Below are 72,089 nucleotides of genomic sequence, written 5' to 3'. Positions count from 1 at the left end.
TCCCAATACTGGTATTGGTTCGTTTAGCCCCATAGACGACACTACTTGCTCTCCTGCCATTGCTTCATCCAAGTCTTGAATTAGATTCTTATCTTTTTGTTGGCCTTTGGTAAGCACTGCGTTCACCACCTCAATACGATGTACTAGTGAGTCTAGTTGAACAGGGCCTTTGTCCTCCGCCAGTTGGCTTGTTTGTGTTTGCTGGTCCCGGTTATTATAATTAAAGGGCACATTGCACTGCTGATAAGTGTGACCAGACCGCTTGTAATTTCTACATATTTGAGCATAGTCATCACTAGCCCTTGAATTAAGACATTCACTTGCATAATGTCTGATTTTTTTGCAACGATAGCAACAAAGTGGTCTCCTGCCAACTCCTTCAGGGATATTAGGTATCTCTATTGGTATATAACAACTAGGTCTATTCCATGTTGGATGTGTAAATGATCTTGATTGATCCATTGTTATTGTAGACTCTGGCATTGGCTTCGTCATGGGTAGATATTGATGGTATCCTGGTTGATTCATCGCCAATCCGTGAGTATTGGATACACCTTCTTGGTGAAATTCAAAGTTTAAGAAATTGAAATAGTTCCTATTTTGTTTATTCACTCGATTTCCATTCCAACCAAACCTATTATTTATTTGTACTTGATTGACATCCCACGAAGTTGGTTGAGTCATTATCTGGTTACTGAATTGTTGTTGCTTTCATAAATTCCAACAATTGGTGGTAATATGCTTGCCCCCGCAAAAAGTATATTGTACAGTCATTTGTGGAGGTGAAGGACATTCTATTACTAAATGACCTTGTCCCTTACAATTGCTGCACCAGACATTAGGACGCATATTAGTTGGTTTATGCCTTTTTTCTTTATCCTTGGCCACATTCACAACCAATTCATCCATTTTTTTCATCAATGTTAACAGCAATGATTCATTGAGATCCCTTGATACCAATGCATTTGGCAATTCTTTTATAGGTATTGATTTTTGATATGCGGAATAAGGCACATATGGATGTGATGATGATGGTGGTACAGCTTGCAATGGAACGGTATCCACTATTCCCTGTGGAATTGTACCATAATCATTCCTTTCCAAATAACTTTCCGATGCTTCATTCCAATTTGTCATTTGATAACCTCCTTGAGATGGAATCATCGTGGCTCCAACTGTTAAGTTCTGGTCATAGTGACATTCCTCCCATACTTTTGCTTACTCAAGAGATTATACAATGGTGGCTACTTGGACCTCCTTTACAAACATCTTCAATTCTGATGGGTGTAGTCCATTAACTAATATGGACAACACAAACGATTTCGACATTTTCGAATTATATCTGCTACACAACCATAATATGACTGTATCGCTTCCCCTGGTACCATTCTGCTGTTCATTAATTTTTCTCTAAGATGTTCTTCAAAACCAATTGGTCAAAAATGAGCTAAAAATGTATTTTTCTATGTCTTCCAATTGATAAATTGTCCCATAGGTTGGCAGTTATGTGACTCAAACGCTGTGTCTTTCAATGTCGCTGGCAGCTATCTCAGCCAAATGTCTTCTATTCTTCTATTATTGGCTATACACATCGTCAAGAATTGAGACAAATATTGATCTAGATCCATACCTGGCAAACCTTAAAAAGTAGGTAGTAGCACGATATTAATCGTACGATTGCCTACTGTATTCATTTGTACTGTAATTGGAATGGCTGATCCTCCTGACGCCATTGAATTTCTTGTTCCGTTAAACTCTATTTTAAAATAATCTCTACTTTTCCTTATTCTAATTTTCGAGCTCTCAATGCTCCTCAATTTACTGTTATTTTCCGCATATAGTTTTATTGGTTGAATTGTAAGTGAAAATATCGGATTTTGAAATACAATATAGTTATCTTTATTGGCGACCAATTTGTGCCAATCTAAAGAGCCACTATTGCTCATTTCAGTGGTACTTCATATTGAAAAAATATCCAATGGAGTACCAAATTCTTCTATGCCTCCTTCTCTTTCAATTAACGGCCTCAAGATTTCCATTGGAATGTTAACAAAATTTTCCGCGAGTGTTCTTGGCATTTTTTCTAATGATACATATGACTGCAAAATTAATAATTTTTCCAGTTCTTGATATGTTCGGATGTACCGACAAGCTTACAACCATGGTTTAATCCAATTTTGTCGATGCTTCCTTTTATGATTACGTTCTTGCTCCTCTCTAAGCAAGTTCCTTCTTTATGCTCTTCCCTATCTTTCTCTCAACTGATTTATTTTCCTCGATGCAATGCTCTCGTTCTTATTAACCATAATCTTACTTCAAACACTACTAAAATCATCTTCCATTGCCAATTTTCTCACACGTTTGGTAATTAATTCCTGACACTCAAAGCTATTATCACTCTCCGGTAGCGGCGCCAAAATGTGATTGCTCGTTTTACTTATTCCAAATTAATCTAATGGGAATAAACCCGTATAGGATGATTCGAATATGAGGAATGACTAATTGCTTAAGCATTCACGTTAGGGTCACACAATCAATTACCTCCTGAATGTATCGTCTCTATTTCCAATATCTGAATACACAAGGAAACTATAATCTCCTCCTTCACCTTATCGATCTCTTCCTTATAGCAATTCAGTCATACCAATAACTGCTATTTCCACCAATATATTCACCCTCATAATCTCCAACTATAATACTGCACCCTCACAACTTTCAGCACACAATTACCCTCATTCTAATTACTAAAATTCTTCACACAGAACTGCCATTCACATTACGGTGTTTCACACAAATACAGACTCATTCTCTCTGCTGAACTACAATCAAATTTCAACATTCAATCTTCTTTCTTCTCAAATAATACCAACTACATTTCCATTCTATAATTCACTTCACAATATTCAGAAACTCTCAATCCTCTTATTCAAAGAAAATAACAAACAAAAAAAAAGAGGTAGCACCAAGCTTACCCGGATTCATAACTATCACAGTGATGGCACCTTAATTAACTTCTACAACTCCTATATACTTTCCCTTGATTCTCTAGATTCTAATCATGATTCTATAATTAACCACATTTAATAATTAAATCACTCATCTGTCCTCCTAAATTTCCTATTATATAGACTATTAATATATTTTATCAATATCTTTCAAAAATAAATTAATATCTATTCTACAATGCTACATCTATTTTTGATGGTAAAAAGTTATTAAGTGGTATTTTTAGCCAATATCAAGATTTTTATGATATTTTTGAAAAAAAAAACATAAATATTCTTTTAAAATATTATCTTTGTGATTATTTCATTGATTTTTACAAAAGAGCTCAACTACCATTTAGACCAATCTATAGTATATACAAAATGAGTTGATTACATTCAAAGAGCATATTGATAAAAAATTAGAAAAAATATCATATATTATTTTAAATCTCTAGTTGGGGCTCCTATCTTATTTGTGAAGAAAAAAAATGAAACTATGCAAATGTGTGTAGACTATCAAGGACTCAAAAAAGTCACCATCAAAAATAAGTATCTTCTATTGTTGATTTCAAGATCCTTTGATAAATTCAATGAAACAAAGATCTATATGAAAATAGATCTACAATGAGCATATAATCTGGTATTCATTAAAAAAAAAAGATGAATAGAAAATTATGTTTTGAACTAGGTATGGATATTTTGAATATAATGTCATGCCTTTTGGATTCACGAATATACTAACTGTTTTCAACATCTAATGAATAATATCTTTTGTGAGTTTCTTGATGATTTTGTTGTCTATTATTTGGATGACTTCTTAATCTACTCTAAGAACATAGAAGAGTATAAAGTTCATGTCTGTTGTGTGCTACAAAAACTTAGACATGCAAGATTATATGCAAAGTTAGAAAAGTTATATTCTACATTACTCAAGTTGACTTCTTAGGATATATCATTTTCAATGAAGTGCTAATGATGGCTTCAAAGAAGGTTCAAACTATCATAGATTGGAAGATTCTAAGAATAATAAGAAATAAGTAATATTTTTTGGACTTGCCAATTATTATTGGATCTTTATTAAGAATTTTATTCAAGTTATAGCTCTATTTACATGTTTGACTTGTAAAGACAAACTTGAGTCGAGTAAAGAAGCTAAAGTATTGTTTGATGCTTTAAAAAAAGAATTTACTTTTGTACCAATTTTATATTGTTTTAACTTCTTCAAGGCATTTTTTATAGAAACAGATGCATTAGACTTTGCCTTGAATGCAATATCATCAAAAATGGCAATAGATGACAAACTCCATCTAGTAGCTTTTTATTCCAAAAAAATTTCAACAACCAAGATTAATTATGAGATCTATGACAAAGAGTTCCTTGTAATCATGGATTCATTTGAAGAATGGTGTTATTATTTAGAAGGTGCCTTAAATCTAATCATAGTCTATATAGATCACAAGAAACTTGAATATTTCATGTCAGCATGTATTTTAAATTGCCGCCAAGCTTGTTGGAGTATTTTCTTATCAAGATTTGATTTCAAGATCACTTATCGACCTAAAAAATAACAAGGTTTGTTAGACATCTTTTTTACATATTCTTATCTTGTACCAAAAGAAGGAGATGTATCTTTTGATTAACAAAGAATGATTCTCTTGAAGCTAGAATATTATCATCTTTGAGCAACAAAATCAATATTGATTGTTGATTTAATGTTTGCTAAGCAAATTCAATCAAGTATGTCTCATGATCCTCTTATCCATGATGTCAAGAATTATTCTTCTAAGTTTTATGATACTTCCAAGTTTAAGTTCAAAAAAAACCTACTCTACTTTGAGGAATAATTATACATTCTAAAAGGTGGAGTATGATTATTTGTTCTTTAAACTCATTATGACTTTCTAATAATCAAATATTTTGAATACAATAAGACTTTAGAGCTAATATTGAAAGATTTTTTGTGGCTTTAAATGTAAAAGGCAATCAAAGTTTTTTACAATCATGTGATATTTGTTCAAGATCCAAAACTCCTCACTATCGATCTTAAGGACCTCTTCAACCATTATTTATTCCAAAACAACTATGGTCTTTTGTTTCTATGGATTTTATCACAGATCTTTCAATTTTAGATTTGTATGATTTTATATTTATGGTAGTAGATTATTTTACCAAGATGGTACATTTTATATTATATACAAAATCTATAACAAGTAAAGAAATAGCTAAGTTTTTTTCTTGATAATATCTATTGCTATCACGGATTGCTTAAAGATATTATATAAGATAAGGAGACTCAATTTATATCAAGATTTTGGAAAACCCTCTTCAAGATATTAAAGGTGGATATAAATTTTTCTTTGACTTTTCATCTTCAAACTAATAGACAAATGGAATGTATAAATCAAGTTTTGGAATAGTATTTGAGGTATACCATCAACTATCATCAAGATGATTGGATAACTCTTTTATCATTAGTAGAGTTTATATATAATAATTCAATACATTCTTCCACTCAATAAACACCTTACTTTGCCAATTATGGTTATCATCCATAACTTGATACTTTTGACTTTTTAAAATTTGATAATCATGTGACGAAAGATTTGGCAAATCATTTGTCAGAGCTACATGTAACAATAAAGACACAATTAAAAGAAGCTCAAGAATGACAAAAGACCAATGTGGATGCCTATTACAAGTAACAACCATAATTCAACATAAGTGGGAAGATATAATTACTTTGTTGTAATATCAAGACTATTTGTCTTTATAATAAGTTGGACTATTGTAAGCTTGGATCTTTTCCTATTAGTAGACAAGTTAATCCTATTGCTTATTGATTATATCTACCGGAGTCTATGAAGATCCATCTCATATTTTACATGTCCTTTTTTAAGCTATATAAGATAGTGAATATCTAAGAAAGAGGATAAATGCCACTTCTTCCTATAGAAGTAGATAATAATCAAGAATTCAAAGTAGAAAAAGTCTTAGATTCAAGACGGCACCAAAATAGGTTAAAATATCTTATTCATTGGTGTGGATATGATATTAGTAAATGTATATGGGAGCCAACAAAGAATCTTACAAATGTAGCAAAGAGAGTTGAAGCTTTTTATTGAAGACATCCATCAAAACCAAGATGAAGAATAACAAATATTTTCTATAAAAGAAACAAGATCAAGAGAAGACAAAATTCTACCCTCTATCCTTCATTGTAGCTTCTATATATTTGTGATGCTATAAAAATGGAGAACCAAAAACCATAAGATTCAACTCCAGAGCTTTTATTTGCAGACTTATCAGACAAGACATTGCAATTGTCACAACCTTTAAGACAATAAAATTAAGATGAAGATCCTTAAGAATAACACATACTTCCTTAAATAGATAGAAAGATATAATGTATTTGGTATCATGATCTTAGAAGAGACTATTAATATTTGGTGATTTTATTAGATGTAGGAACAAATCCTAATGATGTTTCAAATATTTTATTTGAAAGAAGTCACGAAGGTCTCAACAATGATCAAATAATAGGATGGTCTTCTTATTCTGATATGGGATAGGATTAATGGCTAAGAGGACCTATCAATCATCTTCAAAGAGAATAAACAACAAAATATGTGACAAGTATAATTTGTCACATCTTAGATTTCTTCAACATATAAAGATCATTCTTCATAGAATTTGTCTCTTGAATGGGAGGTAATATCACGGATATATATATATATATATATATACTCTAATAAATATTTATATGATAAGATGAAAATAGATAAAAATAAATAAAAGTAGATTAATTTCATAATATCTTCTAAAAAAACTTCTTAAAAGCCTTATAGACATTACTTTGACTTTACATGTATTTATAGTTGATTGGTTGATTAGAAACTTGATCATCAAGTTAATCAAATATTAGTAACTTTTATAATAAGTTAATTATATGGCACTAATATAAAAAACTTATCTTGTAAGTTAAAATATGTATCTTGCAAAGTTAACATGTTTTGGAGGTCCTATAGAATATCGCCACATAGTTCTGAGTTAAGAGTATATATAAAAAGAAGAGTAAAGCCTTCTTTAATCTTATCAATCCCTTTCTAGTCCTTAGCCTTCTTTTAAGACTTTCTAGAGTTCTTGAAACAACACCAAATTCTCTCAAAAATCCAAAATCTTTCTAATCTATAACAATATAATGCTTTATCACAAAATAAGACAAAATAGACTAGAAAAAAATTCAATAGAATTAAACAAAATAGGATATGAAAGACAAAACTAAGAAAATAAAAATGGAATAGAATAGAACTGAACCGAAAGATATAAAATCAAATTTTATCAAGAGAGAGGATCTAAAGCTATATCTAATTAGATGTTCCAATAGGCCTTGGCTACTCTTATTTATACTTTATCATATCACCTTGAACTTATTAGAATGTCCCTAAGTAATAGGCCTTACCTAAATAATCACCTTAATTTTTTTTTAAAAGGTTCTATGGTAGGCTCTACCTAAATGATTGCTTTAATTCTTTCTAGAATGTTCCACAATAGATCCTACTTCATCTACTAATCTAATTCCAATTCTTGAAACTTCCATGGTTCTAATTATCTATATAATTATCTTATCTATATCCTATTACAAGTAATCTCCTTTCATTAATATGGAACGTCCTTGTTTTGCTCCCAATGACATCTCCGAATTATTTCTTGGCACTGGATGAGGTGTTGTGCAAGTTCCCACATTGCATCATAAATAGAATAACTTTTCCAAAGAACTTTGTATTGAAGTTGTAGATATCCAGTGCCACGATGAAGGTAGCGATGCTCCAAAATATTGTCCACTTTATAGTCTTATTGGTCATCAATTACAATTGGTGGTGGTGGTGGTAGTTGGTGTTGATCTGGAAAGTGATTTGGCTTGGTATAAAATTCCTTCAGTTGCAAAATATGGAAGATTAGATAGATTCAAATATGTGATAAAAGCTTGAGGTGGTATGTAACATTATAAATCACTGTAGAAATGTAAAAAAGTCCAAGCTACTAATGTGCTCATTTATGAATTTGAATTCATGTAGCAAGTGGTAAGTTGGAATTGAAGAGTAATACCTGATCAACTTCTTAGAAGATCTTGTGCAATCGATGGTTATCTGCATATTACTTTTGTCAATTTTATGTAGTACAGAGGTGGTGTTGTGCCTCTTATAAGGCCATTAAATGCCGTTGTATAAATTCCTCCATTATCAAGTTGTTAGTGTTAATAGAATAGTAGAAAGTTGTTGCTGTAATTGAATATTGACTAATATCAACGAAAAGTGGTGAATGACTAGTACTTACTTGAATACTATCATTATAAGTAAACTCCAAGGGCATCAAGTATTCATCTCAATCATTATGATGAACCACTACAAATGTCCGCAGCATATCTTCTAAGGTTTGATTTGCACACTTTGTTTGCCCATCTATTTGGAGATAGAAGGCTGTAGATATAACAAATCATGTGCCTAATAGCTTAAATAAGGCTTACCAAAAACTTTGTATAAAGTATGGATCTTGATTTAAAATGATGATATAAGATAATCCATGGTGACAAAAGACGGTATCAAAGAAGACTTGTGCAAATATTGAGGCATCAATATCTAAGTATATTGTGGCTAAGTGAAATTGTTTTGAGAGTCGATCTACAAAGATAGAAATTGTGGTATGATTATAAGGTGTCTATGATAAATACATAATAAGATCTATAGTCACTTACTCCCAACATGCTATAAGTAGTAGAATTAGTTGCAATAGTCCAAAAGATGCTACATTGAGTACTTTGTTATATTAACATGATTCGTAAGAGCATACAAAGGCTCAAACATCATGATCCAAATTTGTCCAAAATCATGTCCTTGAGATCTATTCTAAAGTCTTCTCTCATCCTAGATGTCTAGATATTAAGATATCATGTCCTTCTTGAAGTATGCGTGTTTAGAGTTTAGTATTTTTGGATACATAAATCTGCTTCTTGAAATAGAGCAAACCATTACTAAGAATGTAATCCTAATATTGTATGTTATCCACCTTTTTTCGATTGCTAACTATCTTAAAATTAGCATCTCAATGTATAGCTTTCTTTTATTCTACCTCTTTGATTAGATCTAAAATAATACTATTAATAGTAGCAACTTTTATCTTATCTTTTGATTCATCTTTCAAATCTTATCTCTGTAATAATTTATCTAGCAGAGTATGTTATCGCCATTATTTGTACTCAAGTTGGATATCAAAAAGATACAACTATCCTTTTCAACAATGATGCCTTAATTTCATATTTTTCAAATATAAATCATATAGCAAAGATTGATGGTTAGTCTGAACAACCATTGGCTTCTCTAATAGATAGTATTGCCACATCTTTGTGGCGTTGTCGTGTTGTGGTTCGGCTACTATATGAAAATAATGTAATTATGTACTTAATATATAATTTATTAAGTAACATGGTAAGAGCCATGTTAGTAGATTTTAGTTGGTTGTAGGATATAATTTGATTATTACTTTGAGAAGAGGTTGTTTAAAAAGGTTACTATAGAATTTTTATAACTTTGATTTCTTTTTCATAGTGGCTTTTAAGATTGGTTTAGTTCATAGTGACTTCTAAATAATTAGAATCACCTTTGTTAGACATTGGTGACCTTTGAAAACTTCTTTTGGATTTTTTATTTGGTGTCAAAAAGACTCATTGTAAAAATCTTATAAGAAAAGGGATGAAGAAGGGGGTTTTGGTAGCAAAAGGATTAATTAGGGCACCAATATGGATGAATGGAGATGAAAAATAAAAATCTCCATTCCTATTGGTCAAAAATCATGACCAATGGGCTTTGAGGAGGCTGCCCGAGGCCATATTAGGGATTAGGGTTAGTTTCTCGAGGCCATTCGAGTTTTTGAGGCTAGGGTCAGAAGGTTTAGGTTTTTGGATATGGTTTTGGTGCAAAATTTGTGTCATTTGGGGTTTATATGAAGAAGTTATAGGCGCTCAAAGTTAAGGTGTAAGTTTTCGACGTACTGTCACTCTTTTGAGCAAATCGCACGCGTACGGACAGCAAACGAGGATCGGCGACCGGATTTGAAGAGAGCACTTTTTCGGCTACAGTTTGTGCATACTGTTTATCGAATTCCAATCTTTTATCAAGGAGATATTGGCAGTTGAAGTCAGCGCTTGATATCTAAGGGTAGTAAGTAGCCCGAATTACTTGTGCTTGTGATTTGAGCTATATCTTAGACAATTTGATGAGGTTTTAGCTCAAAATTTTCAAGATTGAGTGTAATCTTGTTATAAAGCTTTCTATACAAGTTTTGTGTGATTTGGAGCTTGGGTTTAAGAGATATAAGGAAAATAGTTTTCAGGTGCTTGTACGTTAGGGTTTTGTGCACCTGCTAGGGTTTCTTAGATGCCGAACGATCGGTGATAGATGTACGGTTCAATTTTTTTGTGGTAATAGTTAAGTATAGCATCTAGCTTATGTAGAAATTTGAAACAAAGTGAACGGTTCGATTAGCTTTTATGAATTTTCAAAGTCTGATGTAAAAAGGTCCTTTTCGGGAAGAAATATATTTTGAAGAATTTTAAGATATTTTGAATTTTTATACAAAGAAAGGAGTTTGTTTTTGGGAGCTAAGGCATTATATAAAAAAGAAACCTAAACTCTCTACAGCTAGATACCCGGTGTATTCCTAGATAGAAAATCACGCCATACGACAGCGTGTACAATTGCTAATTGCTCTCGATTATGTATAGTATAATTATGCTCTATCCTTGTGAACTTATATGATTCATATGCCATAGGTTGAAGATTCCTACTAAAGTCTTATTGAAGGATTGCTCTAATAGCAAAGTTAGAAGTATTAATGTCAAGTATACAAAGAAGGTTAGGATCATACAATTACAATATTAGAAGACTAATGAGTGTCTCCTTCAACTTATCAAAGTCGTTTTCTTGCTCTAGTTTCTATTCAAATAGATTTGTCAATGAGGTAGCAATGTGAGCAAATCGACATATAAAATGGCAATAGTATCCAATAAGACCTAAAAACAAGCAAACTTCAAAAGCATCTTTGGAGGTTGGCCAATCCTCTACTGCTTTCACCTTACTCCATACATTCATCTTCAAAGGATACTACATGCTCCAAAAAAGTAACTTTTGATTCAAAAGTTTATATTTTGATTATTTGCAATAGAAGCTACTATCTAACAATCAATGTACAACTTCTTGTAGGTACTACTCATGTTTTCAGGGATTTTATTATATATAAAGATATCATCAATAAAGATGATTATATACTTGTTTAAAAGGTCTTGAAACAATCTATATATCTGATCTATAAAAGAGGCTAGAACATTAATGGGATCAAAGGATAAAACCAACTATTCAAAATATCCATAGTGCATACAAAATGCCATCTTTTCTACATCTTCTTTTGTAATATATGTTTGCCAATAGCCGTTCCAAAGATCCTATGTACTAAAGATGGTTATATCTCAAAGTTGAAAATGCTCCGGGCATCTGGCTGTGGAAGGTAGAATGGAAATTACAACAAAAAAATCCTAACTCTAATAGAATATTAACTAAACTCTAATTAGACCATAACAATACTAAGCAAGCTTTAATCAAATTTAAAGAAACCTCAAAAGAATTACAAAGAAACAATAAGAAATCTTAAAGAAATATTAAAATGATCACAAATATATTTCAAATACATTTCAATTCAATCTTAATTTAATCTCAATTAAAATCCTATTGGACTTCATTCAAACTTTAGGCCAAAAACTAACTAAATCTTAAATCCTAAACAAACTCAAATAAAACCCTAAATCCTAAATCAAATCCTAACCAAATCCTAAATCCTAAATCAAATCGTAACCAATCTTAAACTAAATCCTAAATCTTAAACCAAATCCTAACCAAATTCTAACCCTAAATCAAATCCTAACTAAATCTTAAATCCTAAATCAAATCTTAATCCTAAATCAAATCTTAACCAATCCTAAACCAACTCTTAAATTCTAAATCAAATTCTAAACCTAAATCAAATCCTAATAAAATCCTAAACCCTAAATTAAACCTTAATCCTAAATCAAATCCTAACCAAATCCTAAATCAAATCCTAACCATATCCTAATCCTAAATCAAATCTTAATCAAATCCTAGTAATTTCTATAATAGATTTAAATCTCAATAACTAATGAATGAACCATTGATCTTAACTCAAATTTTGTACACTTCTTAAAAACTAAGTTGAAAACAAGCACAGAAAATTTGAAAAGGATTTGAATTATCAAATAGACGATAACTTCAAAAACGTGCTTGGATATTGGTTGGCCTCCTTCTCCAACCTTATTGTCATTCTCCCAGGTCCAATATCTCTCTTTTTTACCATTTGATTGATTTCAAACTTTTTATATATATAGAAAAATAAGTCTACTATCTTCATCTATAAATTTAACTCTAATTCAACTAGTAGATTGTAAGAAATCTTAAAAATCCTCACTAGACCTAAAATTCTACTTTTTGAGACCTTGACCCACTTAAACCTGAATAACCTTCAATTCAACTATTAGATTGAGCTAAGATTCACAATACATATTAAGCACAACTATGACCATTAATGCAAAAAATTTCACCCATAGATTTATTAAAAAATTCTTGAAATCACTAGAAATATCAACCCTGTTTTATTTTACAAAATCTAAGTCATCTGAAAACAATCTTGACTTTATAAAGCTCTTACAAAGTCATAAAAACTTCAAATTTCTCAAAACCAATGCTCATAGAAATCTTATCTAGTTTGCTATCAAATCCCACTCTTTGACTTGTAAAAGAACCCCCAAGTTGCCATAGGTGCTTGATTTTGTGCCTTAGGGTCTGATTTCGACCTAGGTTGTAGCCGGCCCTCCTCGAGTATCAATATCTAGTTTTTATAGGTAATTTTGGCTAGAATTTACTTTTAACTTCTTTTTAAAGATATTTATATCATTTATTTTTCCAATCTATATTATTATATATTATTTATGGCCCTATAAAGTAAATAAAAGTCACTTTTGTAAAAAGGCAGTACTACTATGAAAAGTTTTATTACCTTTCTATCTTTTATCTATATTTTTTTACTTTACCTTTTAACTTGGCTCTTCTATAATAAGATCCATATTATCATCTTTCAATAAAATAAAAATATAATCTTTTTTACACCAATATTTGTCATCTTTGTGGTATCAATGATCCTTATAAGGTATCAATCTCTATTGACGTTGGTTATTGTACTGTAATATTAGATAGTGGCTTAGTACTTTGTACTATAGGTCATGTTTTCAAGGACAAGAACTCGATGAAAAAGCAATTCAGACAAGTGAGCCTTCACTCAAAGAAAGGTAACAAAATATAAATAAATAAGTATGTATATTGAAAGAGAAACTGGAATGGCTATTGAAAAAAACTAGAGATCCTTGAAACTAGATGGAAGCAAGAAAGAAGTTGACAAGAATGAAGAGGGCTTCACTCTTGTCTCTATATATACTATCTAACTAGGGGCTATCTGGCGACATTCTATAAGACCTCTAATATGTGTTGACTTTGTAGGACACATGCCTTGACTTACAAGGCAAGTTTTTCTGCGTGTGGGCCACATAATTAGCTTGATCTTCAAGCTAATAACATGTGTGGCACATGGCCAACTTGTTGACCATGTTTCTAATTCAAAAAGTCAATTAAAGACACCTATGAAGTCAAAGCAGTGTCTATGAAGCTTCTAAGAAGCTTCCATATTAAATACTATAGAATTAACTTACTTTTACCTACTTTTACTTACTTCCACCTATTTGTATATGTAATTACTAGCTTACATGAGTATGTCCATGACATTACCCTCCCTTCTAGGGACAAGTTCCATGAGGAGTGGTCATCATATGTTGAGAAAATCTATGATGCGATGAATTGTATTTACTACATACTCTGATCTTGAATCTCTTCGAAGATGATTGATAGGGCCTCTCAACAATCGGTAGTGTCCCATATCAAGGCGGGAAGACCACCCAGTTATTTGATCATTGTTGAGGCCTTAAAAACTTCCTTTGAATAGAACATTTGAAACACCATCAGGAGTTGTTCCTACCTCTAGTAAAATCACCAAACATCAGGAGTCCCTTCTCAAATCGTGATACCAAACGCATTGTATCTCGCCATCTATTCGAAGAAGAACATGTCATTCTTGAAGATCTTCATCTCAATTGCATTGTCTTGAAGGTTGTGACAATCGTAATGTCTCATCTGACAGGTCAACAAATGAAGGCTCTTGAGTCGAATTCCCTAGTTGTTGGTTCTCCATCTCCTGAGCATCACAACTACAAAGAAGCTACAAACAATGATTGAAAGTAGAATGTTATCTTGCCTAGATGTTGTTTCTTTTATAAAGAAGATTTTCATCTTGATTTTGATGGATGTCATCGATGAAAAGCCTCCACCGCCTTTGCTGTATTTGTAAGATTCTTTATTGGCTTCCATATGCATTCGCTAATATCATATTCGTGCCAATAGACAAGATATTCCAATTTATTTCAGCGTCGCCTTGAATCTAAGACTTCTTCTACTTCAAACTCTTCATTATTGTCCACTTCTATAGGAGGAGGTGGAGCTTGTCATCTTCTTGGTATGTCTACTGTCTTGTATGGTTCAAGAAAAGACACGTGGAATACTGGATGGATTTTTATTGACTCCGGTAGATGTAAACGATATGCAACTGGATTGATTTGTATAGAAATAAAAAATGGTCCTAGCCTTCGATAGTCCAACTTGTCACAAGGACGAGTGGTCTTGATATTGCGAAAAAGTAGCCATACCTTATCACCCAAGAAGAATGGTCGTTGTTCCTTTCGATAGACATCCGCATTGATCTTTTGTTATTCTTGAGCCTCTTTTAACTATGCCTTCATCGTTGCATGTAGCTCTGATAAATGAATCACTAAATCTTTTAGAGCAGGATTATCAACTTTTAAAAAATCAAAAGTATCAAGTGATGGATGATAACCATAATTAGCAAAGAAAGGTGTTTGTTTTATAGAAGAATGTACCATGTTATTATAAGCAAACTCTGCCAATGGCAAAAGAGTTGTCCAATCATCTTGTTGGTAGTTAATGGTACATCTTAAATATTGCTCCAAAACTTGATTAACATCCTCTGTTTGTCCATCAGTTTGAGGATGGAATGTTGAAGATAGTTTTTTATCCACTTTTAGAATCTTGAAAAGAGTCCGCCAAAATCTTGATATAAATTGAATTTTCCTATCTAATATAATATCCTTGAATATTCCATGATAGCGATAGATATTGTCAAGAAAGAGCTTAGTTGTTTCTTCACCTGTGATAGATTTTGTACATGGTAAAAAATGTGCCATCTTAGTAAAATGATCTACTATCACAAATATAGAGTCATAAGAACCTGAGATTGGAAGATCCGTGATGAAGTCCATAGAAACAAAAGACCATGGTTGTTCTAAAATGGATAAGGGTGAAGAAGTCCAAAAGGTCGATGACGAGGAGTTTTTGATCTTGAGCAAACATCACATGATTGTACAAAATCTTTGACTGCCTTCCACATTTGAGGCCACTAAAAATCCCTAGATATCAGCTCCAAAGTCTTATTATATCCAAAATATCCTGCTATTGGGAAGTCGTGACGAGCTTGAAGAATACGTAAACGTACTTCTCCTTCTAGAACATATAAGCGTTCTTTGAAATAGAATAGGTTATTTTTGAATTCAAATTTAGAGGGATCATGAAATTTAAAAGAATTAAACTTGGTATCATGAACAAGAAGATCTGAAGACATACTTAATTGAACTTGCTTGAGAAAAGTCAAATCAACAGTCAATATTGATTTTATTGCTCGAAGATGAAATTGCTCTGGCTTCAAGAGAACCGTTCTTTGTTGTTCAAAAGTTGCATTTCCTTAATTTGGTGTAAGATAAGAATATTTAGACAAGACATCGGACAAACCTTATTGTTTTCCTGGCCGATAAGTGATGATGAACTCAAATCTTGATAAAGACATGCTCCAACGAGCTTGATGACAATTTAATATACGTGCTGACATAAAATACTCGAGGTTCTTGTGATCAGTATATAAGATGACTGGACTGGAAGCGCCTTCTAGATAATGATGCCATTCTTAAAAAGAATCTATGATTGCAAGAAGTTCTTTATTGTAGATCTCATAATTGATTTTTGCTGTTGAGAATTTTCTTGAATGAAAGGCTACTGGATGAAGTTTCTCATCTGTTCTCATTTCTGATAAAACGGCACCCAGAGCAAAGTCTGATGCATCTATTTCCATAAAGAATGCTTTGAAAAAATCAACACGATACAAGATTGGTGCAGAAACAAACGCTGTCTTCAAAGATTCAAAAGCAACTTTCGCTTCTTGATTCCATTGGAGTTTGTCTTTACAAGTCAAAAGTGTAAGTGGAACTGCAACTCGAGAGAAGTCCTTGATGAAGATTCGATAGTAGTTGGCAAATCCCAAAAAACATTGGACATCTCTTACCGTTTTTGAGATCTTTCAATCTATAATAGTTTGAACTTTCTTAGGGTCCATCATAAGTCCATCATTTGAAATGATATAACCTAAGAAATCAACTTGAGTAGTGTGGAATACACACTTTTCTATCTTGGTATAAAGTCCTGCATCTCTTAATTTTTGTAACACACGACGAACATGAAGTTCATGTTCTCTGGATTCTTAGAATAGATCAAGATGTCGTCTAAATAGCAGACCACAAAATCGTCCAAAAACTCTTGAAAAACATCATTCATTAGATGTTGAAAAGCTGTTGGTGCATTTGTAAGTCCAAAAGGCATGACGTTGTATTCAAAATATCCATACTTGGTTTGAAACGTAGTCTTCCATTCATATCCTTCTTTGATGCGTACTAGATAGTATGATCCCCAGAGATCTATTTTTGTATAGATCTTAGCTTAATTCAGCTGATCAAGAAGTCCAGATATTAAAGGTAGTGGATACCTGTTCTTGATGGTAATCTTGTTAAGTCCTCGATAATCAATACACATCCGCAATGATCCATTCTTTTTCTTCATAAATAGAATTGGAGCTCCTACTGAAGATTTGGAATGGCGTATGAAATTCTTGGCTAGATTTTCTTCAATGTACTCCTTGAGTTCAGTCAACTCATTTTGTGATAAATTATAGATTGGTCTGAATGGTAGTTGAACTCCTTCTTGATGGTTAATTGAGCAATCATATGGACGATGTTCCGAGAGTGTATCTGCATTTTTTTTTTTGAATACATCTTGAAATTCTTGATATTGTCTTGGAATGCTACTTGAAGTCTTTTCACCAGTAGAAACAGGTGTGGCATAAATAATACATGGTGATTCTTTCATAGCAGCATACAAGAAAGCTTTTGCACCTATAAATACAGGTTTAATTGAACTAGACTTATGACTCTCTACTTGATTAACTACACTGTTAGTTATACTTTTAGAGAAAGTAAGAGTTCAAGAAATTCAATTTATTTGAGGGTTGTATTTTTTTAATCACGATAAACCTAAAATGACTGGATTAGAGGGAGATCTAATAATATTAAATACTACAAAGCTATTATGACTATTGATTATTACTTCTATAGGAAGGATTTTGTAAATAATATCTCCAGAAGACAATGGACGACCATCTATGACTTCTACATGAACATGTTTAGTTTTCTTTAATAAAGATATGCTATGTCTTTTAGTAAATTCTTCATCTAAGAAACATGCTGAGGCTCCTGAATCTAACAAGGCAGAGGCTTTGTAATATTTAGGTCCTAAAATAATATTTAATATTAAATAAAGAGAGGGCTTTGAAGAGAGAATATGACCTTTACTAGATGTTATGGAAGGTTCTAACCGCACGGTCCCTATTGTAGCTGGACAAACTCGTTTTCTCACATATTGTCATCTTTCATAGCCATACTCCTCATTTTGTGATTGCGTCATTTTTTTGAACAATGTTGAGCAGTGTGCTTTGGTTCTCTACAATATAAACATAATCCTTCTTAACGACGACGAGTCTTTTTTTGCTCAATAAGAGGTTTGAAACGTACTACATCAATTTGCATATCCTCTACTTCCGAATGTATGTGTTGAAGAGGTGTTGGTGTTGCCATTTAATTATAGTAATGTTGAGGTCCACTTATACGATTCTCAGATCAAAATTCAAAAAGGCGATTGTCACACTTCATAGCAAAGTCAATTGCTTGACTCAATGTTTGAGGATCAGGTAAGTTGAGCATTAATTTTTTTACCTCATATTGTAATCCATAGAAAAATTGGCTAATAAGTGTAGCATCATCCCACTTGATATCAGTTGCAAGTTGTCAAAATTGTGAAGCATACAACGTTACTAATCGATTGCCTTGTCTTAAAATATGGATCTTATTAGTTGCAACACGAATTACATCATGTTCTCCATACATGGATCAAAATTCTACCAAAAAAGCCTCTAGATTATCCAATATTGGATCTCGTCATTCAAGAAAAGATGAAAACCACGATAGTGCTGAACCTGAAATAAACGTACCAATGAATCTAATTTGCGATCCTAGAGTTGGATAGCTTTGGGATTGAAGTTCAATCACAAGTTACACTTGATTGATAAATCCTCGAAACTTAAATCTGGTGCCATCAAACTTCTCAGGTAGAGTAATTCTTGGTTCTCTAACACTAGAAGGGCGTTCCATCATAAGAAAAAAGACATGGTTTGGTACAGATGTTGAAGTAGCTCCAACAATTTTTATATCTTTACTTCTTGCCAATCTTGTTGTTTCTTGTGGTGGTAAATTGAGTTGATGCATCGCAAGTATTAACTCCCTCAATTGCGCTTGCATCTGTGCCATTGTATTCTTCATTTCAATAAGTTCTACCATGATAACACTTAAAAAAGAGAAGATGTCTAATATCACTCAAGACAAATAGAAGAGAGGACTTCAGAACAAAGAAAATACTAAAGACAATATCAGTTTAGAAGAGGGTAATCCGTAACTTCTAATATGCTTATATCTTATCAAGAAAAAGGGATAATCCATTCTTAATCAAGATTAGATAAAACTTTGATATTATAGGTGTACTCTTGTCAATCTGTCAAGGACAAGAACTCGATGAAAAAGCAATTCAGACAAGTGAGCCTTCACTCAAAGAAAGGTAAAAAAATATAAATAAACAAGTATATATATTGAAAGAGAAACTGGAATGGCTATTGAAAAAAACCGGAGATCCTTGAAACTAGACTGGAAGCAAGAAAGAAGTTAACAAGAGTGAAGAAGGCTTCACTCTTGTCTCTATATATACTATCTAACTAGGGGCTATGTGGCGACGTTCTATAGGACCTCTAATATGTGTTGACTTTGTAGGATACATGCTTTGACTTACAAGGCAAGTTTTTCTACATGTGGGCCATATAGTTAGCTTGATCTTCAAGCTAATAACATGTGTGGCACATGGCCAACTTGTTGACCATGTTTCTAATTCAAAAAGTCAATTAAAGACACCTATGAAGTCAAAGCAGCATCTATGAAGCTTCTAAGAAGCTTCCATATTAAATACTATAGAATTAACTTATTTTTACATACTTTTACTTACTTCCACCTATTTGTATATGTAATTACTAGCTTACATGAGTATGTCCGTGACACATGTTCTACGATATCTGAAATCTATAGCATCAACCTTTTCTGCAATCCAAATTACCTTTTTAAATGTTTGTGGATTCCTTAGCTCTATCTCTTATTGGACTCTAGGTTTCAAACCTTGTAGGAATCGATCCATCATCTCTACCTCTAAAATATTGCTAATTTGGAGATATAGGGAATTAAATTGGAAAACATAAACTTGCACTGACCTAGCTTGTATAAGATTTTTTAACTGATTGCGTGCTATCTTCTCTATATTGATGGATCAAAATTGATTCTTAAAAACAGTCTCAAACTCCTCCAATCACAAAATCTACCTTGAGCTTCATAACTTTGAACTCGATGTTGCCACCAAATGGCTATTGCATTTTTTAAATAGTTAGCTGCATATAAAAGTCTTTTAGTTCCTAATAGTTGAATGTATTGTTACATGTTGAAGAGCCATTGACATATATCTTCTTATCTTGAGATTTCATAATATGTACTAGGCTTACTCAATTTCAATCTAGTAGATGTTTACTCTCTTATCCTTGAGGCTTCTATTTGTCCTTGCAAAGTAGCTATGTAGCTTAAGAGGTATTGTATTTGAGCCTCCATCTCGAATTGCTCTATCATATCTCTCATATTGTAATTTTTCCATTGGACTCCACTATCATAATGTTTTTTCACTTCTCGATTGACTTTTTAAGAATAGCTCATGGTAGCCTCAACACAGTACCTAATGTAACTACAATAATTGACCTTGGACTAAATGATGACTATTAACATGCTATCAAAAGTATATAGTATAATACTTGCTCTCATACTAATGAAACAGAACTAGACTATTTCAAAAATCCAAGATCCTTCTAATCTACAATAATATAAAGCTTCATTATAAAATAGGATAAAATAGACTAGTATAAAAGTGAATTGAATTAAATAGAATAGAATATAAAAGAAAAAATTGAGCAAATAGAAATAGATTAGAATGGAACTAAATCGAAAGATGTAAAATCAAATTTTACTAAGAGAAAGCATCTGAAGCCATACCTAATCAAATGTCCTAAAAGGCCTTGATCAATCCTATTTATACCTTATCCTATCACCCTCGACTTTCTAGAATATTCCTAAGTGATAGATCTTACTTAAATAATCACCTCAACTTCTTGTTTTAGAAGGTTTTATAGTAGATCATATTTAAATAACCATCTTAAGCCTTTTCTAAAATGTTCTATAGTAGGTCCCATCTAAATAATTGGCCTAACTCTTTTTAGAATGCTCTATAATAGATCCTACCTGATCCACAAACCTAACTCCAATTCTAAAAACTTCTATAGTTTTAATTATCTATATAATTATCTTATCTATATCTTATTACAATTCTTGTTTTTGGCAATAGCTACTCTAGTTCAATATTGTATCATCTTTAAGTGACTTTGTAGTTCTTTTTAGTGATACAAGAGTGTATTGAGGATTTTCTTTATTTAAGATTTATTTCCTTGACATATTATAAATTATCATTAAGTTAAATAAACATCTCTTTTGTAATTAGTAAAGTTTCTATAAAATAATTTATTATATTCTTTTACTCAATAATCACCTTTTTTTCATTTATGGTTATTATCTAAGATTTTATATTTTTGACTTTTCAAAAATTGATAATCTTGTGGCAAAAGATTTGAAATTTTTTTTGTTAGAACTACATGCAATAATGATGGCATAGTTAAAAAAAAACTTAAGAATGACAAAAAAATCAATGCAAATGCCTATTACAAAGAATAATCACAATTCAATGTAGAAAACAACATATAATTACTTCATTCTAATATTAAGACTACTTGACCTTGTGACAAATTGAACTATTGTAGGCTTGGATCTTTTCCTATTTGTAAAGAAGTCAATCTTGTTGCTTATCAATTATACTTTCCAAAGTCTATGAAGATCCATCCTATATTCCATGTATTTCTTTTTGAACCATATAAGACAGTGAATATCTCGAGAAAAAGACAAATGCCACATCCTCTAATAAAAGTAGATAATAATCAAGAGTTTGAGGTAGAAAAAGTCTTAGATTCAAGGTAGTATTGTATTATGTGTCTTCTTGTTTGAAAATACACCAAACACCTAGTTGTAGAAGGTGAAGTCATATGTTACAACTATCTAAGAAATCTTAATAGATTTCAACCATTAAGGAAGAAGTAATTTGAATTTCAATGCAAAAGAATTTAAAGCCAATGCAAAGTGCTCAAAAATACTCTTTTTAATTACCTCAAGTGAATATAAATCCTAATTGTCTTGTTATTTGCTATTTTTTGTAACTTACAATTTTCTCTTCAAATCCTAATTCTACTCAATAAGCTTCAACCAATTATAATTCCTGATCTAACTATCTAATTGGTACAAATTTTTACATACTAGTAAAAAAATATATCTTTTATATGCTTAAAAAATTTCAATCTAATTCAACTCACAAATTATGAAAAAAAATACAAAAGAATTGTATTGATATCCCTCAACCACCAACTTGAAGGTTAAAAATGAAGTTTGAGCAATAATTTCTTTGTCTCCAATTATTAACTTGAGTTCCAAATTGGTATATAGCTTGATATATTAGTCTAATAAAACCATGCCAAATTTTTCTTTGTTCCAATAAGTAGATCTTCAAATATTGCAAAAACCCTATCTAACCTTAAACTACCAATTTTTGGTACCTTCTTGCACTTATAGCTCAATATCTTTCATTTGCATTGTTAGAATAATACAAAAGTTGACACACAATTAGCACATATATTTAACTATGCATTGAAAAATATTTAATTATAGATGTTTTACTCAACTCACAAACCAATTGATAGTACTAGCGTCAATTTTATTGCATAAATTCAAAGTTACTAATATGAACTCTAATTTTATATAATAATTATAAATTCATTTTAAAACCTATGAAAATAAGCTTTATCACTTCAAAAAAAAAGTTTGAAGCTAACTCTTTGGTTCAACATTCTAATTTCCAAAATTTCCTCTCTTTTGATGTAAGTAGCCATTTTAGAGGCTAGACATCTGATTTCAACTCCAACCCACAAACAATTATCTCCTTAGTATCAATCTAATTTTTTTTAGGATTTTTTTAGTAAAATCCTATTCTTAACTTCATCTTAGAAATGACTATAAAAATTACTTATCTAATCTACTTCATTTTTATTAATTTAGAGCCTTTCTAAAGTACTAAAAGAATGTTTTATAACTTAGAAGTTAAATTTTTTAATCATCCTTTAATCTACTAGCTATTAAAACAAGAAAATAAACTAAGAGGCTTTCATAAAAGCATTGTTTAAATTTCTAGAATTATTATTGAACCAAGATAATAGAGTACAAATCATAATATCATTTTTATTCATATTTTTACCATATAGTTGTATTACAATATGACATCAGTGCTAAAATAGATTTCAATGTCTTATTCATTGGTGCAAATATGATATTAGTGAACTCTTATAGAAGCTAATAAAGAATCTTTAAAAAAAATAAAAATAAAATAAAATAAAAAATTGTTGATGCTTTTTCATTGACAACATCTATCAAAACTAAGATGAAGAATAGCAAGATCCATAAAAGATAATGACCACTCTTTGTGGAACTTGTCTCTAGAAGAAGGAGTAATGTTACGGATATATGTATTTATTTCAATAATTACTTATATGATTAAGTAGAAGTAAGTAAATATAGATTAATTTTATATTATCTTCTAAAGAAGCTTCCTAAAAGCTTAATAGACATAATTTTGACTTTATACATATTTATAGTTGATTAATAGATTGGAAACTCGGTTAACAAGTTAACCATGTACCACTTATGTTAGTAGCTTGTAGAATAAGCTAATTATGTGGCACACATATAGAAAACTTGCCTTGCAAGTTAAAACATATGTTTAACAAAGTCAACATGTATTATAGGTCCTATAGAACATTGTTATGTAGCTCTTAATTAGATAGTATATATAGAGGCAAGAATAAAGCCTTTTTCACTCTTATTAATATTTTTTTAGTCCTTGGTCTTATTTCAAGACTTTCTAATCTTATTGTCTTTAGCAATAGCCATTCTAGTTCAATATATTACTATCTTTGAGTGATTTTTTAATCTTTTTGAGTGACATAAGAGTGTATTGAGGATTTTTTTCTTCGAGATTCATGTCCTTGATAGTTGCACAAACACAACTGCATTGATAATGCGCCAAAGATTAATTTTTTATTTTATTTTAAATCCTAGCATATAAGCTTTAATGGCTAAGACTTTGGCTATGCATATAATCATCAAATTTTGAGAGATTAAATGACATATTGTGAAGTATGAATTATGAATAAATTTTTTATATTTTTACATAATTATTTCTAAATTTAAACTTATAAATAAATATTATTTAATAATTTATCATTTATATGAATTAAATTTGAATAAAAGATTTCACATGTTTTTATATAGGTAAAAGAAAAAAATTATATAAAAATATAATTATACTTAAATTAATAAACATTTGCATAAGAAATTCTTTAGTAAGCCAATGATGGTTTATTAAACTTCTAAAACCTTAGATATAGATTTATACAATGATGCCAACTTTGATTTTATTTTTGTGTTGATTTGTCTACCTACATTTTATAGTTATTAAATATTAAACCTTCCCTTAGATTATTTTAGACTTTTTGGACTTTTTTAAACCCTTTGTATAGATGCACATCTAAAAGAGATATTTATCCTCCTCCATATCTAACCTAGGAATTTATTCTCAATTTCTAATATCATAAGTTCATGTTCTAAGCTGACCAGACTTCCATCTGATCTGACATATTATCCATCAGTTTCAAGTGCAGATATTTCTGAATTAACTTTTACAAAAACTACCTTCGTGTGATCAGTCCGTGTTGTTGCATGCTCTCAGTAAATTGTATCGATCAGATATGGAGTTAGGAATCGCAACAAGTACTTCTCGTGACGAGAGACCCTCAAGTTTGATCTTTGCAGTAAGACGCTGGTTCCAAGATGTTACACAATTCTCAGGTTGGGATTTACCATGTAAACATCTACTAAATTATTTGAAAACAATGTAACCCATCCTTCATACAAGTGTAGAACCATTGAACATGAAAAATGAATGTCTTTCTTCAAAATGGAGGTCTCAGCTAAATTGGGTGCTAGACAAACAGCGATAAAATTACAGATCTGGAGATACCCAGCACCACTGTAAATTCATGCCAGGTATGCTCCTACAGTGTCACTATTGTTGTGATATACAAATTTTCGGTAAACTACAACTGTTCATGTGCACTAATGTACCACACTAGACAAGTACAACGATATTTACTACAATTTGTGATAAGCTCAGTGTCAAATTCTTCTGTAAGGTAATCTAACGTGGTTGAAATCGGCGAGATAAATCAATAGTTCCATCTAATCTAAAGGAAGATCTCACGAAGGGTGCGGGCAGCGAACCGACATGTGAGTCGGTTCATGAGGTCAGGTAGAATATTTCTTGCAACATCTGGAAGTACTGGCGCCAAATCGCTCAGCATTTGTTGAAGGTTCACATTTCCCTGTGTTGCCACATCGCGCAAGAAACAAAAATTAATAAGGCTAACACACATCATCTACAAGAAAAACAAGATGTTCACTGTGAATTGGATCCGTTGGAGTGAAACATGAGTTGACCCGACGCATATTTATCATTGGAGATAGGACGACAAAACAAATTTTCTCCCATGGATCGACAAAAGAAGGAAGAAATGGGGGCTAAACTATCAGATGTTTACGAGATGTGAGTTTAAAATACCATTAAAGCAATAGCTGCTTTCAGCGCTGTTATTAAGAGACACAGTTTTCAGCTAAAAGTTCCTTGATGTATGTTGATATGTTACTGTCTAGTTAAGCAAGGACTGAATCACATACCTGCGCTGAAACAGACCGAGACGCTGGAGAGCCAGATGAAAGGAATGCAACAACCCGCCGCATGTTGTTGAGTAGTATCTCGTCTTCCTTCGTCACAGTGGGCACAATTGAAATTGCTCTTGTAAATCCAGGTAGAGGAAAAGCATTTAACATCGGGTCGAATCTCTGAAGACCTAAAGTCGTTACCACTCTGGCTAGCTCCTCTCGTGTCACTGCATCAATCCCCTTCACAACCTGCAAACACATAAGACACCTCCCAAGTCACGACTACTGACTCACGTGGTAACACAGTCCATCACCAGATTTGTTTCACCTAGTTTATGTAACAACTCTAAAAGGGAAGTTATATCGTAGATCAAAAAACTAATCAACAGAGTGTCGGAATCTAGAAATTTGTTCATGAAGAGTCAAATGGCTCTTGTGCACTAAAAAGAAATTTCTTAAGAAAGATTCAATACCATGGTGACAGAGTTATGCATAAATTTCATTCTGCAGAAAATGTGCTAGAATATGGTGAATACCTCGTCTAATATGAATTCTCGGAAAAATTCACCCTGCTCTGAAATCAAAAAGCTCAAGGCAGCTCTGGTCTCCACACCTCCTCGCTGGTCTACCACAGGGAATGAGCCACTTGCTGCAGGGGATTTTCCGGCAACTGCACCTGAGAAGGCACGACTCCCTTGCAATTCCTCCCCTCCACCACTCTTAGCTGCGACTGTGAACGTTTCAAATGCTTCCATCACATCAATGAACCTTTCTGCATCGAAATTTGAAGTTCTTCCATAGATGGTGTAACGTAGCGCCTCCCTTAGCCTAGGGGAAGGGTCTGTCAATAACCTCTGCGCACAAAGCCTGACAATCAGTACCCTACTAAATACCTTCAAATGATAGACCAAAAGAGCGTTGTCTCCTCCAAAAGAGCGTTGTCTTCTCCAAAAGAGTTGGTAACTTTCTCGGAGTTAACGCCCAAGTAATTTTACATACTGTGCTGATGCACTGCACTTACGGTGATGAACGCATAAAAGAGACTACTGAACAGCGCACGCACACAGATTATATCTCATCAGGTCGCCCCGATGATTAAAAAAACTACCTAGACATGGTGAGAATTTACTTACTTGAGCAATGTATGGATAAGCCTCATCGACAATAGCAAAATCTGGATTGCCGACTAAAGCGATACCTTCAAGTACACCGATTGCACGGATAATAAGAGCGAAGTAGGGTGGGATTCGGAAAGGATAATCGAAAGTGATCTGAGCCAAGTCTGCGGCAAGCTCTTGGAAATTAATATTTTTCGCACCACCACCTTCGAGGGCTTGATCGAACACTTTCGCAAGAACTGGCATAATTGGCGCTAAATTCACACCTTCGGGGATAAAATCTAGAAGTACAAAATCTTCAACGATAGCCTCGTAATCTCGGTGAATCAAGTGGGATATAGCTTCAATCATTCCATACTTCTGGTTGTCAGTGATCTGCGTCATAAGACCTGTGAGGCAGAGAACGGGCAAAAGACAGGTGAGGTCAATCAATTCAGGCTTCTTGAAAGGGGCAATATCACTGGACATCCCGGTAAAAACTTCCAGCAGATTGAAGAAGATAAACTTACCAAAATCAAGTATGGCCAATTTTCCCTCGGGAGTGCGGATAAGGTTGCCAGGATGTGGGTCTGCGTGAAATAGTCCAGTATCCAAAAGCTTCAACCACAATTACGACAGAGTCAAAACAAGGTTTTATTAATATGTGGTTAGTTCTAAGCATCACAACTCATACAAGTAAAAGTTCGCTTGATTTGAAGTATCGTATATTGTTTCCCTTAAAAAAAATAAGTCATGCAACTTCTCGAGTGCAACAGAAAAAATGGCAGCATTGCCTTCATGATCTTAGATACAGCCCAAGGAAATGGATATATCCACACCTGTTTCAGATAGCAGATAACTCCAATGTTTACTAGGTCGCCTACATCGTCTGCCGTACTTTGTGAGAGCTTCTCTCCTTCTATCCAACTGGTTGTCATGACACGCCGTGAAGTAAACTTTGTGAATGTCTTCGGCACAACCACCTGGCAAAAAACAGCAATACGGCAGCGAATACGTAAGTGATTTTGGGCAATCAAACAAGCATGTTGTCAATCTCGAGAACAAATAAAGAAGTTAAATCAATCTCTAACCTGAGGAAGGTCAACTCGCATTTGCTCGGCAAACCTTGTAGCGTTTTCGCCTTCGTTAATATAATCAAGCTCCTCGAAAAAACGAGCTGCCCACTCGTCAACAAGCCCTACAACATCTGTAGCTATCTGCATTCTTCTGGCAGAGAAATTACCTTAGACAGTTAGCATCATGACAAAAAGCTTATAGAAACTGGAGTACACTTTCGCCTCACTCAAGCTTTGTTGTTTCTCACGGACCAATAAACTTCAGAAACTTGAGAAACTGGAACACAAACTTTGCAGCATGCTGATGAGTATGATTGAATTGAATCACATGCCTGAGGAAATCTGCGAAGAGAAACACCCAGACGACGAATGATGAAGAGATCAATTGTAACAGTCTCTAGTACGTAGGGTCTTTGAACTTTCACAGCCACAGTTTCACCTGTCTCTATCAGTTTCCCCTTGTACACTTGACCCAATGAAGCTGGCCAGCATCATAACAACATTCACTCAGTTAAATACTTTTCCTGAAGGTAGAATTTAAATCTTTTTAGGCAGAAGCACTCAAAGAAACTAGGATCACACCCATGTGGCAAAGGAATCGTCAGACGTTGTACAATACCTGCCGCAATCGGGGATTCAGTGAGTTCGGAATAAATTTCTTGCCAAGGGTTTCCCAACTCAGATTCAATGAGGGCCATGGCTATGTCGTTCGGAAATGAAGGAACCTGTCAAGTGACATTTCCAGTGTCAAGTGAAAATCAAGCAAGAATCCAGACCACAAATCCAGTTATTTAGCTGCGAATCAGACTACTGGTAGTACAATTTACCTTGTCGCAGAGCTTTTGAAGTTCAGTCATTGCAGCAGGTGAGAGGATGTCAGGTCGAATACTAAGCGCTTGTCCTAGCTTAATGTACGCTGGGCCAAGTGACGTTACGATCTCGCGAAGCTCAATAGCTCGCTTTACTTCATTCTGTTAAAAGAAAGAGGGACGTCAATCAACATCTGAGACGTTCAAGTACATGGAGGCATCTTGAGGGATAGCTCGTTTTTCCTGAAAAATCCTGTCTGAGTAAAATACGCATGGTCACAAACCCTTGATGCCATCTACAATAATATAAAATCCAAAGAACGAATCTGCTTACTTCCTTCACTTTCTTCGTTACAATGTCCATCGCAATACGCGACAGAAATCCGCCTGCAACTCCCAGTAGTTGAGCGATACGAGTCGCAACAGATCCAGGGCGTTTCCCCCAGTACGCAGCTATAGTTTCAGGATCATAAACAAGTGGCAGGCTTTCCTCGCCCTCCACATCATCCACCTACACAGAACATAGCGGTGGTTGAAAAACCTGTTCGAGTTTCCTAACTCGTTCGATAATTTCATAACCTACTCATTTTCGCAAAATGTTACTAAAAATCGTCAGACAACATGGAAATTGATGATCCGAATGCACCGCACAGCAAAGTAACTCAGCGGATATGACAAAGTGGCATACCAATATGATCTGACACATATGACGACAATGAATCGACACAGAGAAGGCATAGTCTTGAGCATATAATTTGAAGGGATGAAGCCAACCTAAACTAGCCGCATCACAACGTCATCAGCTGCAAATTGCGAATCAGAAAGATTCTGACCACGAAGCCCACGCATGAGGGATGCAACTTGCTCGTCTTCCTCCATGTGAGCTCGCATCCTCTTCATTTCTTCTGCCATTTCTCCCACTCTCTGTCATCCAGACCCACGATAACAACCACTTTCAAATTTGGTTCAATACACTCAACTAGAGTGGTAGTGTCAACAACTGGTTCATCGCACTCAATCGACTCTAATCGATTTTGGTAGAGAAACCGTATTCTCGCCGAAGAGATTATCTGTTACTTGTAACTTAACCAGGAAACATAAAAAGTCATGTACGCTGAACGAAATCGAACATCCTCCTAGTGCGGCAAACCCGGTAGAGGAGGTAAATTCATCATCACGTGGTTGCCACGTTTGTAGTGACAATCACGTTCGAGAAGCAACAGTCACAACATTCCTGACATTTCAGCTGATTCAACAGCTCATAAGCTGAACATAATCTTTGCGACTTATACTTCCCAACATGTGCAGCTCCCCTGCCAAGTCTGCTGAAATGACCTCAATTCCAAAGCAAACTTGTCATATCCCCTGTAAATTTATCTACAAGACCTCAAAAATCCATGAAATCATCACATAGAAGCGTCCCGTCTAAATCCAATTGGGTGATTCACTTTCCAAAATTCGCATAAATTCAAAACATATCTTCCCACATCACCAGACGACTTACCATCGAGCGCCCTTTGGAAACAGAGCCGTTGACTCCACCATACACGGCACCATTCGCAGCACCATTGGAGCTACCGCTTCCTCCACTCACCGCACCAGTGCGAACCGGATCACGCGTCGCTACGGCTCGCGCCTGTCCCGCGACATGCGCGCTCAAGCCCGACTTCCCCTTAAAAGGCCTAACAAAGCAGCTCGGCGACGGATCCAGGAAAGGAGAATGCAAAGATCCAACCAACTCCGGAATTGCATTCGCCAAACCCGCCTTCCCACAAACCTCCATCGCCGCTGCCATATTTGCACCAATGCCGCACACAGAGCGCGGCGAACAGTCTCCGTCCACACAAACCCACCTCAAAACCTCCTTCAACAACTCCCAATTGCTCTCTAATCTCAACTTTCACACGTCGATTGCGAGCTGAATTGTGCCATTCTTCACACGCACCTCTTACAATACCCAAGCCCACATCCTCTACTGCAGTTTTCAGCTCCTGAGACTTGGTGACGAATTGAAGCGAATTTCCTGGGACCCAATTCCCAGAGCAACGCGTCGAATCTGCAGGCTCCATGACGACGAAGAGTAGCACGGATTGAAGGCAGCCCACGTCTGGGATGGAGGGCCTTTGGATGCTGGTCGGAAGGAATCGGGGTCGTCGAGAGGCGGCGCTGCTGAGGGCCCTGGGGTTCAAGGAGAGGCCTCAATCGAGCCACAGCCCGGGATTCCACGTGGATGTACTCATCGGCTGCAGAGTGCTGACATGGACAACGGAGCGTATCCACTCGCTGCGGTTGTCAGCCAGACAATATATAAGAAAATACTTTATAAAAAATTTTAAAAAAATCAAATAAAAATTTTATTTAAAAAATTATATATCATATAGCATAAATTTTAATTATTTGAATATTAAATTATTTATTTAAAATAAATATAATATTTAAAACATATAAATATAATATTCATTTATATTTATATTTTCTTTTTCTTTTTTCTTTTCTATGTCTACAAGCATATATCCAAAAAGACAATACATTTATTCAGGCATCAATGTACTTACCTTTATAGTAAGCCTATAAGAAATAATAAATATTTTTAAAAAATTATCAACTTCATTTTCTATCCTTCTCTCTTTTATTATCCTTATCCTTAGAAATCTTTAATTTAAAACTTCTTCTTTGTAAAAAAACTCACAATTGCAAAAAAAAACAATTTTTACTTCAAAAGTTAGTATTATATTATATATCATTGTTATAGATATAACGAACACTAATAATTACTTAGATAAGAATAGTTAGGTAGAAGTTATTAAATGTGAATAAATTTGATAATAATTTGTGGAAAATTTTCTTAGAAGTTTTATAGAAGCAGATTTGATTTTTTTACTTGTTTACAAGTGATTGATAGGTTAAAAACTTAGCCAACAATTTGGTCACATATTGGACATGTTAGCAACTTATGGTATAAGTTGACTATGTGGCATACATATAGAAAACTTGCCTTACAAGTTAGACATGTATTTTACAAGTTGAACATGTGTTGGACGTCCTATCAAATATTGACACATAGCTCATAGTTAAATTATATATATATATATATATATATATATATATATTTTAAATACATAGCTCATAGTTAAATTATATATATATATATATATATATATATTTATAGAAATAAGAGTGAAGAAGACAACTTTTGAAACAAGACTAAGAACAAAAGTCTCTAGTTTTTGAATCTTTGGCAATAGCTATTCTAGTTTAAATAATATACTATTTTTAAATGAATATCTACTTTCTTCAAATGATACAAGAGTGTATTGATATGTTGATTTTTTATAATTCATGTTGTTAATAATTATTGAATAATTACTATATTTAAAAAAATAACTTACATTTCAAAATTTTAATAAGCTAATAGATATACATTCTAATAAATATTCATAATCATTAATTTATTTACTTAGATAAGTAGAATTAAGTAGAAGTAGGTTAAATTCTTAATATCTTATTAGTAAGCTTCATAGAAGAATATCTTATACTATTATATGCAAATTTTGCTAAGAGCAAAGATTTATCTAATCATCTTAATGATAATAGATTGTGCATTTTAAATACTATTCTAATACTTGATTTATCTATTTTGTTTGTCCATCAGTTTGAAGATGAAAAGCCAAAGATAATCTTATATCTACCTTCAATATCTTGAAAAATGTTAGTCAAAACTTAAATACAAATTAAATCCATCTATCATTTATAATATCCCTTAGCAATCCATGGTAGCAATAAATATTATTAAAAAAAGTCTTATTATTCTTTTACATGATATAAAATATACTACATTGGTAAAAAAATCTACTACCATAAATATAGAATCATAAGAACTTGAAATTGAATAATTTGTGATAAAATCTATAGAAATAAAAGACCATAGTTATTTTGGTATAAAGCAATGGTTGAAAAAGTCTATAAGGTTGATGATAAGGAGTTTTTAAACTTGAATAAATATTATATGATTGTGCAATATTTTTAATTGCATTCTACATTTGATACCACCAATAATCTCTTGAGATTAATTCCAATATCTTATTATATCTAAAATATCTTATAGTTGGAAAGTTATGGCAAGCTTAAAGAGTTCGTAATCATACTCCACCTTTTAGAATATATAAGCATCTCTCAAAATAGAGTAGATTGTTCTTGAATTCAAACTTGGAAGTATCATGAATTTTAGAAGAATTATTCTTAATATCATGTACAAGAGAATTTGAAGGCATATTTGATTGGACTTGGTCAAGAAAGATTGTTTCAATAGCCAATGTTGATTTAATTGCTCAAAGATGAAATTGCTCTAGTTTTAATATATATATATATATATATATATATATATATATTATTGATCAAAAGTTGCATCTTATTCTTTTGGTACAAGATAAAAATATCTCAAAAGGACATCTAACAAATTTTGTTATTTTTTTGGTTGATAAGTGATATTGAATACAAATCTTAACAAAAATATGCTCTAATAGGCTTATTGACAATTCAAATCACATATTGTCATGAAATATTTGAGGATCTTAGATTTTATGAACTTATGAAGCAATAATAATATCCATTTTAGAATTTATTGCTTAAAAAGGGAGATAATAAAATAGATAGCTAAATTTATTAATATATTTACTTAAATAAATAAAACTATGTAGAAGTAAGTAGAAATAGATAAAATTCTTGATATCTTATTAAAAAGCTTCATAGCAGCTTCATAGAATTTACATGTGCTTATAAATTATTGATAGATTGACAACTTGGCTAATAAATTGGCCACATGTCATACATTTGGCTACTTTTATTATAAGTTGGCTATGTGGCATATATGTTAGAAACTTGCCTTATAAACTAGATACATGTTGCACAAGTTGGGCATGTGTTATATGGCCTATAAAATATCACTACATAATTCTTTAGTAGATGGTATATGTAGAAGCAAGAGTAAGACCTTCATCACTCTTATCAATATTTTTCTTGTATTCTATCTTAGTTTAAGACATCAAAGTCTTATTGTATTTGGCAATGGTCATTCTAACTTTAATTTTATATCTATATTTCAGTTGTATAATTTCTCTCTATTAGTAATATAAAAGTATATTGTCATTTTCAGAATAATATTTTGATTTAAGTCCTTAATATGCAGGATTTTTACTATATAAATTCTTATAGAAATAAAACCCTTAACTTCTTAAGTATGATAAAGATTCATCACCATTGTGCTAGAGAAAATATAATATTGTTTATTCTAGTACCAAATTTTTATCTTTCTAGACTTACATTTGTATATTAACTTTTGCAAACATGTTTTCATTGTATGTCTTATAATAATTTCATAAATTCTACAATTTTTTGGCATTTCTTCTTTAAATAAATTTTCTAAGAATTGTCAAAATAGTATGTGCATATCTTTAAGTAATTTATTAAAAAAAAAAAAATCTAAACAAAAACAAACAATATATAAGCTATCCTTAATACTCTTATATATTATAAATTTTTAATATGAGAACCTATTTTTTCTTTTATTTGAATATATGAAAAAAATCAAATATTTTATAGGTACATATATTACCACTTTAATCATTCTACCAAACAATAATTATCAATAGAAATTCAAGGTTATTAAATATTTGATTTTTTGATTTTTTTAGTTTGTTGTCAAAGTTTGACATTATAAAAGAATAAAAGAGTAAATTCTAATTATGATTAAAATTGGTAGTAAATTTTTAAATACCAAGTTTATTGCCCTTTTTAGGATAAATTATAAGCAACTTAAACAATAAAAGACAAGTTGGATTTGACATATTTAGATATTATTTGAGATTGATTTAAATTAAAATTCTATATAATAGTACAAACAACTTGATTTAGTTTTTGTTATTATCTTTACACCTTGCAGTTTTTTAAAAAAAATTATGAAATTTCTAATATATGATTTAAGTTCATAAAACATTTCTAATTCTTTCATCATCACTTATATGTATAACTCAATACAAATACTAATTCAATCAACAACTAATTATCCAAAATCTTTACAGAGGTTTAATATTGAGCAAAAGATAATATTACACACAACTTGTAGTACAAGTAATAAGTGGAACATAGATATATACTAATATATGAACATGTGATAGTATGTAAAGATTTTTTTTAAAATAAATTTTCATCTAGATATATACTAATATATGAACATGTGATAGTATGTAAAGATTTTTTTTAAAATAAATTTTCATCTAGATATAGAAGTATTTCTTCATTATTCAAAATTATTTTATAATTAAAAAATAGATATGCTTAAATAGACACTTCTTAATAACCTTAATCCTTCTGTAAACCTTTAATCTAAACAATCACATATTCCATATCTTACACCCTATAAATACTAAAACCCACACCTTGACAACCCTAAAATTCATATGATTCAGAATCAAAATTCTAAACCTTATCAAACCCAAAATTTTGTTTGTAAAGAAACAACAAGTACCTTTTGTACAACTCACCCATCTTATTGATCCCCATCCAACATATGCAAAGGGTAAGAAGTTTGAATCCTAGCTACAATATCATAACCCTGCCCAGTGGAATCTACCACAAGAAAAAGGATGTTACCTCACATTGCCACAAAAACAGAGAAACAAAAACTAAACAAAGAGGAGAAGGAGGAGGAGGAGACCAAAGTGGGGATAAGGGGGATGATGCAAAGGTGACACCACCCGTGTGTGTGAAGAAGGGGGCTGTAGTTTGGCGCATTGAAAATGGTGACCTCCAAGCGGCAGTGGAATGGACAAAACCAGGTCTACAATGCAAAGCAGAGCAAACCAAACCAAAGCCATGAGCAGAAGAAGACGAAAAAGAGCAGCAGTTGGAGTTGGAGTAGGCCAGATCGATGCTCCTCCTCCTCCCATGATGATAGATGACGAAGATTATGCTGTTGTTGTCGATGTTGTTGCTCGCTGATCATCAACACGAAGTTGCCGTTGCAGCTGCTCTTGCTCTTCACCGTCGACTCGGCAGAGGGGCACAGCTCAGCTGGTAATTTATTATTAGTGCCCATGGGTGGGATGGATGTGAGTGACATCGGCGCTTCTACCGACAGTGTGAAACCCCAGCGAGGCTGTGCCTTGCCTTGCCTTGGCTTGTGTGCATTGCCTCTCCCCTCCAGTGTGAGTAGATCTGCCGCTGTTCATATCCCTTTCTCGGAGAGAGCTCTTCCGTGTTGGTGGGTGCTGTGGTGGTCGTTCCCCTTGCGGCGTGGGGCAGATTTTCCTTTTATAGTTGTCGCGTGATCGCGCTTTACTGAATTTGTTCAGCTACGTTGTCTGTTTGTGTCATCGTAGCCGGGGGATGAGAGTAGAGGCCATTTTGGATTTTGCTCTCGAGGTTGCGTTTGGAGGTTTCGCAGGGTTTTTTTTTTTTTTTTTTTTTTTTTTTTGTTTTTTCCCATCTGCGTTTGACGTGTGGTGGTAGTTTTGCAGCGTAATTGAGACGTACTATTAAACACGTAGGCGGTAGTTTTTGGTGGGTTGGTGTTTGTGTGAGGGGGGAACAGAGGAGAGGGCGGGGGCAAGGGCTGTGGCAGCTATGGCGAGGTTGAGTAGGGGGCAAAGGACTGGAGTTGGCACGATGGCATTGCTGGTGTTCGCGTTTTTGTCTTTGATAGTCATGGTCATGTTGCTTCTGGACGTGGTAGCAATGCCATCGGGACGTCGAGGCTCGATTGACGAGGGAGCCGAAGTGGAATTGAAGCTGCCTACCCACAGGTGGGTAAAGTTCATCTTAAAAAATTAACGAGGACCCGAAGTCAATTCCGGTTGCAGATTCTATGGTTGTGGGTATTCACACTTGGAGAAGTTTTGGAGAATTTCGTCGCCAATGCGATGGTTTGTGGTCACCGTAAATTTGAAGTGTGGTTAATTCTGGAGTTCGATTAGGAGAGAGTTGAGGGAGAGAGTTGAGTACATTCTGAATCAGATGCAGCATTAGCTGTAGAGTTGAGGATATCATTTAAAGTTGAGAGGTGCTCGCCTGCGTTGGCAAATCTTTGTAGTATTCTTTGTCCCCTTCACTCGACCCCTCACGTAGTTGGAGACTTACCTGGTTTTTCGCAATGTCGGTGGTACCGTAACACGATCTGAAGCTTCCAAGTGTCTTGAATGAATAGTGACCTGAACGTAAATTGCTGCTATCCCCTCCCCCCCAAAAGAAAAAAACAAAAACAAACAACCAAACACCTTAATCGTGCTAATCCCAAACTGTGTCCTGGTCCATTGTAAGGTTTCACTCTTCGGTGCTTTGATCGGAGCTTGTTGCAACCTCTCTATTTCGAAATCCCAATAGAGCCATTGTGTTCTGGCGCGCAAGAGCTTTGATGCAAATCTCGCTTACAGTTGCATACGAGGACATATGGAATCACTTGGAATTTAGAATCTGATTTTGCCACGAATTTTCACAAATTGAAGTTTTTACAACTTTTACAAAAATTGTAGTTTCTAGGCTTTTGGGACATGGGTGCTTGAGTGTTTTGTGAATTTTTTATCTGACTTTGATAGGTGTCGCTACAGCAATCGAAATGGTTATCCCTGCCAAGTGCAATGGATCTGATAAATATTACACCATCTCTGCAGTAGATGGCCAATCATGTACAAAACGAACTTTCAATTGTAATTTCAGTTAGCACACATACTATGGTCACCTTCATTAAATTGATTTACACCCATTATCGTGTTTTTAACAAAGGTTTTAATTCAGAAAGTACATTTCAAATTCCATGTGCTGGGTTCTTACATTTGAATGATAATATTTTTTCTGATCGCAGGCATGTGGATGAAAATCCACTGGCACCTTGGGTTGAGGTCCTTTCCTGGGAGCCCAGAGCTTTTCTGTATCACCACTTTCTGGTAAGACATTTTACATATTAGTGTTTGCGTCGCTGCAGCGGTGTTGGGTTGTTATTGAGGATGAATACTGGTGGTGGCAATCATGTTCTGTTTTGTTTGTATTATGGTTTTAACCCTTTCTTGCGGGATAAACATTATTTTGTTACGTACATAGTGCACCAAGATTGATAAATATTTGCAGATTTAAGTCTGCAAATATTCGGTATTTTTTATATGCGTGCAATCATGCTTTTTGGTGATTGTATACGGTTTCCTACAAGCGGAGCTCCGAAAACACAATATGATAGACTTGGTCACTAGTGTCGGCTACCTGTACATAGGCATGAGTACCACTTAAAGAGATATACAAAATGTGTGGAAAAGTATCTATGTTGAGATCGTTTGCATTGGGAACAGACACAAGTGGAATGCAACCATCTTATTGAGGTGGCCAAGCCTAGCCTGGTGAAGTCAACAGTTATAGATAGTGCTACGGGAAAAAGCAAAGACAGCAGGTGCGTGCCGATTTAGCTCTTCTTTCCTCATCACCTAGTTTACCGAAGGTTGATATATTCAATTTGCTGGTGTGGTATTATTCCAAGTTTGGGCCTTGGGGTTTGTGTTTTTATTTTCTGCATTTGACGAGAGTATCTATCATCTGGATTTTCGTAGCCGTTGATGACAAGTGTGTGTATCACAGGGTTCGCACAAGTTCAGGGACATTTTTGGTGCGGGGCCAAGATCACATCATTAAGAGGATTGAGAAACGTATCGCTGACTTCACATTCATACCTGTTGGTATGTGATACATCCTTGGTTATGTTCCTTGTTTCATATAAATGATATTCTTGCCAGTATACTTTGGTTCTTTGTCCAGTCATTAGGATTCACGACTATTATTTATGTTCCTGTATCTCTTGCATGACTAATTGGTTTCGGCAGTTCACCATGCTGACAGTTGGGAAGCATTGAACACCAATGGCATGTCATTTGCACTTGACATGGGTTGATTGAGCTTAGTATCTGTTCAAAAGGGTGGTACTTCGATGTCATCTTTTTCATTATTATGCTTAAGGCATGATGGTTCGTGCGTGTAGAACAAGGTGAAGGCTTGCAAGTTTTGCAGTATAGAGAGAGTGAGAAATACGAGCCTCATTATGACTACTTTCACGATGCTTTCAATACTAAAAATGGTGGTCAGCGGATTGCTACCGTACTGATGTATCTGTAAGTATCCCCCTTCTGCCTCCGTACTCGGCCTGTTAATCCACTACGTGCACTATTTCGTTCTCCAGAATCCACATTAAAGAAAATGTAATGACTAGCTTTTTGCTAGCCATAATGTTAGTTTAGACCTGGTTCAAGTCCAGGTACGGATACAGCTCAAAAAGTCTGTGTCTGCAACCATACTGCTTAGGTTGGTGATTGGCATTTTTACGGTGAGGAACAGGTCAGACGTTGAGAAAGGGGGAGAAACAGTTTTCCCGGCTTCTAAAGTGAACGCTAGTGAGGTTCCTGATTGGGATCAGCGATCCGAATGCGCTAAACGGGGCCTTTCTGTACGACCACGTATGGGAGATGCCTTACTTTTTTGGAGCATGAAACCAGATGCGAAGCTTGACCCTACCAGTTTGCATGGTATGATTTTGGTAACAGATTTAGTTGTCGTAAAACCAGTCTACATTATGTACTCTTCCACCAGATTATCGGATACCACTGATGACGTACCATGTTTTTATCTTTCATGTATCCTGTTACACGATATTCCACAATCTTCATTGCAAATTTCTTCAAGAGAATTACGTCATTACATGGAATTTTGAGTCTTGTTTTGCAAGAATCTGCTTCGTATGTGACAATCGAACTTTTTTGGGGGTGTTTCTTAAATTCGTGGGATGGGCTTTTGTTCGACAGGCGCTTGCCCTGTGATTCAAGGTACGAAATGGTCTGCTACAAAGTGGTTACATGTTGAAAAATACGCAGCACGGTAAACATCCTTCTAGAAGTCTTCAACAGGTATTCCCCCGCATCATTTATCAATCATGGTTTTCTTCAGCGTGGACTTCTCTTACTGAATCCGGCTGCTTTGATTTCTTACTGAATCAGGCTGCTTTGAATTCTTGTTGCAGGATTACATGAATTATGCGAGCAGTCTTCTGGCATGAGCAGAGGTGAACTTGCCCAAACTTGCTCATGGAACAACAGAATCAGCTTGCGAGTTATTTACAAGGAGCGAGTGTCCATGCCTGAATGCTGGAACACCAGCGTGATGAGAACGCTTAGGAATACCAATTCTTCACTGATTTTACAAACCACACTAGCTACTACACATGACAAATTTCATGCTTTGACTTGGTTGATCTGCTTTTGTGTGAGGATCAGTATTTTATAAATAGGGGATGGAGCTCTTCAGCTCCTAATGTGCGATTTCGATTTGTCGTCTTCTATTCGAATCTTGCTGTTGCAATTGAGGCTTTGGTAGTGTTGAGAGGTCCCCTTTCCATTGAGCTTGAAAATGAAGTCTCCATGGCATCCATGTTTGTGGGAAACAAAGAAAGAAATGCTAACTTGTTTGCAGCCAGATTTATGGAAGCTATTTGTTTGTTGAAGCTATTTCTACCTATTAAGCCATACTTATTGAAGTTATTAATTTGTATAAGATATTTTATCTAATGATTTAATGTGACTAGATATATTAATAGGAAGTTTTACTTTTTCTTAAAAGAAGTGGATTTTTCTTGCATCTTGAATGATGTTATTGCATCTTAAAGTGTTACTAGTATCTTAAAATTTGCTAAAGAAATTTAGAAAATAAACTTCTTTAAATTTTTTTAATCAAGAGATACTCATAATCTTCCTGGTATTAAAGGATATTACTACAAACGTATAAATTGTGCAAGATATGGATACTTTGGATGTAATACTATGTTTTATTAACTTGAAAATAGACTTTCATTCTTTAAATGTATAACAATATTTTTTTTAAATGCTTAAAATAATATTTTCTATTCTATTTGGATGATGTCTTAATTTATTCCACAAAAGTAGATTACAATTGTTAAATATGTTTAGTATTAGAAGAACAACAAAAATAAGGATTTTTTTAAATTAATATTAATACCAATTCTATATTTAAAATATAAATTATAATGAATCAAGCTACATAATAATTATTTGTATAAATAATATTTTATTAATTAGAAGTAAAATAAATTTTAATCAATTAAGTACATACCATGTTTTTAAAATTTTAAAACATTTTATAAGGTTTTTTTTTCAAAGATTAAATAAAATTACAAACTAATTAATAATTCTGGAAAGACAGTAAATAATTAAATTGATTTCAATAAAGAATAGAGGGCTTTAATTTAGGACTTTAAAGAATTATTGTTTGTATCTTTTAAAAAAATTGCACCTTTTTAATATTCAAATTATATTACATTATTTTTATTAAGTTACAACTTGGTTTTAATTTAACTATAATATTGACATCCAAAACATATTAATGTCTAAAAATTAAGAGGTTTGTAAAGAAATTATGCAATCTTATAATACACTAAAAACTAAAGTTTTAAGACATCAACAACATAGTTTCTTTAAACTCCTATTTATTTTTAAAATTCCAAAAGTTTTTTTATAAATAAATTTTATCATAGATTTTATATTATTCAGAAAAAAAAATCAATTTTGGTAATTTTAGATTATTTCATCTAATAGATTGTTTTATACAAAATAACACTTCCTTTTAATAAAAAAATATTTAAAAATTAGAAGAAAAAAATTCTATTACAGTTTATAAATATCATATGAAATTTTAAATTGGATTAGTGATTGAAATTTGCGTCTAAATTTTGTAGAAAATTATATTAGATCTTCAACATCAAGATCAACTTTTTATAAAGTATTATTTATAAATTAATAGTCAAACCAAAAATGTCAACCTAATCTTGGAACAAAATATATAAAATTATAGTAGCAACTATTAATAAGGTCATTTGATGAATTTCTTGTCATTGATAGAGTTTGATTACAATATTTCATTTATTTATTTACATAATGTGTGTCTAGCAAAAATACATTGCTCCATTGACATATTTTACAAATTAGCCAAGTTATTTGGTTTTTTTTTTTTTAAATAATAAAAACTAATAATGATTTTAGATTTCAAAGACAAAAAGTGTACCAAAGGAGTTGTTAGCTATAGAATAGCTTTAACATCTTATATAAATGTAATTGGATGATACATTCCATAATAACATAAACCTAGATTTGGATAATTAAAATATATCCAAACAACTCAAATTTATAATTTATTTTTTCTTAGCCACTTAAAATAGCTAATATTTATTGTTTTATTATTATTTAGCTATCACACTAGAAATTGATAGGAATAAAAAAATCAAAACATACTAAGTTAGTTCTAAGTGATTGTCATCAAATATAGTATAATTTTTGAAATGATACAAATACAAATTTATTTATCTCCTTTTTAAGTATTGTTAAAAGAAAAATATCCAGCATAATTTTTTTAATTTAGTTCAATAATTATTTAAAGAAAAAAAATCAAGTATCAAATGCTTGTTAGATCTTACAGTGACCAAGAATGCATGTTTGTATATATATACATACATACATATATACATACATATGAAAACTTTGAATGTTTTACTCATAGCACAACATGGTCAACTCTAGTTATTTTGAAGAAAAATAAATAAATAAATAAATAAGCAAACTCCTAAACAATATAGAATGTAAAGTTGCAAATCTTTCTAGATGCTTTTGGCTAGCCTACATTGGAGGTAGAAAAGTAAGGCTACAAAAAATCAGGAAAAAAATCTGACTAGTTTGAAAGGAAGAAAATAAAATAAAACAAATAAAAGTATAGTTTAAATAATTAAAATTAAAAAATAAATCAAAAAATAAATAAAAGTAAAATATTTAAAACAGTTTTTCAAACAAGAGAGAGAGTGGCATTTGAACTAGAACAAGTCTTATTCTTCAACCCCCTTAAAAGACCACATGGGCTGCTGACACATCAGCATGTGTATGCTGCCACGTCATCTTGTATCAAATGAATACGTCAGCATGCCAACTCAGCACCTGAACATGGCCAAGATATCATGCTACTCCACATATGGTAAGTAGCGCTGGAAACCCTACAACGATATTATTGTTTGGCATTTTGCATTTAAAACTCTTGTTAACTGCACCCAAAAAAACACTTCTACAAGGATCCCATTCCATGCATTTCTCTCTCTCTCTCTCTCTCTATATATATATATATATATATGTTTATTATTTATTTATTTATTTTGTGATTACTTTGTTGAGTTTGTATACCAACTCAATATTTTGTTTTAATCATTTGACAAATATTAAAGAATTTTATTCAGAGGGTTTGAAATTTTAATCCAAGAATTATCGTTAGTGTTGTTTATTGATGTTTTCTGTATTCTACCATAAGTTTCCTAATACTGAGAGTCAACAGTAATGTCAATGACACATTTTCAACATTGAAATTGAGTTTGGTGGAAAACATTCCCAATTGAGGAATTGTGTATGAACATCACATCAAAAACCACTCTTTATGGGTACTACATATGTGTAAAAATGTATATTTAAACTGTTAACAATACTTTTGATATCAACCAACAAATTTGTTCCTAATGTATTTTTTTGAAATTATGTGTAAAGACGGAATAAATTAAAAAATACAATCAAACAAATGTGGAGTATCAAGTGGATAGTTGGAAACATGTACCCCATAAAAATTCTTAGCACACTTCAATTGAACAAATACACACGATGTATCCAAAATGCAAAAATAATTTTAAAAAATAAAAAAATAAACCAAGTGACAAACAAAGATATGCTCCATCAAGTCAAACAGTGCTTTCACACCATTTTAAAAAACATTTTTTTTTCTTCCTACAACTTTTTTGTGTTAATACCCAATTTCCAACCTCACGTGCAAACACAGCAGTAAAAGTATCTTTTCCTTACTTTCCCAAAAAGTAAACAATAAATACGTATAGAGCATTGCAGAAGCACTTTAAAGAAAAATCACCAAAAGTTACTTTATTTCCAGAAAAGGAGTCACCAAACAATGCCATGCACAACCCGACCAGCCCTGTACCCAAATCTACTCCAATAGTTTATCCCCCAGTCCATATTTACTGGGATGAAAATAAAGGTAAATCCGAGCCCAGTCCCGGACCAAGAACCAAACCCAGATCGGAAAATAACCCATGAGCCCGACTCGGGAGCGGAATGACTGCCGCGTAACAGGGCTGACAGGTAAGGGAATCGCGGGAGAAGGGGCCGGGGGAGGGGGGGTGGGACCCGGGGAGGAAGGATTTACCAATCGTGAGTAATGGCGGTTTATTAGAGAACGAAGTTGCTGTTCTGGAGACTCACTCTCCCCCACGGCCCCCGGCCCCGCTCCACACGCCGGGCCCCGCTTCACACGGCTTCCCCTCTTTCTTCGTTCGTGGCGCACCCCCCTAAAAGGCTCCCCCGACCCCGCGCTCTTTGGTTCACCCGGCTCCCTTTATAGTCCCCTGGCCCAACCTTCCGGTTATCATTTCTTCGTCTTCGGCTCCTTCTGCTTCTTCGCCTGTTTGTCCGCCTGCCTCTTGCCCTCCCTCTCGCCTCGCATTGCTTCTAAACGCGTTCATTTTTGTCGGAGATTACGGTGTGAGCAGTGGCAGCAGCATTCTACGTATCGTTTCCTTTTTGTTTGTGCTCGACCGTTTTTGGAACTAGCAGTAATGGCCTCTGTGATGAGATCAGTGAAGAACTTCGCCCTTGTGGCTGTCATCGTCGGCTGCTCTGCTGCCGTGAGTGTGAATGCTCAAGCCGCGGCCCCTGCGCCTCCTCCCTCAAATGACGTCGCGGCCATGGTGCCTGCCGTTGTAGCTCCCGTCGCCGCTGGTCTCTTGGCGTTCCTTGCTGCGCACATTTTTTGAAGAGAGTTTGGGTGCAGGACGTGCCTAGCATGTGGGTTTTGGGAGGATGGGATGTTGGACTGTATTGGAGGACAACTGGCTAAGCTTGTGGAATGCGCCGTGGGACGCGATCGGGCCCTTCGTGCGATGTAGTTGAGCTTTCCATTACGGGACGGTGTGGAGCGTCTTGGCGGAGTTTTTCAAGATGTCCTATTAGTGGCAGGATTTTTGGGCTTGTTGTTAATGGAGCGGTGTAGCTGCAGTACGTTTGAAGGTCGCCGTTGCACAGGAAGCATTTTTCTCGTAACATTCAAGCCAATGTGTAAAATTTGTGATAAAACGTAGGGTAGCATTTGAACAAGAGGTGTGTCTTCACGGCCATTGAATTCCTGTGGCTTTGTTCCTGTGAAGGATGACCATTGATAGAGAAGATTTCATTTATATTACGTGACAAACATGTCCATGGGTACTCTCTGGTCGCTGTTTGTGGGCTTGCCGAATAAAACGATGAGATTTCATCTTTAAATACATTAGCCTCAGCCCTCTCGGCACTCTCCTTAACCTTGCATGATGTGAAGTGTTCATTAGCTGTGCACGAAAACCGATCGGGAATGTGATTGCCCCAGACATTTCTTAATGTCACATGAATCAGTTTCGACTGCTGGCAGTCCATGACATGTACATTTTGAAAAATCTACTACATCGTTAGTGCAACATATGACCGTTGCGTCTGTGTCTAGCTACCTGTAAACGTCTGTCTGGTAACAGCATGCTGGAACTGTGAAACCAGTAGTCATGCATGCCTGTAACGCTTTCTTGGCAGAGATGAACACCTTGAAAACGACGCCCAGTAAAAGTATGTAGCAAGAGAGTTATCTTCACTATCAAAATCTTACTGTCCTATGTGGGCATATTTTCTTAGCTCGTGAGCCGCTTTACAACAACCACATCTCTACCCGCCTCACGACCCGCAAATCCAAGCGCAGTCAATGTGGAGAGAGAGAGAGAGGGAGCAGTGCTGTTCCGATCCCTGAGGCGTGCACCACCACCACCTCCGCCCCCGCGGCCACGTCTGACACCCCGCACCCTTACACATGTCTGACACCATCATATGTGATTGTTGCCGTTAGCGTGCCAGTCTGCGGAAAAGCACCAAGCCTAGCTGTGTCCGCGTCCCAGTCACATGCCACAGCTCACCGTCCCAGGTGCATCCCTCTCTGCAACAATGATCCCCTTGTTTTCCTAGCTGGCATTTCTGTCACGACCAGCTCGCATTCGCTGGTGGGTTCTGAGTGCCCCCCCTCCCTCTCCCCCCATCCAGCGGACAGAACACCATTTGTCCTCTCTCGCTCGCTCGCTCGCATTACAACCAAGCTCTGTCGCCGTCTGTCCTCCCCGTTCGAGCTGGAGCTTCTGCTGCGCTCGTACGCATCCTCATGCTTTTACTCTGCGATGGGTCTGACACTCAGTCGATCCGTCAATGTAGACAAGACGGATCGTAACTGGCTCTGCGAGTCCTGCTGCTGCTGCACCCTCTCTTTCTCTACACACAGCTTGTGTTTAAAGTTTCCTCTCTCCTTTCCTTTGCCTCGTTGTATTCTTTTATTCTTGGCTTTTCCCTCTTATCTATCTGTCTGTCTGTCTGCGCCTCTGTCTGCCTTGTATGGAAATGTCCTCACTCGGTGTAGATTCCGGACGTTGATTTCGAACCATGAAAGAAAGAAAGCTTGGCCCAGCTTTCATGTTATGAGGGTCATCGATCGTTGTTTATTCACCCACTCATCACCGCATTCAAATAAAATAAACACCCACACACACACACACAAAGAGACTCGCCGGAGTAGTTCCAATGCCCTCGGCGTAGTAGTAGTAGCTTCATAGCTGTCTTTTGCAATCCATGGAATGCGGCGTGGTTTCCAAGGACAATGCCGCCTTATGCGCGAATTCAAATTTTCAACTCTCTCTCTCTCTCAAAGAGGAGGGATTTGTGTTGTTGTTATTGTTGTTGTTGTAGCCTCGTGTGTTGAGTTGAGCAGCATCCTATTTGTTGTTATTGGGATCATCATCTAATCCTCTCTCTATGAGCTTGATTAACTCACCATGTTAGTATATAATACAACAAAAAAGGGGGTAACTGTTGCTATACACGCTTGTATAGTGATTTCAAAATCAATCATGCTTTATCATGAGACAACTATTTATGTTTATATTTTTTTGTCACATGTCTCAATTCAAACACAATTGTAATTGGAGTCTTTCAAAGTTGTCATGAATTATTGGCTTGTCATTGGTGAAATGGAAATTGCATGTGGAGGAGAATTATTAAGTTTATTTATTTTTTTATGTATTTATTTAGTATAGACACTTTGTTCCACATAGAGTTGTTTATTTATTTTTGAGGACCATACATATTAAAATGTCAAAAGCAAAACATGATTGTATTTTATTTAGTGCATTTTAAAAATGTGATTTGGCTTTTTCTTTCTTTCTTTCTCTTTTTCATTTATTTTATTTATTTTATTTGCATTATTTAACTAAGAAATATGTATTGTGAATCATTAAAATTTGAATTGTAAAAAAATTATATTTAGTCCATTAATTTTATTTTAAAACATACATTTGTAATTTTTTAAAAACATATATTTATTATACTTACAAAAAAATAAAAAAAACACAATGCAAGACATAAAAGAAATTAAATATTAAAATTTAAAATGGATATTTTTAGTATACTTGAGCCTAATTCTTAATGTATTTACAATAACGTACACTTATATTGCCAAATTCATATTGATATAAGTTCAACAAAAGGCTACTGCAATTAATATGTTAATGTGCATTTCATTATTTAGTTATTATATAATAAATAGTATTATAGAAGTAAAATTTAGAAGCCATTAGAAAGATAATAAGATGAAATTTAATTATATATAATCTATTGTGCATATAGCTTTTGGGCACAAATGACATTGTGTTGTCCAAAACTGGTCCGCAAAGCATTAAGTGTGCCATTTTATAATGATTAAGTTATTCTGAAATATTACAATGTACATGGTCAAAAATAGATTTGTATTTTTTATCTTATGTATAGATGTAGCTGTATTAACACTGATGTGACTATTGAAAAAAAAAAAAAAATCATATATAATAACTGTAATTTAATTTCTTTTTATTGAATTAAGTTGATAAAAGTGAATTTAAATTAAAATAAATTAAAACGTAATTATTTTACAGTTAATTCTCTGCCCCCATCCCCTAATCCCTGTTTCTTGTCCCTGTTCGTGAGTCAGGCACATACAATTATTTGAATAAAATAATTTAACATTTAATTATACCACAACCAATTTCTTATAAGTTTGAATTTAAATATAAAATTTGGAATGTACAAAAGTTAATAAATTTTATTTTTTATTTTAAAGATATTCTTGTGAAATGTTTGGTATGAGAAGAAGAAATTTACAAATATTTAATTTTGAACCCTTTTATAATTTTACGTATTATTTTGAAAGTCGTGTTTATTCAATTTTATTCAAAATTTAAATAATATCATAATCTGAAAAGCATTATTTACAAGTCTCACAAAACCACTTAACATATTTTTTAAATTTCCAATCAGAAATGTTGACAAGCCAAAATTATAATGAGTATTACATTGAATTTTTGGATACTTATATATTTTAATTATGGCTAAAATATTTTAATAATTTTTAAATCATTTATAATTATAGGTTTGTGATTTTTAATTTAAAAAATATATATTTAAGAAAAGAACATTTTAATCATTTAAACAATGTCAAAAGTTTTAAATGTATGTATGTATATATATATATATATATATATATAAGTAAATTTTTAGTGTTAAAAAATCTATGTACAACTTTGAATATCATGTATATGTGTAATATTTTTATAAAATTATTTGTATCAATTATAACATCAATTAATATATATTTTTTTATAATAAAATGTATGACATATCTAACATTTAGAAACAAATTATTGTTAGTCTTTTAAAATTATATTAACAAAAAAATACATGTCTTTAAAAATGTGCTACCAATCTTCAATAAACCATTTTAGAAGTTTTATATTTACATAATAGTAGTGTTAGAGTTGGAAATGGGGATTAGGAAATAGGAGACTATGAAAACAAGGCAGGGGTTTAGAGAACAAAAGACTAAAGAATGGAGGACTTGGAAATGGGGGAGACAAATAGGAGATTGGAAAATAGAGGATTGAGGAACGGAAATGGGAACAAAGGATTGGAAAGAAAGAATAGAGATGGGAGATGGACGGAATTAATGATGAGACAACAAGGGAGGGTATGGCTTTAACAATATTGGGATGTGGCTTTATTTACTCCCTATCTATATATATATATATATATATACACATATACATCTTTACTTAAGAAAATTCTAATAAAATTTGGGGTATATATATGTATTAAATCCTATTATGAATATTTGATTTTGTAACTAATTTATTATTTTGTAATCTATAATATAAGTAATAATAATAATAATAATATTATTATTATTATTATTATAAATCTTGCTACCAAATTAGAATTAGGTTATAATTTATGAATCAATATTTTTTTAAAAATCAACATGGTTTCTAAAATAGATATTTATTATTTTATTTTATTTTATCATAAATTGATTTTTGACATCTCTCTCTATTTTTTTCATAATATAATCTATAAAAAGTATTTAATGTTAGTATCAGAAAAGATATCATAATATATTTAAAAATTAAAATTAAAAATCAAAAAATATAGTGCCACTATAAAATTTCATACAGACCTAAAGATTTGTCCTTAGTCTTGAATCAAGTGGATTTTGATTAAATATTAAATTTCATATGTAAAGCTAAAAATAAATCTATAAAACATAAAATTGGATTTCATCTCAAAAAATATATTTAAAACTTAAAAAATAGTTTAATATTATTTAAAATATTTTAGAAAATACTAAATAATATATTAGGAAATATAATTATAAGATGTTATTTCTTAAGTTTTAAAACTAAAGATTTTTTGAACTAAAAAATTTATTCTATTCACCAAAAAAGAAAAATATATTGGATTATTTGCTTATAATAAAGTTACAATTATTTATTTTTAAAATATTTATAAATTATATATATATATATATATATATATATATTTATTATTTTATCACTTTTAAATTTTATACATGTATAAAATATATTGGTTTATGTCTTTGTATTTTTAACAAGTATTTTGATTATTTTGATTATATTTATTAATCCTTTTTTTATTATATTTTTTATTTAATGAAATATTGAGTTTAAACATTAATATTGGTATATTCTATAAGCCTCTTAATTTTTTATTTTTTATTTTTTATTTTTTTATGGATTTTAAATATATAGTTCTATCATAAATAAACTTATTTAGTCTTATATTATCTATTTGAGTTCTTTTAACTAGTCCATCTTTAAGTAACAATTTGACTTGATTTGATTTGATTTTTTTTAGTTTATAATGTAATTATGATTTATTATAATTTTAGTTTTAATCATCTTTCTAAAATATTACAAATAAAAAATTTCTTTATTTTAATTAAAAAATATCATATACTTGTTAATTATAGTTTTTTTTCAATTTATTTAATTTATTATTTTTCTTCAGTATTCTTGAAATCTGAGTAGTTTTTAAAAAGCTATTATAGTTGTAATTATGTCTATCATTACAAAATAATATATTACGTTGCAATCTATTTGTTCTGAGAATCTTTTTTTATTCTAAAGAAGATTAGTGTACATAATCACAGTTGATTATCTTCTTAATGTATATTTTAATCTAATTACAAACCTGTAAAACTTAAATCATCAACCTGTGAATATGTATAATAAAGCTCCAAATAGATTTTAAAAGTGATCCAAAAAATGTTCTAACAATGCTTGAAAACTCCATATCAGTTTAAGAATTTTAAAATACCAGAAATTTACTAAATCTCAAAAATTATCTTCATAAGATTATCTAAGTTGATTTGGATTATTTTTTAGTTACAATCAAACTACATTTTATTTATTGCATCTTTGATTTTAATAGACATTATTATTTTTGATTATATTATCATATTTAAATGCCAATATGATTTTATTTAGAGTGATTAATAATAGACTAAAATAAAAATAATATGAAACAACTTTTATAAGTTTAAAATAAGGACACTTTATAAAAATAAAAAATTTACTAATATATAATCTAATTATAAATAATATTCTAAACTCAAATATATATATAATCACATAAGAATGTATACATACATTTATAGGTAAATCATTTTTTAATTTTATTTATTTTTTAATTATATATGAAACTCTAGAAAAACTCTTAAAATTATTTGGAGTAATATGTTGGAAATATCTTTTTTTATTTTGTATATATAAGTAAATAGAAGCAAGTAAAAATATGTTATTATATATTTTCTTTTGTAAGAAATTTATTTTCTTTTTTAAGATCAAGAAAGCTTTCTATAAAATAAGAAGTTAGATTTTAGGTATTAGTAGATGTGCCATGTAGCTATAGGCACTTCTTTTGAAATGTTTTAAACATATTATTAGATAAAAATTAGAAAGATTATAAAAAATAATGTTCATATTATATTTAATAATTATTTTACATACTAAAATATATTTTTTGATTTTTAAAGAATCATTAATTTTATTTACTTCTTTAAGTCACGTTTAGGTATTTGGTTTTAGAGGTTCTATATAAATTTTTATTAATAAAAATTATTTTGTATACTAAAATAAATAAAATCAACTATTATATATATATATATATATATATATATATATATAAACAACATTATCTAATTAAATCAATTTTCAATCATATAAAGCTTTTAGCATATTAAAAGGTTTAACATCTTAAAACATAAAGACAAATATTGATTATAAAAAATTTCAAATTCAAAACTTAAAATTTTAGATTCTAAATAAATATCACGTGTAAAGATTAAATAGCATTAAAATTTGGAGTGTTTTTATAAATATAAGTTTTTTTTAATTAAGCCACATGCTAACCTGATTAGTAAGGCAAATATTACAGTAAGAAATGCCTAGAAACTTGAACTACAAACCTAGTATCCTTAAAATTGTAATTATAAAAATAAATCTATTTTTAGGTTATACAATCTATCAAGGTTTAGATATTTATAAACTAGATATTAAGAACTCATAATTTTTTCTATTATATACAAAGGAATAATTTTGGATTGTAAGTTCACAACTAATTTTATTTTAATAAATAACATTGGTTTTTCAAATACTAGAACACATGTACAGTAGAAGTTGCCTAATTGAATATGACCAAGACCAGCGGTTGGGTATTCACTTGTAGAGGTCAGACACGTACTGTAGTTGAAAAGTTGAGACCAAGATGCTGGTATGCATTTAGGCAGGTTCTACTGCAAATAAAAACTGGATTCAAATACAAACTTCTTTAGAATTTGTTGACATGGCAAGTTGTGAAAATACTTGGTTGCTCCTGTAAAAAGATTTCTGCAGTTTCAAGTGTATGTATATGACAATAATTGCAAGATTAGATGCTGATTCAAAACAATCATTCATTTCCTCTTCTACTTTTCTTATATTTTTGACAAGTTTCCTCAATATCTGGCAATAATGGTGTCCTGATAAATAAGTCATCACTTTTGACTCAAGTCACAACTCGCCCTATTTGAGAGTCTTCTTCTTTTTCCATCTTCTGTTAGAACCCAAATATTTGGGTTAGAAAGATACAGTGATACCCAAAGTCTTCCATAAACACTATAGGGCATAGAGATTTCACTACACACCAGAACATTCCTGAGATTTCGGACTTCAACTGATGAAGACGTGCAGACAACAATTGTGGACATGTTGCAACATCAGTTCTAAAAGCCAATTTGACCAGCAGGTGGGACTCTTGGAATATGCTGAAGACGAGAAAAAAACACTCCACGCCGCTCTTGTACAATTTCTCAGGACCTGTGCAGACCAACTTGCACACGTATCAAGCCCAATGGAAGTTTCTTTAGATCATGCTTGAAGAAAATCTAGCTTTGAAAGCCTAACTGGTATTTAGTTGTGTATCCACAGATCAACTAGACACATGAACCTATTTCTCCTATTTCTTTCTCTTCTTGCTCTCATTCTGGATCGTAGCATTTCCAACACACAGCTTTTTCTTAGTACGGTTAGTTTGTATGTGTTTTTTTTGTAGTACTGTTAGTGCTGTCAGTTTTTTTTTTTTTTTTTTTTTTTTTTTATGTTCACTAACTTTTTACTCATTTCGACCTCAGAATTTCCAACAAACAGCTTTCTCTTGATACTAATAGTTTGTTTGTGCGTATGTGTGATTTTCTGCTGCTACCTAAGGCTCTCTTTTTCGACCTCAGAATTTCCAACGGAACCATCCATCACACCACTTTATTGGATTTCGTGCCAGTGCCCATTGCTGAGCTGTAGTCAGGAAACCTGCATCGAACGTTCCAAGGACATGCTCTAAATATCAGATTCAAACTAACATTCAACACGCGACACTGCGCAAATTTTTCAACATGTGCCAAGGATGAAATGTATGACTTTCATTTGTTTGAAAGCACTTACCTGATCACAACCGTCGTTATTGCTTCCACGTAGATTTGAGTTGCACACGTAGAGTGATGTCAACAGACATGCTTTTGAATATGTATCTACCTCCTCAAGTTTTGCACCCTTATATTGTCACGCCAGATCTGGTACAATCACCAAGTAAGTCTCATAATTGTATCTGAAAATGTAGTCTAAAACATCGTGTTTGATGTGAATCTACCCTCAGGAAAATTGTAATTACATGGTGACCACTGTTTACGTTGGGAGCATGTCCCCGCTTCAATTAATTAAGGCAAAAAAAGAGAGGAAAGTACAGCAATACAACTCGTGAGTTAGCATCTAGCGATCATTTGAAAGTTACGATTATCTTGAATATTTAAAGTATATAAATATCCGCTAAGACTGAGACTGTTCTCCATGAAACTAAAACTCGTCTGTCAAGCGGAACTAGCTGTGTATGCCATAGTTATCATGCAGGGGAAAGCATCTTTTGCAAGTAGCTGCTAAATCACTTCACAAATTTAGTGTTTTGGGCTTCTGTTCAAGAAAACGAGAAGAACGTTACACGATGACTCGGTCTTCCCAATCCAATGGACACAGTAGACCATATAACGTTTGTGGAGCCAGACCTCTTACCAGAATGTTCACAAGAACTTGGAAGAATGTATACAGCTATTTTCTTTCGATAATCTCCTTCACCACGGTAAACAATTCTCTCAAAAATACCAACACATCATATTATTATATACTGGCATTGCATCAGTCGTTAGAGACTCTCTAATGGTCAACTGAAATACAAAAAATAAGAGAAGTCATTCATCACCTTCTGCAGAAACCAAGCTAATCTCCACTAGGTGTGGGTAGCAACACCAGTAAGATGGAAATAAAACACAAATTCACCTCAACATCCCTCAAGACAAAATTCAGAGCCACAACACAAAGCACGGTATACTAAAATGGAGACACAAAGCACGGTATACTAAAATGCAGAGAAAACTTTGCAAACCTAATCCAGCACATCCCCCCTGCATCCCCGGGTTTTTAATCCAGTACACATCACTTGGGGAACAACCTGCCGAGACAAACTACAGCAAGGTGTTGCCTTCACAACCCACCCCTAAATGCTCACTTATTCCATATGAACTCAGTAATTGTATGATCCACTGTTTGTCTAAATAGTTTTTTGTACCTACACACAACCCCTGAACTTTCAGATGTGAAGAGGAACTTCTCTTCATATGTACAAAAGATCAATGCAAATGCCTATCGCAAGGAGCAACCACAATTCAACTACAACCCTCGCGCCTAATTAAATATAGGCACCCTGCCTTTGTAAGCTTAGAAAACTATGTTAACATCGAGATGGCATATGCTGAAATCATTGTCAAAAAAATCCAACCCTAAACCGTCTTCACAGTGAAGAACAATCATGTTAAACAAAGGCCAACAACAAAATTTGAAGTTGAATTGTGGTTGTTCCTTGCGATAGGCATTTGCATAGATCTTTTGTCATTCTTGAGCTTCATTTAAATATGTCTTCATTGTTGCATGTAGCTCTAATAAATGATTTGCTAAATCTTTCACTGTGGGATTATCAACTTTTGAAAAGTCAAAAGTATCAAGTCATGGATAATAACCATAATTAGCAAAAAAAGGTCTTTTTTGAGTAGAAGAATGTACCAAATTACTATATGCAAACTTTGCCAATGGCAAAAGAGTTGTCCAATCATCTTGATGATAGTTGATGATACATCTAAAATATTGCTCGAGAACTTGATTCACCTATTTTGTTTGTTGATCAATTTGAGGATGAAAAGATGAAGAGAGCTTTGTATATACCGTTATAATCTGAAATAGGATTTTCCAAAATCTTGATACAAATTGAGTCTCCCTATTCGATATAATATCCTTTGGCAATCTATGATAGCAATAGATATTGTTAATGAAAAGCTTAGTTTTTTCTTCACTTGAAATAGATTTTGTACATGGTATAAAATATGCCATTTTGGTGAAGAGATCTAGAATTATGAATATAGAGTTATATGAACTTGAACTTGGAAGATTTATAATAAAATCCATAGAAATGAAAAACCATGGTTGTTTGAATATAGGTAATCATTGGAAAAGTCCATAGGATTCATGACAAGGATTTTTTTGATGTTGAACAAATGTCATATGAGTGGACAAAGTCTTTTACTGCCTTCCACATTTGCAGCCATCAAAAATCTTTAGATATAAGCTCTAAAGTTTTATTGTATCTAAAATGTCCTAGTGTTGGAAAGTCATGACATGCTTAAAAAATACGTAAACATGCTTCTCTTTCTGAAACATATAGATATCTTTCAAAATAAAGAAGTTTTTTTTTGATCTTAAACTTTGAAACATTATGAGACTTAAAAGAAAGATTCTTGATATCATGAACAAAAAGATTAGAAGACATATTTGATTGAATTTTTTTGACAAAGGTACAATCATTAGTCAATGTTGATTTCATTGCTCAAAGATGAAAATATTCTAACTTCAAGATGATTGTTCTTTGTTGATCAAAAGATACATCTCTTTCTTTTTGTACAAGATAAGAATATCTAAAAAGAGCATTTGATAAACCTTGTTGTTTTTTAGGTTGATATGTGATCTTGAAATCAAATCTTGATAAGAACATCCTCCAAAGGGCTTGACAAAAATTCAAAATACTTGCTGATATGAAATACTTGAGGTTCTTGTGATCTGTATATTGTGACTGGACTTGAAGCACCTTCTAGATAATGACGCCATTCTTGAAATGAATCTACAATTGCAAGAAGTTCTTTGTTGTAGATCTCATAGTTAATCTTGATTGTTGAAAATTCCTTGGAATAGAAAACTACTAGATGGAATTTATTATCTATTCCTATTTATGACAATATTGCACTCAAAGCAAATTTTGATGGATCTATTTTCATAAAAAATACCTTAGTAAAATCGATGCGATATAAAGTTGGTACAAAAATAAACTCCTTCTTCAAAGCAACAAACAATGCTTTGGCTTCTTTATTCTATTCAAATTTGTCTTTACTAGACAAATATATAAGCGGAGCTGCAACTTGAAAAAAATTCTTCATAAAAATTTAGTAATAATTAGCAAAGCTCAAAAAGCATTGCATATTTTTAATTGTTCTTGAGATCTTCCAATCTATGATAGTTTGGACCTTCTTTTGATCTATTATAAGGCCTTCATTGAAAATGATATATTCCAAAAAGTCAATTTGAGTAGTATAGAATGCACACTTTTCTATCTTTGCATATAATCTTATATCTTTTAGTTTTTGTAATACATGATGAACATAAACTTCATGCTTTTCTGTGTTCTTAGAATAGATTAAAATATCATCTAAATAACAAACAATAAAATCATCAAAAAACTCACAAAAGACATCATTCATTAGATGTTAAAAAGCAGCTAGTCCATTTGTGAGTCAAAAAGACATGACATTATATTCAAAATGTCTATACCTAGTTCAAAAAATAATCTTCTATTCATTTTCTTCTTTGATGTGGATCAGGCTATATGCTTTTCATAGATCTATTTTTGTATAGATCTTTGTTTGATTTAGTTGATCAAGAAGTTTTGAAATCAAAGGTAGAAGATATTTGCTCTTGATGGTGATTTTGTTAAGTCCTCAATAATCCACATACATTCACAAAGATCTATCTTTTTTCTTCACAAATAAGATAGGAGTCCTGATTGGAGATTTAGAATGGAGTATAAAGTTCTTAGCAAAGTTTTCATCAATATATTCTTTGAGTATAGCCAATTCATTTTGTCATAGGCTATAGATTGGTCCAAATGGTAGTTGAGTTCCTTCTTGAAGATCGATGGTACAATCATAAGGATGATACTTCGGCAGAATATCTACATTCTTCTTCTCAAAAATGTCCTAAAAATCTTCATATTGGCAAAGAATACCACTTGATATCTTCTCACCATCAACAATGGATGTGGCATATATAGCAAAAGATGGCCCTTGACTTGCGGCATGCATAAAAGCTTTCACACCTATTTATAAGAGTTTGGATATAGTAGACTTATGGATTTCTACTTGTTTAGTAGGACCTTAGACTAAACTATGGAAAAAATTAAGATTACGAGAAATTCAATCTATTTAAGGATTATATCTTTCTAACTACAATAATCTTAAAATGATTGGATTAGAAGGAGACTTAATCATATTAAATATTACTAAACTATTGTGACCACTAATTGCTACTTCTACAAGTATAGTTTTATGCGTAACATTCTCAAAAGATAATGAATGTCCATCTATTACTTCTACAAGTACATGTTTGATTTTCTTAATTAAGAATATATCTTATTTTTTTGATAAAATCTTTATCTATAATATAAGTTGATACTCTTCAATCCAACAAGGCTAAGACTTTGTGATTTTTTGGTACTAAACAGACTTCTAATGTAAAATAAGATAAGAGATCAGAGGAGAGAATAGGACCTTTGCTAGATACTATTCATGATTTGAGCCATATGATCCTTGTTGTAGTTGAAGCAACTTGTTTTCTAATACATTATCTTCTATGGCAATCATGCTTCTCATTTTGTAATTGCATTGTTTCTTTGGACAATGTTGAGCAATATATTTAGCTTTTCTATAATATAAGCATAAGCCCTCTTAACGTCATTGACTCTTTTCCTACTTTGTGAGAGCTTTGAAATGTACAGTTGTCGTATGTCATGATTTCCTATCTGGGAATACAGTGGGTATCTAGCTGTAGAGAGTGTAGCTTAAACCTTTATATGAATCTTGTCTTAGCTTTCTAAAACTCCTTTATTTTGTATAAAACTCAAAATATAACAAAATCCCTTCAAAACATATTTTTTCTGCAAAGAGGTTTTTTTTTCTAAAATTTAGAAATTCATAACTCTTGATCTAACCATTCAATTTTTTTCAAATTAATAGAATAGGTAGAATTCACCCTTAACTTTTATCATAAAAAAACCAACTGCAAATTCACTCTCGATCTTTTGGCATCTAAGAAATCCTAGCACGCGCTCTAAACCCTAATTTATAAACATCCAAGCACTATTTCCTTAATATCTCAAGAATCTAATACTCAAATGTCATAAAACTTATATACAAAGTTTACTAACATAAAATTATACATTCTCTAAAATTTTGAGCCAAAATCTTGTCAAATTGCTCAAGATATAGCTCAAAACACAACCACTAGTGAATCGGATCACTTACTACCCTTAGATTGCATGTGCTGACTTCAAAATCCAATAACTCCTTTATTTTAACTTAGAATCTAGTAAGCAGTATGTAAAAAGTGTAGTCGCAAAAGTACTCTCTCTAGTCGCGGTCACCGATCCTCAATTACTATCCGTACGCGTGCGTTATGCCAAAAAGAAAGATAGTAGCTCCAAAATCAACACCTTAACTTTGAGCGCTTGTATCTCCTTCATATAAACTCCAAACCATACAAAACTTGCACCAAAACCATAGCCAAAAACCTAACCTTGCTGACCGTAGCCCTCAAAACTCGAATGGCCCCGAAAAACTAACCCTAATCCCTAATATGGCCTCGGGCAGCCTCCTCAAAGCCCATTGGTCATGATTTTTGATCAATAGGAATGGAGATTTTCATTATTCATCTCCATTCATCTATATTGGTGCTTTAATTACTCCCTTTGCTACCAAAATCCTTCTTCAATCCTTTTTTTTATAAGATTTGCATAATTTATGCTCTAAACACCAAATAAAAGAATCAAAAAAAGTTTCCAAAGGTCACCAATTTCTAATAAAAGTGACTCTAAATATTTAGAAGTTACTATCAACCAAAACCAATCTTAAAAGCCACTATCAAAAAAGAAATTAAAGTTATAAAAATTCTATAGTAATCTTTTTAAATAACCTCTTTTCAAGATAATAATCAAATTATATTCTACAACCAACTAAAATCTATTAACATGGCTCTTACCATGTTACTTAATAAATTATATATTAAGTACATAATTACATTATTTTCATATAGTAGCCAAACCACAACATGACATTGTATTAATTTGGCTTTGATGAATAAGTTTTTGAAAACTTAGGAGCTATTTTCATTATTTAATTTGTTCCTCTCCATCCATATCTTTGTTCTTGACAACTTTCAAATAATCAATTATCACATGCAATGGCTTGAGCAATAAATTGTTCTTAAGATTCTGTCTTTGATATTGTCAATAACAAATCTTTGACATTATCCTTCAACTCATATCAAAATTGATTGATAATATTAGGGACCATATACAAGATAAGGATTCAAGATCAAGAAATGGAGTTAGCTTGACATTAGAACAACAACTGAATATAAGGCAAAAAGGTTTTGGCTAGACCATAAGAAGTGAATTGTCAAGATTGAGGATCCCCTTAACCTCGACTCCTATATATATTAGATCTTAGGAAGCTTTTTGAGAAGTTTCTATGAGGCTTGAGAATAAAGCAAGCCTAAGATCCTTCTTCAGCAACTTCTTAAATCATTTAAAGCCTCTTAGAACCTTCTAGGATCTCCTATGACCTTTTAGAACTTTCTTAGAATCTACTCAAACCTTTTGAAACCTTTTGGAACCTCCTAAAATCTTCAAGAGCCTTCTTAAAACCTACTAGTAACTTTTAGAACCTTCTAGAATCTTCTAAAATCTTCTTCAATTGTATGTTTGTAACATCACTTCTTCTTCTAGCTTTGAGGTTTTCAAGAAGCAATGTTGTAACAAGCTAATATATGTGCAAGAAGTTGAAGAACTATCGCATAGTGTCCACTATGTATTCTAATTGTTTTTCATAAGATAAATGGTTCATAGGCCCTTGTAGCCATCGATAGTATCATAAGCCTTCTACTTGTCACTAAACATGAACTTTGATATCTTCATTATGGAATTGTCCTGTAAACATTCTTTTTAGACGTCCTTCATAGGCAGGTTCTACCTCAAACATAATTACCACTGACCTATTACTAGGTATCTTTCAACATCTTTGTGGTTTAGGTGGCTCTTCATCTCGGGATCATCTTTGTGAGCTACTTGGTTGAGATGATATGATTGACAAGAAGTCTATCTCTTGATTGTCTATATCATATAAAGTAGATAAGATCAAAAGGATATAAATAAGCTATGGTCGTGAACTCAAACAACTCACTTCTTCTATTTTAAACATTTGACAACAACTATCTCTTCAGAGGTTGCTTCCTCTCTTTCTGTATGAGGCCAAGAATTAAGAATCTTCATAATGAAGCTATCTTATTAAGCTACTATTCTTCATTTTGTTGCTTTTGGTTTAAATGGATGTGTCAAGGACAAGAACACGATAAAGACAAATAAATAAGTGAGACTTTTCTCAAAGAAAGATGACAAAATAGAAATAACTTGATATATATATTAAAAAAGAAACTAGAATGGCCATTGCCAAAAAGCCAAGAAAACTAGAGACCCTTAAAACTAGAATAGAAACAAAAAAGGAGTTGACAAGAGTGAAGAAGGCTTCACTCTTGTCTCTATATATACTATCTAACTAGGGGCTACGTGGTGATATTCTATAGGACCTCCAATATGTATTGACTTTATAAGATACATGCCTTGACTTACAAGGCAAGTTTTTCTACTTGTGGGCCACATAGTTAGCTTGGTCTTCAAGCTTACAATATGTGTGGTACATGATCAACTTGTTGACCACGTTTCTAATTCAAAAAGTCAATTAAAGATACCTATAAAGTCAAAGTAGCATCTATAAAGCTTCTAAGAAGCTTCATATCAAATATTATAGAATTAACTTACTTTTATCTTTTTTACTTACTTCTACCTATTTATATATATAGTAACTAGCTTACATGAGTATGTTTGTGACATTATCCCCCCTTCTAGGAATGAGTTCCACGAGGAGCGGTCATCATATGTTGAAGAAATCTATGATGCAACAAATTGTATTTGCCACATATTTTGATCTTTGTTATCTTCGAAGATGATCGATAGGGCCTCTCAACCATCGGTAGTGTCTTATATCAGGGTGGGAAGACAATCCAATTATTTGATCATTTTTGAGGTCTTCATAACTTCTTTTGAATAAAATATTTGAAACACCATCAGGAGTTGTTCCTACCTCTAATAAAATCACCAAACATGGGGAGTCCCTTTCAAGGTCGTGATACCAAATGCATTGTATTTTGCCATCTATTCAAAGAAGAACATGTCATTCTTCAAAATCTTCATCTCGATTGCGTCGTCTCAAAGGTTGTGACAATCGTAATATCTCGTTCGATAGGTCAGCAAATGAAGGCTCTTGAGTCAAATCTGCTAGTTGTTGGTTCTCCATCTCCTGAGCATCACAACTACAAAGAAGCTACAAACAAGGATTGAAAGTAAAATGTTATCTTGCGTAGATCTTGTTTCTTTTATAAATAAGATTTCATCTTAATTTTGATAGATGTCATCGATGAAAAGCCTCCACTGCCTTTATTGCATTTGTAAGATTCTTTACTGGCTCCCATGTGCATTTATTAATATCATATCTATATCAATGGATAAGATATTCTAATTTATTTTGGTGCAGCATTGAATCTAAGACTTCTTCCACTTCAAACTCTTTATTATTATCCACTTCTATAGGAGGAGGTGGAGCTTGTATTCTTCTTGGTATGTCCACTGTCTTGTATGGTTTAAGAAGAGATATGTGGAATACTGGATTGATTTTCATTGACTTCGATAGATGTAAATGATATGCAACTGGATTAATTTGTACAGAAATAGAAAATGGTCTAAGTCTTCGATAGTCCTACTTGTCACAAACACGAGTGGTCTTGATATTGTGATGAAGTAACCATAGCTTATCACCTATGTGGAATGGTGGTTGTTCCTTTCGATAGACATCTACATTGATCTTTTGTTGTTCTTGAGCTTCTTTTAACTACGCCTTCATCGTTGCATGTAGCTTCGACAAATGAATTGCTAAATATTTTGTAGCAGGATTATCAACTTTTGTAAAGTCAAAAGTATCAAGTCATAGATGATAACCATAATTAGCAAAGAAAGGTGTTTGTTTTGTAGAAGAATGTACCGTGTTATTGTAAGCAAACTCTGCCAATGGCAAAAGAGTTTTTCAATTATCTTATTGATAGTTAATGGTATATCTTAAATACTACTCCAAAACTTGATTAACATGCTCTATTTGTCCATCAGTTTGAGGATGGAATGTCGAAGATAGTTTTATATCCACTTTTAGAATCTTGAAAAGAATCCGCCAAAATCTTGATACAAATTGAGTTCTCCTATCTGATATAATATCCTTGGATAATCCATGATAGTGATAGATACTGTCAAAAAAGAGCTAAGCTATTTCTTCACCTGTGATAGATTTTGTACATGGTACAAAATGTGCCATCTTGGTAAAATGATCCACTATCATGAATATAAAGTCATAAAAACTTGAGATTAGAAGATCTGTGATGAAATCCATAGAAATAGAAGACCATGGTTGTTTTGGAATGGGTAATGGCTGAAAAAGTCCGTAAGGTCAATGACAAAGAGTTTTTGATCTCGAGCAAACATGACAAGATTATACAAAATCTTTGATTGCTTTCTATATTTGTGGCCACCAAAAATCCGTAGATATTAGTTCCAAAGTTTTATTATACCCAAAGTGTCATGCTGCTGGAAAGTCATGACGAGCTTGAAGAACACTTAATCGAGCTTTACCTTTTGGAACATATAGGCGTCCTTCAAAATATAGTAGATTGTTCCTATATTCAAACTTGGAAGTATCAGGAGACTTTGAAGGATTTTTCTTAATATTATGAATAAGAGGATCCGAAGACATACTTGACTGTACTTGCTTAATGAAAGTTGAATCAACAGTTAGTATTAATTTCATTGCTCAAAGATGAAGATGCTCTGGCTTCAAGAGAATTATCCATTGTTGATCAAAAGTAACATCTCCTTCCTTTGGTGCAAGATAAGATTGTCTAGAGAGTGGATCTGACAAACCTTATTATTTTCTTAGTCGATAAGTGATCTTGAATTTGAATCTTGACAAAGACATACTCCAACAGACTTGGGGACAATTCAAAACACATACTGACATAAAATATTCAAGGTTCTTATGATCTGTATACACTGTGAATGGACTAGAAGCACCTTCTTGTTAATGGAGCCATTCTTGAAATAAATCCATGATTGCAAGAAGTTCTTGTTGTAGATCTCGTAGTTGGTCTCGGTTGCTGAAAAAGTTTTGGAATAAAAAGCTATTAGGTGAAGTTTATCATCTGTTTCTATTTGTGACAATACGACACCTAAAGCTAAGTCTGATGTGTCTGTTTCCATAAAAAATGGCTAAGAAAAATCAATGCGATACAAGTTTGGTGCAAAAATAAAGGTTGTTTTCAAAGCTTCAAATGCTACTTCTGCTTCTTGATTCCATTGAAGTTTGTCTTTGCAAATCAAACGTTGTCGTGTTGTAACACGTTTATATGATGAAAATATAAATGAAGAAGATTTATTAATATTTAGTCACCTTGGATGTTAGAAGCGACAGCCAATTCCAGTGCAAATATTGAGAGGCTAGGTTCAGTCACCCCATTACAGTCAGCAGGGGCATACTCAACAGTAACGAAATGCTCCATTCGATTCTAATAACGGGAGTCAACAAAAAGGAAAAGGACCAATTCAACGACGGGTGAGCCTGGTTCGAAGAGCCAATTGGATCCAATTTCAGAAGACCTCTAATCTAGGTCTTATTATTGGCTTCTTACCCAATATGAGACGTGACTTGGTCGGGCAATCCAATGTGGTCCGATTACGGGCTTCGATTATGTTTCAAGTTGTTCCATTCTTTGTACCATTCCAGGAACGTTTTTTTTGTAAAAAAGATCTCTAAAAGGCGAAAATGGAGGGAGAAAAGTGGCTGTTCCAATTCGGGGAGTCTAAGGCAGAAGAATAGGATCTTCTCAGGAATAAAGGGGAGGATAGGTTAAAAAATGGATTTTTTGGAGAATCAGGGTTTTAAGGGTCAGAGAGCTAGCCTCATGCTTCGAAAAGACAAAGAATTGGGATTTTTTTTCTTCATAGGATTTTGGAAAGACTGAGGCAATCATTGCTGAAAGTCAGTGTTGTATTGATAAACTGGATTTTTTCCGTAAGAGAGGAAAGGCTAGTACTCTTAATTATTGATGAAATGAAAGATACTTCTGTGGTTGAAATTCAGAGTTGTCTAGAAGGTTGAGTATGCTGAATGCATACGTGGTTGTATTAATCTCATTGTACGGATAGAGGATATCTGCCAACAGTTTAAAGAGGTATTGGGAGTTGGTAAATTAGGGGTTATTTAGGGTTTCTATGATAACTAGGGACCTACCGACAGGGATAAGAGGAATATCGGCGAGCGGCCAAGGGACATCGGTGCGGATTGCAGCATAGCCTCACAATCTGTAAGCGGGGTTGAACTGGAACTTCTTAAGCATTCGAAAGGGCTTGCTGAGACACTAGCGATAGATGTTTTACAATAAGTTGGAAGGACAGATTGAAGATCACAGCTTGCTGAAGTTCACGGTCTAGGATTAACGTAATTAACGATAAAGATAAAATAAAAAATATAAATAAATAAAATAAAATAAAAATAAAAAAAGAAATTGAAGTTATATAGGATCTCTAAGCATTTTATATTGGAATTAAGCTTTTACATTGCAATTCGATATAGATTGTATTTGGGTAGTCAAGAACCCGATAGACTGCTTGAGTACTAGTGAAACACCATACTACTTCCTATAGCTAGATGCCTGGTGCATTCTCAAGCAAGATAGCACGTAATACGACATAAGTAGTGAAATCAAAGCTTGAGGTGGAAGGTATTGGATTTCGTTTGATTTTATTTTTATAGAGAATGAAAATAAAAATTTTGAACGATCTTTGGGAGGAGTTTCTGGTGGGGGTTCTTCTAAAGGACAAGGTATGCACATGGATCCATCTATTGCTAGTATGTTTCAAGCCTTCTCATTATCAATGTAGCAATAGCAAAGCAATGATCGAAAAGAAGCTTTGGCAACCAAAGCATTGCAAGCAGTGGTCAATAAAATTGATCAATTTGATGTAAGGAATATTTTAAGGTATTTAAGATATTATATTCGTAAAATGAAATTAAATCGGGTTTTTGAGAAGAAAATGGTTGAATTATTTGGACTTGCCATGATACCAGAGATAAGAGACCATATTACATCGATTACGGATCGTTATGGGAATTCATGGGAGGTTTTTTCACATGCATTGAAAGACAAATATTTCTTGGAAGATGCTGATCGCATTACTAAGAAGTTGATTCTGGAATGGATTGAACGACCTAATAAGAATTTGCAAGCAACAGAGCTACTAAAAGAATTTAAGAGGCAGTACTCTCAAATATCGAAGGTAGAAAAATTGACATTGGAGCCGAACAAAGTTGATCTATTTCTTCAAGCTACTGATGGAGAATTACAAGGGAAATTGGAACTCCTTCTTGAAGACAAAGAAGAAGATGAAGGATTGACAACAAAGTAGAAGAACGTTGAAGATGCGGTGGGGTTGCTTGCAAAAAGAGAAAAGAGGAAGGATAGGAACAATATTCCAAAAACAGTACAAGCACTCAAAGCTCCAGTATATACAACACCACCAACAATACCTACAGTTCAACCTTCGACATACTTATTAAAAAAAGCAAATATAGGGATGGAAGAAATTATACGAGGAATGCGAGATCTTCAAATCAAATTGGCAAGACTTGAAGAGAATACTTCTACAAATAATTTGAAGAATGTTTCAAAAGAAGGATATGTACAAAGATGCATTTGGTGTGATGACGCTTCACACACTAAGAAAGATTGCAATGAATTTAATAATATGATATGACAAGGAATTATTTGCTAGAAAGATAGGAAGATAGCGTTAAAAGATAGGGAGGATCTTCTTCAAACCAATTTTGGTAAGGGAAGAATGAGAGCATTGGTTCAAGATTACTTAAAAGAGCATGAAACAGCAGCACGAGAAAGTGCAAGTTATGGTGCTAGAGTAGATGATGACCTTAGTGGAAGTACGGAAACTAGTGAGTTTTGGACTTCTGTCGTTTCTACAATGCAAGAAGGAAAATTACCTCGAGAAGCTTTATTGAGGACTGCAGCTACAATACGAGGTGCAACAGATTGGGGGGATCCTGTTGAGTCTCTTTCAGTTCATGCATATATTGCTAAGAGCCAACATGAAGCTTTGATAGAAGAAAAGAGGCGACAAAATTTTGATGATACAAGAGAAGGAAATTCTTCTAAGAGGCAAACTCAAGGAGATAAGGCTCGGGAGGCAACTTCACAAGAATTGCCTATAAAAGATATCTCAGCATTATTGGAAGAAAAAACAAGGGAGACAAAAGATAAGGGCAAATTAATTGCTTATAAGCTACTTTCTGACCTTGAAGCGGCAACAAATTTGAAAGGGATGTTGGAAGAACGTATATTAAATGCTAAGGTGGAATTCACATTGAAAGAAGTTTTGGGAATTACAAAGAAGGAGTTTCATGATGTTATCATTGACAGCATTAAGCGAAAGAGGTAATTAATGGACGAAACTGGAATGAGTCATGCTATTGATGCAAGAATATATAAAGATGAAGAAGAGGTTGATATTGGTTACAAGCAACCAACAAATGAAAAGAATGGGTATAATCAACGAGTACGTTTCAAAGATTATAGTGATAAGGAAATGGAAACTTTGAGCTATTATACTCTAAAGCATTGTGCAAGGGCAACTACTGAGATATTGGTGAAAGTAGAAAATATAGAAGAACCAATTATTGCTTTAGTCGACTATGGTTCTGCAATAAATCTCATGTCTAAAGATCTTTATAAGAAGCAAAAATGGCCAATTGATATGGAACATGGATGGGTAATACGAGCAGCTAATAACACACAGGGCGAATTATATGGAGCTTGTCCAGATGTCAAAATTTGGATTGAGGATGTTGCGACGGAGCAACATTTCTTTGTTCTAGATACAACATCTTATCCGTTGATTTTAGGACAACCTTATATTATGGCAACATGGATGGAAACAAAAGTATTTGACGATGGTTCTGCTTATGCAAGGGTACGTAGCGAAGATGGGAGGAAAGTTGTACAATTTCTAACAGTACCTCCTAACCATGAACGGAATTGAGATAGGTTGAGGGAGAAACCATTGCTAAAGATTGTTGAAGCATTTAAGGATTTTGGGGAGGTACCACTATAAAGCAAGATTATGGAGGTACAAAAGAGGAGGTACTCTCACGAGATGAAGGTGCCTTTGATGCGAGTTTTATTGGTATTTTGGAGAATGGAAATATTATGTATAAAAAAATTGATGATTTTAAAAGAAAAGAAAGAAAAAGATTATATAATATTGAAGGAGAATTAAGTAAGTTAGGTACATTGCAAGATGATGAGAGGATTTTAGGTGTTTATGAAGAAAATGGACTGGAAGATTCATTAGAATTGATTACATCTATCTGGTTAGGGGATAATAATAAGATTGTTGAGATTCATTCAAGAGAGGTTTATATCATGCTTGAATCTTTTCAAGCACCAGAAGTCACTGTAGAGATGAAATATAAAACGGCAGATAAGATAAAGCGTGTTGCCAGACCATTACCAAAAGATTTTAAGGAACAAATGGGAAAAACATCAAAAGAAGCAAGTTTAAGAGATCCAATGAGTATTGGACATTAGTTTACTAAAGAGACTTTTAAAGAATTGAAGATTGGTTCTGATGGTTATTTATTGCAGGAGGAAATTACTTGCTTCAAAAAGATGTTGGCTAAACAAGGTAGATCGTTTGCCTTCAAATCTTATGAAATTGGGTGTGTGGATCCAAATATTATAACATCTATGGTTATCTTCACTGTACCGCATGTACCTTGGAATCTAAGACCGATTCTAGTACCGAGGGTACATTTATCTAAATTGGTGGAACTATTAAAAGAAAAGATGAAGATGAAAATATTGAAACCCTGATTTGCGCAGTATTCTAGTCGATGGTTTATGGTACCTAAGAAGAATGGGTCACTACATTTTATTCAAGATATGCAACTGGTGAATGCAGTAACCGTCAGGAATGCAGGAATTGGACCTATTGGGGATGAATTTGCTGAGGCGTTTACAGGAAGGGCGATCTATTCAATGGGTGACTTGTATTCAGGTTATGATCAATTTCAACTTGTCGAAGGAAGTAGAGATATGACGACAATGAGGACACCACTCGGATTGATTAGAATGTGCACTCTTCCTCAAGGCACGACCAACTCAGTTGCGCATATGATGAATGGGATGAATAAGATATTGAGAGATTTTATTCCGAAAAAGACTATACCTTTTCTGGATGATGTTCCTATAAAAGGGTGCAGAGAAGGAGACAAGAATGAAACTTTAGATAAGAGGGGGTGTTGCAAATATGTTGTTGATCATATACAAGATTGTGAGAAGATTTTAACTCGGCTTGGAGAAGTTCATCTTATATTATTGGATATGAAATCCATATTTGAAGTACAAGAGGTTGTGATTGTTGGACATTTATGTAGATCTTACAGAAGAAAATCGGATCTGACTAAAGTTGATGCATTTGAAAGGATAAAAGAGGATTGTGATTCTTTAATAGAGGTTCGCAAGTATTTAGGTGCATGTATATTTTATCGAATCTGGATCCCTCATTATGCTCACATAGCGGATCCATTATATGAATTGTTTTGCAAGAGCTACTAATTTAAATGGGAAAAAAGACATATTGAGGTAATGCAAAGATTGAAGAAATTATTGATGTCACCTCCAATATTGAGGAATGTTGATTATAAGTGGAATAGACTTGTGATTCTTATTGTGGACACTAGTCCAATTACCATTGGATGGACTGTGGATCAAGATGATTCAAGTAGGAATAGATTTGCAATTCGATTTGGAGCTAAAGTTTTAAGTATTCGTCAGCGTGTATATTTGCAAGTCAAAAGAGAACTTTGAGGAGTTATTTCGGCTATAAAAGCTAAAAAGGACTATTTGATTCGGGAAATAGTAGTAATTGAAACAGATTGCTTGCCATTGCTTGGAATGATTATTAACTGTTCAACGCCAGATATTACAATGTTGAGATAGATTGCTTATATTAAGTCACTAAATTCGGAATTTAAGCATGTTAATAGGAAAGATAATTTAATAGCAGACATGCTATCTCGAATAAGATATGAGAGGGAGGACAAAATGGTTGAAGACATTGATGACGTCGGATTGAAATTCTATTCAATATCAAATCTCAATAGAGAAGACAAGCTATTTCTTAAAGAATCTTTTGAAGGAGAATTATTGAATATTGGTCATTACTTGAATACTTTGACTAAGCAAGGGAATTGGTCTACAAAAAAATTCAAAGAAATAAGAAAAAAAGCATATGGATTTTTGCTTCGAGATAGATTCTTATAGAAGAGACCGAAGAAAGGAATTGGGATGCCACAACGAGTGATAGGCAAAAAGGAAAAAAAACTAAAATTATTAAAGGAGTTTCATGATAGTTTATAGACAGGACATAGAGGAATCTAGGCTACTTTTGCTAAACTCAAGGAACGATATTGGTGGAAAAATATGTATCGAGATGTGCTCTCATTTATAGAGTTATGTGAAATCTGTCAATCATATTCTAATATCCGACATCGAGATGGTCTTCATCCTACATATCCTCTGGCTATTCATTTTAAATGGATTGTTGATTTAGTTAGTATGGCAGTTGGGTTATGGCAAACGAGATATTTGGTTTTAGCTTGTGAAGATTTATCAAATCAAGTAGAAAGAAGACCATTGAGGACAAAATCTGTAGAGGGAATTTGTAGGTTTTTGCTTGAAGATGTCATTTGCCGCTACGGATGCGTAGGAAAAATTACTGCAGATCGTGGAGAATTAAATGCACAAGAAGCTCGTTAGTTCTTTGAAAGATGTGGAGTTAAACTATCACTGACTACTGCTTATAATCCGGAAGGGAATGCAAAAAGCAAACGTGGTCACCCACCGATTGTAAAAGCATTAGTTAAAGCTTGTAATGGAAAAGTTAGAAAGTGGTCACGGCTTTTGTCATTTGCATTATGGGCTGATCGAACAATACATAGTTCGCTGACAGGATATATACGAGTAGAACTTATGACAGGTCAAAAATCAATTATGCTGATTGAAAAAAGGATACTTATTTGGAGTATCCTACCATAGGAAGATGGATTGACAAGAGAAGAACTTCTGGCTATTAGGATTCGACAATTGGAGCAAAGATCGGAAGATGTGCAAATAGCATTGCAAAGGTTAAAAAGAGCAAGGTTACAAAACAAGGCACGATTTGATAAGTAACATCGATTGAGACCTAAAGCAATTGAAGAAGGTAATTGGGTACTTGTTTATGATAGTATTTTGGACAACCAATATAGTACTTTACGGAAGTTTCAAAATGTTAGTTTGGACCGTTGTTGTGATGTAACACGATTAATACGTGAAAGAGTGTAGAGATTATTATAATTTAAGAGATCTTAGTTCAAAGTATTAGAACAAATTATCTTAGAAATATAGTTAATAGCCAAAGGGGTAGAAAAATTAAAAGGTACCAATGTTGCCTTTTAAAAAGGTGACTTCTACTTATTTTGTAGTACCATAAGTAAGGCAAATCAAAGTAGATTGGGAAAATAAATGATATAGGGATCTTTAGAAGAAAGTGAAGAGTAAATTTTAGAAAAAATTTACTTAGAAAAACTAAATATTGATACCCGGAGAGGGCCAGTGATGAACCAAAGTCGAATTTAGACCTTGAGGCACAAAACCGAGTCTCGACGATGACTTTAGGACTCTTTGGCAGATCAGAGAAAGGAATTGGAGAGAAGGTTGGATAGGATTTCTATGGGCATTAATTTTGGGTGATTTGGAGTTGATATGAATTTGTAAGAGCTTTGCAAAGTTGAGTTTGTTTTTGGATGACTTGGGTTTATGAAATAAAATAGGGTTTATGTTTTGAGTGATTTCGAGAGTTTTGTTGCAGATCTATGGGTGAATTTTTTTGAATTTATGGTTTTAATTGTGCTGAATACATGTTGTGAATTTGAGCTTGATCTAACAGTTGAATTGAGAGATATTGAGGTTTAAGTGAGTCAAGGTCTCAAAAAGTAGAATTTTAGGTCCAGTGAGGGTTTTTAAGATTTCATGCAATCTACTGGTTAGATTGGAGTAAAACTTAGGTGAGAAGATATTAGACTTGTTTTACTATGTCAATGAGAAATTTGAAACCAATCAAACGGTGCACAAAGGAGAAATTGGCTCTGGAAGGTTGGCAACAAGATTGGAGAAAGAGGCCGGCTAACACTCGAACACATTTTTGAGGTTTTCGTCAATTTAGTAACTCTGATCCTTTTCAAATTTTTTTTGCTTGTTTTGAACTTGATTTTTAAGGAGTGTAAAAATTTTGAATTGAGATCGAGAGTTTATTCATTAGGTATTGAGGTTTAAATCTGTCATAGGATTTAGGATTTGGATTAGAGTTTAGGATTGGATTAGGATTTGGATTAGGATTTAGGGTTTGGTTAGGGTTTGATTTAGGATTTGGATTAGAGTTTGAACTAGGGTTGGATTAGGATTTAAGATTTAGTTAGGGTTTGATTTAAGATTTGGATTAGGCTTTGGTTAGGGTTTGATTTTTAGGTTTGGTTTAGGATTTAGGATTTGGATTAGAATTTAGGATTGGATTAGGATTTGGATTTTTAGGTTTGGTGTAGGATTTAGGATTTGGGTTAGAGTTTAGAATTAGATTTGGGTTTGGATTAGAGTTTAGGATTTGGTTAGGGTTTGATTTAGGATTTGGATTAGGGTTTGGATTAGGGTTTAGGATTTGGTTAGGATTTGATTTAGGATTTGGATTAGGATTTGGTTAGGATTTGATTTAAGGTTTGATTTAGGGTTTAGGGTTGGATTAGGGTTTGATTTAGGGTTTGATTTA

General features: G+C 33.1%; 2 protein-coding genes and 1 pseudogene across 4 annotated transcripts; 2 read left to right on the top strand and 1 right to left on the bottom strand.

Moving 5' to 3' along the window:
- Positions 1-24,815: 24,815 nt before the first annotated feature.
- On the bottom strand, positions 24,816-30,536 carry LOC112294965 (uncharacterized; annotated as a pseudogene). The gene is made up of 13 exons (XR_016498288.1): positions 30,095-30,536; positions 29,365-29,514; positions 28,925-29,101; positions 28,609-28,752; positions 28,401-28,506; positions 28,114-28,262; positions 27,797-27,922; positions 27,545-27,688; positions 27,236-27,323; positions 26,742-27,115; positions 26,145-26,462; positions 25,624-25,857; positions 24,816-25,271 (listed from the first exon to the last, which is right to left on the bottom strand). The product of XR_016498288.1 is annotated as an uncharacterized LOC112294965 (transcript).
- A 5,402-nt stretch (positions 30,537-35,938) lies between these two features.
- LOC112294997 (putative prolyl 4-hydroxylase 10) lies at positions 35,939-39,933 on the top strand. Of its 2 annotated transcripts, XM_024546050.3 has the most exons (8): positions 35,939-36,389; positions 37,445-37,526; positions 37,923-38,020; positions 38,206-38,303; positions 38,603-38,732; positions 38,956-39,143; positions 39,420-39,521; positions 39,635-39,933. In XM_024546050.3, exons 1-7 carry the CDS (start codon positions 36,211-36,213, stop codon positions 39,494-39,496), a joined length of 852 nt encoding a protein of 283 aa, XP_024401818.1. In that variant the 5' UTR covers positions 35,939-36,210; the 3' UTR covers positions 39,497-39,521; positions 39,635-39,933. The 2 variants fall into 2 exon arrangements, with proteins under 2 accessions (XP_024401818.1, XP_090100451.1); XM_090244325.1 differs by lacking the exon at positions 39,635-39,933 and having other exon boundaries at positions 36,083-36,389; positions 39,420-39,522.
- Positions 39,934-43,935: 4,002 nt separating this feature from the next.
- LOC112295222 (uncharacterized) lies at positions 43,936-44,983 on the top strand. The gene has a single exon (XM_073540669.2). It carries the CDS (start codon positions 44,279-44,281, stop codon positions 44,474-44,476), a length of 198 nt encoding a protein of 65 aa, XP_073396770.2. The 5' UTR covers positions 43,936-44,278; the 3' UTR covers positions 44,477-44,983.
- Positions 44,984-72,089: the final 27,106 nt, after the last annotated feature.

Source organism: Physcomitrium patens, chromosome 18 (assembly GCF_059467195.1).
Source record: "Physcomitrium patens ecotype Gransden chromosome 18, ASM5946719v1, whole genome shotgun sequence".
Lineage (NCBI taxonomy): Eukaryota > Viridiplantae > Streptophyta > Bryopsida > Funariales > Funariaceae > Physcomitrium > Physcomitrium patens.
Note: the sequence above shows the minus strand (reverse complement) of the source record. Positions and strands in the feature narration are given on the sequence as shown.

Excerpts from the sequence above, each read along its gene's own strand:
- LOC112295222 (XM_073540669.2), top strand. The coding sequence starts at position 44,279 with ATGGCCTCTGTGATGAGATCAGTGAAGAACTTCGCCCTTGTGGCTGTC.
- LOC112294997 (XM_024546050.3), top strand. The coding sequence starts at position 36,211 with ATGGCGAGGTTGAGTAGGGGGCAAAGGACTGGAGTTGGCACGATGGCA. Across the intron at positions 36,390-37,444 it reads TTGAAGCTGCCTACCCACAG|GCATGTGGATGAAAATCCAC; the intron begins GTGGGTAAAGTT and ends TTCTGATCGCAG. Across the intron at positions 38,733-38,955 it reads GCTACCGTACTGATGTATCT|GTCAGACGTTGAGAAAGGGG; the intron begins GTAAGTATCCCC and ends GGTGAGGAACAG.